The sequence below is a fragment of the Coregonus lavaretus genome (genome assembly GCF_964263955.1).
Source record: "Coregonus lavaretus genome assembly, chromosome: 11".
NCBI classification, from domain to species: Eukaryota; Metazoa; Chordata; class Actinopteri; order Salmoniformes; family Salmonidae; genus Coregonus; species Coregonus lavaretus.
Window position 1 is genome coordinate 51401801 of NC_139998.1, and position 70888 is coordinate 51472688.

Genomic DNA, 70888 nt, shown 5'->3' on the forward strand with positions numbered 1-70888 from the left:
CTGAAGGGGAAGATTCCCGGTGTTTGTGATGCTCTTCGTTTGGTGCGACGCAGACAGGGTGGCGTGGGTGGTAAAACAGAAGAGTCATTGTCTGTTCTTTTGAGTTTTGATGTTGAGTCTTTGCCCGAGAAATTGATGTTAGGATATTTCAGTTATCTCGTACAAGCTTCTGCGCCGAATCCATTACGTTGTTACAGGTGTCATGCTTATGGGCATGTGGCAGCAGTGTGTAGGAGGGAGGTTCCTAGGTGTGAGAAGTGTGCAGAAGGGCATAGGACAAAGGAATATGTATTATTGGGGAAAGAAGTGGTATTTGTTCATTGTAGGGGTGCCAATGTGACTGGGGATCAGAAGTGTTTCCGGTGCTAGAGAGGCAGGTTGAGGTTACCAGGGTTAGAGTAGTGCAGAGGCTGTCCTATGCTGAGGCAGTGAACAAATGTGAGGTAGCTGGGTCAAGGGGAAGGGATCATGATAGGATTTGTGTGAGTAGTAGAGAGGGATAGCCCAACGAGTGATATAGAGCGCCTTGCAAAAGTATTCGTCCCCCTTGGCATTTTTCCTATTTTGTTGCAATACAATCTGTAATTTAAATGGATTTTTATTTGGATTTCATGTAATGGACATACACAAAATAGTCCAAATTGGTGAAGTGAAATGAAAAAAATTACTTGTTTCAAAAAATTAATAAAAAATAAATAACAGAAAGGTGGTGCGTGCATGTGTATTCACCCCCTTTGCTATGAAGCCCCGAAATAGGATCTGGTGCAACCAATTACCTTCAGAAGTCACATAATTAGTTATAAATAAAGTCCACCTGTGTGCAATCTAAGTGTCACATGATCTGTCACATGATCTCAGTATATATACACCTGTTCTGAAAGGCCCCAGAGTCTGCAACACCACTAAGCAAGCGGCACCACCAAGCAAGCGGCACCATGAAGACCAAGGAGCTCTCCAAACAGGTCAGGGACAAAGTTGTGGCGAAGTACAGATCAGGGTTGGGTTATAAAAAAATATCCTAAACTTTGAACATCCCATGGAGCACCATTAAATCCATTATTAAAAAATTGAAAGAATATGGCACCACAACAAACCTGCCAAGAGAGGGCCACCCATTAAAACTCACGGACCAGGCAAGGAGGGCATTAATCAGAGAGGCAACAAAGAGACCAAAGATAACCCTGAAGGAGCTGCAAAGCTCCACAGTGGAGATTGGAGTATCTGTTCATAGGACCACTTTAAGCTGTACACTCCACAGAGCTGGGCTTTACGGAAGAGTGGCCAGAAAAAAGCCATTGCTTAAAGAAAAAAATAAGCAAACACATTAGGTGTTCGCCAAAAGGCATGTGGGAGGCTCCCCAAACATATGGAAGGAGGTACTCTGGTCAGATGAGACTAAAATGGAGCTTTTTGGCCATCAAGGAAAACTCTATGTCTGGCGCAAACCCAACACCTCTCATCACCCTGAGAACACCGTCCCCACAGTGAAGCATGGTGGTGGCAGCATCATGCTGTGGGGATGTTTTTCATCGGCAGGGACTGGGAAACTGGTCAGAATTGAAGGAATGATGGATGGCGCTAAATACTGGGAAATTCTTGAGGGAAACCTGTTTCAGTCTTCCAAAGATTTGAGACTGGGACAGAGGTTTACCTTCCAGCAGGACAATGACCCTAAGCATACTGCTAAAGCAACACTCAAGTGGTTTAAGGGGAAACATTTATCTTGGAATGGCCTAGTCAAAGCCCAGACCTCAGTCCAATTGAGAATCTGTGGTATGACTTAAAGATTGCTGTCCACCAGCAGAGCCCATCCAACTTGAAGGAGCTGGAGCAGTTTTGCCTTGAAGAATGGGCAAAAATCCCAGTGGCTTGATGTGCCAAGCTTATAGAGACGCTCAAGTTTTCTTTCTTTTTTTGTCTTATTTCTTGTTTGTTTCACAATAAAAAATATTTTGCATCTTAAAAGTGGTAGGCATGTTGTTTAAATCAAATGATACAACCCCCCCAAAAATCAATTTTAATTCCAGGTTGTAAGGCAATAATATAGGGGGAAATGCCAAGGGGGTGAATACTTTCGCAAGCCACTGTTTCCGTAAGATTGACTTTTTAGCATTCATAGCAATGGTTAGAAAATAGAGGTTGTGGTGGCCACTGCAGAGAAGTATTTGGGTGTATGAGATTTGATGTCTGAAGAGTTACAGGGTGTGTTGAGTGGTGCTGTCCAGTCCTTCCAGGCCGTTGGCCTGAGGTAGGACCAGATAGGTTTAAATAGTGCAATAGGGAGGTGGGTTATTAATGAGTGTAGGGTTAGATGGTAGGGTATTTGTTTATTTTATTTTTTCCCTCACGCAAAGTAAAAAGGACTTATACCCCAGTCTAGTTGATGGCGGTAATGCAACATTTATTGGATGTCAATCGCCGTTAAACCTCACCGAAGAACAAGGGCGCAAAAGACAACTTCCTGGTTTGAAGCAGTGAGTGACATCTTTCGCGATAGAGGCAATTTCGTACGTTTTATTGAAGACGGCCTTGTATTGGAATGTAACATAATCGCTTTATCCATCAAGAGTGAAATAAATATTCGTCTGCCACTTTCGGAAAATATCACATTAGCGTACTTTCTCTGAAACGTTATAATGGTCCATGACAGGAGTGAGTAAGCTCATGGTAAGTCGAAGTAGCTAGCTAGCTAAAGACAAGCTATGGTCTCCGCCTTCACTTGGTTTCGATGCAATAGTGAGCTAGAAAGCTAATGGTAGCCAGCTCACTACTGTAGTTAGCTTACATCTGTACAGTAAATAGTTAGCTAGTTACGGTTCCTTTCTTTATATATTAGCTATCTAGCTAACGTTATTAGCTAGCTTCTATGTCAGCTTGCTTGTTGTGTGCCTTTCTGGTCAGCATACCCCCTTAAAAAGTTGGCCTCTAGCGAGCTATCTCTTTAGCTCGATACTAGCCATCATCAATGCGCATCATGGTTGTTTATATATAACGAGCTTATCAAAAACCACACTAGGTTGGCTAGGTAGGTTAACTTACAGCTAGCTAGCCAGCCAGGTAACGTTAGCTAGCTAATGTAGTTGGTTGGCTACTTACTAGTACTTGGACGGTGAGTTATTTTGTTTAGGTTGGTGGTAGCTACCTTGGTTTTCAGTCTTAAGCAAAGTCTAAAGCCCTATGTCCAAAGAAACTAGCTAACTAGTTACCAGTTGACGTTGTAACATGATTGACCACAAATTATGAGTCAGACCAGCACTATCCACTGCAGAGTGATAACGGTAGGTAGCTAACGCTTTAGTCAGCTAGCTAGATGGCTTAAATGCTACTGTGTTGATGATGCTAACGCTTTGCTAGTTGAGCTAGCTACCACGTTAGTGTTCAGTATGAGCTAGCTAACGTTAGGTAACACTTGTCAACAGTGTCATGTTAATTAGCTAACGTTAGCTGTCTTGGATTACAGGTCCTTGTTTGGTGCAATGAGATGACTAAACAAACAACAGAGACATATCCATGCCATGTTTCTGTTACAGCCAAATCGGCTGTTGTGTGAATTGTCGGATGGGGTTCCTGACAGTTTTAGCCCGGCTAAACTATATTTTGCTGCCTTAGCGTAATGTCGGCCTGTCTGTCTTGTCTTTAGGGCCCATACTTGTGTTTAACATATGTGTTGCCTTCCTTTCGAATGTAATCGCAACGTCTGACTTGTGCTTCTATTTAAAGCACTAGTTTGGCGACTGAGACTTTTAATGCTGTCTGGTGTGTGGATGGGCTGATGTGACACGATAATGATTGAAGACTGATGTAACCTTTCCATGATGACACTGACTGTGTGTGTGTGTGTGTGTAGGGGATGAGTGGAGCACAGGTGCAGCAGCAGCGTTCACGGCTGTGGGGTCAGTGACTCTCTCTGTGGGCTCACGATGGCGCAGGGATGTCCTCAGCTAGACTATCACATCCTGCAGGACCTCAAGCAGCGCTTCCCCGAGATACCAGAGGGAGTAGTGTCCCAGTGCCTTCTGCAGGTAGGATACAGCAGCCAGACAGCAATGAGCACATAGCCTGCGTCCCAAATGGCACCCTAGTGTGTTACTTTGGACCAGTACCATAGGGGCCCGGATCAATAGTAGTGTACTGCATAGGGAATTACATGCTGACCATACCGCTCGCGTTGCAAAATACATTTACACATATTATGTTATTCAATCGTTTCATCTAAATTGCTTGCGAGCGTCTGCGTAGCCAGGGCGCTAAAATAGAACTTGGTTTTATTTGTGACGCTCGACGCGCTGCGAGGCCTGCCAATTCCCATCTCCTCATTGGATTTTAGGAGCAAATACCCACGTGGGTGATCGAAAGATGAACTGAGGTCCACACTCCAGTCCAGTTGGTGGTGGTAATGCACCTTAAATTTGGTTGCCAACCGACATATAAAGTGTGAAGAAGAAGAAGAAGAAGACTACTGCAGGAGAGATTACTAGAAACTATTAGTTTCCCCTTTTATCTGTGGATTAAATGTCGGAGTAGAGAACACACGATTCTGTGTTACTCAAAATGGGTCAAAATTATACAAAGATCCAGAAAAAAAGGACCTTGTGCATTTCAGGTAAAATAACAACCCAATGCTTATATCCCAGGACAAATTAGCTAGCAACAGCATGTCCATGAATGTTTCATGTTTCGATGGCGCACGCTCGTACCGGTCTACACAACATGTAAGGGTGCCATTTGGGACGCATAGATACACAACAGGCTACAAACATGCACACATTTTCTTGTTGAAGTGCTTGTATGCTGTTGCAGTGATCTAGGCATACACATAGCCTATTACACGTACAGTACCAGTCAAAAGTTTGGACACACCTACTCATTCAAGGGTTTTCCTTTATTTTTTTATTACTATTTTCTACATTGTAGAATAATAGTGAAAACATCAAAACTATGAAATAACACACATGGAATCATGTAGTAACCAACATAGTGTTAAACAAATCTAAATATATTTTATATTTGAGATTCTTCAAATAGCCACCCTTTGCCTTGATGACAGGTTTGCACACTCTTGGCATTCTCTCAACCAGCTTCACCTGGAATGCTTTTCCAACAGTCTTGAAGGAGTTCCCACATATGCTGAGCACTTGTTGGCTGCTTTTCCCAAAGCATCTCAATTGGGATGAGGTCGGGGGATTGTGGAGGCCAGGTCATCTGATGCAGCACTCCATCACTCTCCTTCTTGGTCAAATAGCCCTTACACAGCCTGGAGGTGTGTTGTGTCATTGTCCTTTTGAAAAACAAATGATAGACCCACTAAGCCCAAACCAGATGGGATGGCGTATCGCTGCAGAATGCTGTGGTAGCCATGCTGGTTAAGTGTGCCTTGAATTCTAAATAAATCACAGACAGTGTCACCAGCAAAGCACCCCCACACAATTACACCTCCTCCTCCATGCTTGACGGTGGAAAATACACATGTGGAGATCATCCGTCCACCCACACCGTGTCTCACAAAGACGGCGGTTGGAACCAAAAATCTCAAATTTGGACATTTCCACCGGTCTAATGTTTATTGCTTGTGTTTCTTGGCCCAAGCAGGTCTCTTTTTATTATTGGTGTCCTTTAGTTGTGGTTTCTTTCCAGCAATTCAACGATGAAGGCCTGATTCACACAGTCCCCTCTGAACAGTTGATGTTGAGATGTGTCTGTGACTTGAACTCTGTGCAGCATTTATTTGGGCTGCAATTTCTGAGGTTGGTAACTCTAATGAACGTATCCTCTGCAGCAGAGGTAACTCTGGGTCTTTCATTCCTGTCGCGGTCCTCATGAGAGCCAGTTTAATCTTAGCGCTTGATGTTTTTTGCGACTGCACTTGAAGAAACTTTCAAAGTTCTTGAAATGTTCCATATTGACTGACCTTCATGTCTTAAAGTAATGATGGACTGTCGTTTCTCTTTGCTTATTTGAGCTGTTCTTGCCATAATATGGACTTGGTCTTTTACCAAATAGGGCTATCTTCTGTATACTGATTGGCTCAAACGCATTAAGAAGGAAAAACATTTCACAAATTAACTTTTAAGAAGGCACACCTGTTAATTGAAATGCATTCCAGGTGACTACCTCATGAAGCTGGTTGAGAGAATGCCAAGAGTGTGCAAAGCTGTCATCAAGGCAAATGGTGGCTATTTGAAGAATCTATTTTATTTGTTTAACACTATTTTGGTTACTACATGATTCCATATGTGTTATTTCATAGTTTTGATGTCTTCACTACTTACTTTACAATGTAAAAATAAAGAAAAACCCTTGAATGATTAGGTGTGACTCTGACTTTTGACTGGTAGTGTACATGAAGTTGAACATTGACGATTTAGTCGGGGTTAGTGACCCTCTGTTTTCTACAGTTAATAGACAGAGAGCAGTGACAGCTATAGAACTCCAGAACCCGTCTGGACTCCATCACTGAGCCTCTGTTCTGCTGTCTCCTCTCCTCCAGAACAACAACAACCTGGATATATGCTGCCACCTGCTGGCTCAGGAGAGTAACAGATACCTCTATGGGGAGTTCCACAGTCCGGAGGAGGTTCGCCTGAGCCGGAACCACATGCTTCACATCCAGTTGGGCTACCCCACCTCGGAGGCTGGCAAGCCCAACGGGGGTGGGCGCTCCCTGGTGCACAGCTCCAGCGACGGTCACATCGAGCCCCCGCGGGCTGGCTTCCCGGAACCCATCTCGGCCCCTGCCACCATGGCCCCCTCGCCGGGGTACAACCCCTTCTTCATGAACGACCATGGGGGGCACTCGGCCAGCACCCCAACCCCTCCTCCCATGCAGGGTATGTCCCCTACCTACTCCCCCGTTCCCCGCTACACCATGAACCCCATCACAGTCTCCCTCTCCCAGAACCTTCCCAACGCCCCCCAGGCCCTGCAGATCCCCGCCGGTCACTATGGCAACAGTGGCGGCAATGCCCTCTACCTCCGTCCCTCCCCCTCCCAGAGCCCCCAGCCCTCTCCTTGGCCTTCGCCCGGGCAGCCTGTGTATCAGCCCTCGCCCTACGCCACTCCCACCTACCAGTCCCCCTATAGCTCGCCCCAGCACCAGCCCCACCAAGTGCAACCCCTACAGCAGGTACAGCCCCAGCACCAACTCCAGCACCAACCCCAGCACCAGCAGACCCATGTCTTCCTTCCAATCAGCCCTCCCACCCTGGCCAGCATGCCCTACCACCAGCACCACCAACAGCAGCAGCCCATCTACCGGCCCTACCTGCCCAAGAGCTCCCTGAAGAACCAGATCGAGATCACCCTGGAGGGCCCACGGCCCCGCAGCAACTCCCCCGTCCACTGTCCCCCGAGCCAGACTCTCTACATGGCCACAAGTCCCTCCCCCAGCTCGCCCCAGCGGGGCCTTAGTGGCGGGGGCCCCGCCGCCTTCCACCCCGGGGTCTACCTGCACCAGGGCCCCACGCGGCCCAGACCTGCCTCCTCGCCCCAGCCGGGCAGCCATGCAGGCTACACCTTCAAGATCAAAGTGTCCCCAGGCCAGGCTCAGCAGAGGCCCCTCTCAGGCTCCCCTCCCGTGTCCTCCCCTCCTGAGTCTCTGCTCAACATGGTGGACCAGGGGGAGCACCATGCGCTGGCCCCGGCGCCCATCCTGCCCATCTCGGCTCTGCCCAGTAACATCGCCAGCCACATCGCTAACCGCATGCCCCGCCGGTCCAGCTCAGGCTCCGATGACTACGCTTACACCCAGGGTAGGCACGGCTTATGGATGGATAAGAGTGTGTGTGTGTGTGTGTGTATGTGTGCATTTGTGTGTTTACCCGTGTGCTTATTTGCTGTTTATACAACGGCTGTGTCTAATCCTAAATGCTTATTGGTTAAAACCACATTCCAGCTGGTGTCTATTCCACAAGGTACCACCGGCTAAATCTATGACGTTAAAATGCCTATGTTCCATCTGACTGCGCAATCCACTGTCTCATCAGCCCAGCCAGGCAATTTATAAACTTGATCTCTATAAAAAGCATCTAGTCATTATCTCCCATTTCTTTTAGACTAACAGTTAGTTTTCAACAGCGGAGATTTGTATAAACCTTGCTGTCTGTCTCTTCGACATTTGCAGCGTTGTTTCAATATTCAAATTCGATCTAAAGCTGTCCTATAGGAATGAACTTGTCGGGATGAGACAGACAGGTAGGTAGCTTTTCTCAGCCAGTGGATATCATGAATCGGCATCATTTTTGTGCATATATACAAAGAACTATCAATAGAAAACAGGTAAACCGAAACGAAGTGCAGCTAGTTTGCAGTCTTTCCAGCTTCAGTTTGAAGTGATTGTTCTAGCTGTGTTGTTGGCTAGCTCTCGAACAACAGTGTCCTGACGAGAGAGCACATGTTCTATGCCAGGTGAAATCGCGTTTCATTATATATATATATATATATATACACACAGTGGATATAAAAAGTCTACACACCAGTTAAAATGCCAGGTTTTTGTGATGTAAAAGAATAAGACAAAGATAAATCATGTCAGAACTTTTTCCACCTGTTAATGTGACCTATAATGTGAACAATTCATTTGAAAAACAAACTGAAAACTTTGAGAAAAAAACACAAAAAAACACAATTACCTGGTTGCATAAGTGTGCACACCCTTAAACTAATACTTTGTTGAAGCACCTTTTTGATTTTATTACAGCACTCAGCCTTTTTGGGTAGGAGTCTATTAGCATGGCACATCTTGACGTGGCAATATTTGCCCACTCTTCTTTGCAAAAGCGCTCCAGATCTGTCAGATTGCGAGGACATTTCCTGTGCACAGCCCTCTTCAGATCACCCCAGAGATGTTCAATTGGATTCAGGTCTGGACTCTGGCTGGGCCATACCTAAACGTTAATCTTCTTCTGTGAAGCCATGCTTTTGTGGATTTGGATGTGTGCTTTGGGTCATTGTCGTGCTGAAAGGTGAACTTCATCTTCAGCTTTCTAACGGACGCCTGAAGGTGTTGTGCCAAAATTGCCTGGTATTTGGAACTGTTCATAATTCCCTCCACCCTGACTAAAGCCCAGGTTCCAGCTGAAGAAAAACAGCCCCAAAGCATGATGCTGCCACCACCATGCTTCACTGTGGGTATGGTGTTCTTTGGGTGATTAAACATTAAAATTTTGGCCAAAAAGTTCAACCTTGGTTTCATCAGACCATAACACATTTTCCCACGTGCTTTTGGGGGACTTTATGTTTGTTTTTACAAACTTCAGCCGGCCTTGGATGTTTTTCTTTGTAAGAAAAGGCTTCCGTCTTGCCACCCTACCCCATAGCCCATTCAAATGAAGAATACGGGAGATTGTTGCCAGAAATTCCTGCAGTTCCTTTAATGTTGCTGTCGGCCTCTTGGAAGCCTCCCTGACCAGGTCCTTTAATGTTGCTGTCGGCCTCTTGGAAGCCTCCCTGACCAGGTCCTTTAATGTTGCTGTAGGCCTCTTGGAAGCCTCCCTGACCAGTTTTCTTCTCGTCTTTTCATACATTTTGGAGGGACGTCCAGTTCTTGGTAATGTCTCTGTTGTGCCATATTTTCTCCACTTGATGATGACTGTCTTCACTGTGTTCCATGGTATATGTAATGCTTTGGAAATTATTTTGTACCCTTCTCCTGACTGATATCTTTCAACAATGAGATCCCTCTGATGCCTTGGAAGCTCTCTGCGGACCATGGCTTTTGCTCTGAGATGCAACTAAGAAAATGTCAGGAAAATCCTACTTGAACAGCTTAACTTTATTTGTGATTTAATCAGTCACTTTAAATGATGGCAGGTGTGTAATGAATTCTATTTAACATGAGTTTGAATGTGATTGGTTAATTCTGAACACAGCCACATCACCAGTTATGAGGGTGTGCACACTTATGCAACCAGGTTTTTATTTTTCATTTTTCCGCCTCAGATTTCAGTTTGTTTTTCAATTGAATTGTTCACATTATAGGTCACATTAACAGTGGAAAAAGTTTTGACATGATTTATCTTTGTCTCATTCTTTTACATCACAAAAACCTGGCATTTTAACTGGTGTGTGTAGACTTTTTATATCCACTGTATGTATGTGTATATATATATATATATATATATATATATATATATATATATATATATATATATATATATATATATATATATATGTATTTTTATTTTAGTGTGTATGGTCAGTTTATGAATAGAAAAGGTGTGTAGAAATTAAATAAAGAATTCCTAATTAACTGACTTATCGGAAACAAATAACTTCTTGCACAATTGCCGGCTGTGTATCCATCTACCTGGTTGTTGTCCTCCTTGTCCACAATGACTCCAAGACGGGGATTTAATATGCGCAGCACCTGTTTCCACGATGGTGTATTTCACTCTTATAAACTTTGTTAAAATGTTTAATGTTACGTTAGCCATTTTCGTGTGAGCTAGGAGTCAGGGGAAATAAATGTGGCAACATATTGTCTCGTGGCGGAAGGGAACATAAGCTCTGTATGTGGACAAATATAGGAATGTTTCAGCACCACACAAAATAGCCTACTAATGGACAGTTTTCTGCTCCGCTCTCTCGTTGCGTGGCTGATAGCCTAGTGAAATCTGCAACACAACAAGCTCCTGGGTTTGTACAAAAAATATATTGATTTAAAACGTTTCCAACCTGCAATATAATTGTTCTGAACCGAGAGCTGACCCACCGGTTGAAATAATGTTTTCATTCCACCTGACAGCTGATTTTTTTTTTTTGTTGTTGTTGCGGGGAACTGTGGGTATCCGACCCGATGCAGGAGGGTGTGTTCCTGTGTGTATGCATTTGGTGTGCTTGCTCGTTTGCATCTGTTCATCTGTGTACAGAATCATTCCTGCACATCCACCCATGTATTCCTTCATCCCATCCCAACCATCCCATCTGTTTGAAGCCCTGTGTTCCCTCCACTGTGTCCCCCAGCTCTCCTGCTGCACCAGAGGGCCCGGATGGAGCGTCTGCTGAAAGAGCTGCTCATGGAGAGGCAGAAGGTGGAGCAGCTGAAGGCAGACGTCAACGACATGGAGTACGACGCCCTCCAGAGACGCTTCAGACGAGTCAGCAGCACCAGCCTCATCCCCCGGGTAAGAGAGGGACGTACACACAGATGTGTAGGGACATAACATGGCACACACACACACACACACACACACACACACCTGTGAAGTGTAACTGCATAGACACACACACGGCGCACACACGGTGCACACACACACTCACTAGCTACATACATACACTACCGGTCAAAAGTTTGGACACACCTACTCATTCAATGGTTTTTCTTTATTTTTACTATTTTTTACATTGTAGAATAATAGTGAAGACATCAAAACTATGAAATTACATACAGTTGAAGTCGGAAGTTTACATACACTTAGGTTGGAGTCATTTAAAACTCGTTTTTCAACCACCCCACAAATTTCTTGTTAACAAACTATAGTTTTGGCAAGTCGGTTAGGACATCTACTTTGTGCAAGACACAAGTAATATTTCCAACAATTGTTTACAGACAGATTATTTCACTTATAATTCATTGAATCACAATTCCAGTTGGTCAGAAGTTTACATACGCTAAATTGACTGTGCCTTTAAACAGCATGGAAAATTCCAGAAAATTATGTCATGGCTTTAGAAGCTTCTGATGGGCTAATTGACATAATTTGAGTCAATTGGAGGTGTACCTGTGGATGTATTTCAAGGTCTACCTTCAAACACAGTGCCTCTTTGCTTGACATCATGGGAAAATCAAAAGAAATCAGCTAAGACCTCAGAAAAAAAATTGTAGACCTCCACAAGTCTGGTTCATCTTTGGGAGAAATGTCCAAATGCCTGAAGGTAATGTTCATCTGTACAAACAATAGTACGCAAGTATAAACACCATGCCAAGAGTGTGCAAAGCTGTCATCAAGGCAAAGGGTGGCTATTTGAAGAATCTCAAATATAAAATGTTTTTTGATTTGTTTAACACTTTTTTGGTTACTACATGATTCCATATGTGTTATTTCATAGTTGTGATGTCTTCACTATTATTCTACAATGTAGAAAATATTAAAAATAAAGAAAAACCCTTGAATGAGTAGGTGTGTCCCAACTTTTGACTGGTACTATACATACATACACTATATATACAGCAGTATGTGGATAAGTGTATAAAATCGAGCACACAGCCATGCAATCTCCGTAGACAAACATTGGTAGTAGAATGGCCTTACTGAAGAGCTCAGTGACTTTCAACATGGCATCGTCATAGGATGCCACCTTTCCAACAAGTCAGTTCGTCAAATTTCCGCTACCTGCCCGACTGCATAGTGCCAACTGTAAAGTTTGGTAGAGGAGGAATAATGGTCTGGGGCTATTTTTCATGGTTCGGGCTAGGCCCCTTAGTTCCAGTGAAGGGAAATCATAACACTACAGCATACAATGACATTCTGGATTATTCTGTGCTTCCAACTTTGTGGCAACAGTTTGGGGAAGGCCCTTTCCTGTTTCAGCATGACAAAGCCCCCGTGCACAAAGCGAAGTCATTACAGAAATGGTTTGTCGAAATCAGTGTGGAAGAACGTGACTGGCCTGCACAGAGCCCTGACCTCAACTCCATCGAACACCTTTGGGATGAATTGGAAAGCTGACTGCGAGCCAGGCCTAATCGTTCACATCAGTGCCCGACCTCACTAATGCTCTTGTGGCTGAATGGAAGCAAGTCCCCGCAGCAATGTTCCAACATCTAGTGGAAAGCCTTCCCAGAGGAGTGGAGGCTGTTATAGCAGCAAAGGGGGGACCAACTCCATATTAATGCCCATGATTTTGGAATGAGATGTTCGACGAGCAGGTGTCCAAATACTTTTGGTCATGTAGTGTATGTACACTTAACAAAAATATTAACGCAACATGTAAAGTGTTGGTCCCATGTTTCATGAGCTGAAATAAAAGATCCCAGAGATTCTCCATACGCATAAAAAGCTAATTTCTCTCAAATGTTGTTCACAAATGTTTTACATCCCTGTAATGAGCATTTCTCCTTTGCCAAGATAATCCATCCATCTGACAGGTGTGACATATCAAGAAGCTGATTAAACAGCATGATCATTACACAGGTGCATCTTGTGCTTGGGACAATAAAATGTCCACTCCAAAATGTGCAGTTTTGTGTCAAGTTGAGGGAGCGTACAGTTGGCATGCTGACTGCAGGAATGTCAACCAGAGCTGTTGCCAGAGAACTGAATGTTCATTTCTCTACCATAAGCCACCTCCAACGTTGTTTTAGAGAATTTGGCAGTACGTCCAACCGGCCTCACAACCGCAGACCACGTGTTTGGTGTCGTGTGGACGAGCAGTTTGCTGATGTCAACGTTGTGAACAGAGTGCCCCATGGTTGTGGTGGGGTTATGGTATGGGCAGGCCAAGTGGTGTAAAGTACTACTTAAATATTTTTGGGGGGTATCTGTACTTTACTTTACTATTTATATTTTGTACAACTTTTAGTTCACTACATTCCTAAATAAAATTGTTATTTTTACTCTATATATTTTCCCTGACACCCAAAATAACTTGTTATATTTTGAATGCTTAACATGACAGGAAAACGCTGGTGGACTCACTAAACACATGCGTAGTTTGTAAATTATGTCTGAATGTTGTGTGCCCCTGGTTATCCATACATTTTAAAAACAAGAACATTATGCTGTCTGGTTTGCTTAATATAAGGAATTTGAAATAATTTATACTTTTACTTTTGATACTTAAATATATTTAAAACCAAATATTTTTAGACTTTTACTCTAGTATTTTACTCAAGTAGTATTTTACTCTGTGACTTTTACTTGACTCATTTTCTATTAAGGTATCTTTACTTTTACTTTAGTATGAATATTGGGTACTTTTTCCACCACTGTGCAGGCATAACCAAGGACAACGAACACAATTGCATTTTATCAATGGCAATTTGAATGCACAGAGATATCGGGACGAGATCCTGAGGCCCATTGTCATGCCATTCATCCGCCGCCATCACCTCATGTTTCAGCATGATAATGCACAGCCCCGTATCTCAAGGATCTGTACACAGCTGCTGGAAGCTGAAAATGTGTCAGTTCTTCCATGGCCTGCATACTCACCAGACATGTCACCTGTTGAGCATGTTTGGGATGCTCTGGATCAACGTGTACGACAGCATTTTCCAGTTCCCGCCAATATCCAGCAAGTTCGCACAGCCATTGAAGAGGTGTGGGACAACATTCCACAGGCCACAATCAACAGCCTGATCAACTCTATGCGAAGGAGATGTGTCGTGCTGCATGAGGCAAATGGTCACACCAGATACTGACTGGTTTTCTGATCCACAGCCTTTTTTCTTTACCATGACTATGCCCCCATAGTATGACAATGCCCCCATCCACAGGGCACGAGTGGTCACTGAATGGTTTGATGAGCATGAAAACAATGTAAGTCATATGCCATGGCTGTCTCAGTCACCAGATCTCAACCCAGTTTGAACACTTATGGGATTCTGGAACGGCACCTGAGACAGCGTTTTCCACCACCATCAACAAAACGCCAAATTGTGGAAGAATGGTGTCGCATCCCTCCAATAGAGTTTCAGACACTTGTAGAATCTATGCCAAGGTGAATTGCAGCTGTTCTGGCTCATGCTGGCCCAACGCCCTATAAGACACTTTATATGTTGGCGTTTCCTTTATTTGGGCAGTTACATGTATATGTGCATACAAACAGCTTTGATCTGATTCTTATAACACGTGGATCGGTATTTGTAAATAAATGCAGAGTATTAGATTTGGTAGGAAACCTTCTATTGTCTCTCTTTTTGTGTGTCATCTCTCATCCAATCCACTGGTGCCTGTTTCAGCCTGAAGAGATGACCCGACTGCGCAGTCTGAACAGACTGCTTCAGATTGATATTGACTGCACCCTGAAAGAGACTGATCTACTGCAGTCTAGAGGTACACACGCACAGAAACTCTCTCACACACAAACAGGCTTTTGAAGATGCAGTGTACAGCAGCACCCATTCAGGTGTCAAACAACAGATGCTGTACTAATTGTGTCATTTCCACAGGGAAGTTTGATCCGAAAGCTGAGAACAACTTTTATAAGAACATACAGACCGGTCCGGTGATACCACCCAAGCCAGGAAGGAAAGGTGAGAACCATGATGTCCTCTATCGTACCACTGTTCACAGTGGTAACACTTTACTTAAAGAGGCAATCTGCAATTGACACATCAATTTTTTCAAATGTTCAATCATTGATAAATACCAAATTAATTATTGAAGAATATAACTAATATAAATACTTAATGAGCTCAGTTCAACAGTCATACCCCATCAGGACCCAAAATATAAGCCTGTTTTACTCCATTGTTTGTAAACAACGTAATTGTAAACAAACACTGCATAGCCTCAAAACATGGTTCAAACTAATGTTGATATCGTGGTGGGCAGTCCTTGCATGCATAGCCCTGTATATGAATTTGACAGTGGTTACATTTCTCCAGCCCCTTCCCTCAGCTTTTTACCAAAACAGTGGTGGGGTGTCCGCTTTTATTTTAAATAAAAAAAAAAATTGGGGGGAGAGATCGAACTCAGTATCGAAACTGTGTAAATGATAATGGACCTACATTCATACAGTTTCTTGACTGTGTCCAGCTCGCTAATCATCACTGGAATGAAAGCTAGTCAGTCAGGGACTATCGAAAATTCTAAAAACGATGGAACTATCTTTTGCACATTTTGACAGCAAAGAAATATAACCAATTTTCAGTGCGGCCCTCCAGACCTCGTTAAAGACTGAATGCGGCCCTCCAGACCTCGTTAAAGACTGAATGCGGCCCTCCAGACCTCGTTAAAGACTGAATGCAGCCCCCGGGCAAAATGAGTTTGACACCCCTGCTTTATAATGTCGTAAAAGGCTTAATAAAATGTTGCTTGGCTTTGTATTCGACCTTGTTTCTTCTCAAATGATCTCTGATCACTTCCCTCAGTAGATGAAATGTGGTAAATATTCAATTGACCTTGGCTGTGGTTGACCAAAATGAATGTTGGCATGGAACGAGTTGAGAAACCCAGCTATTTTGTCTCTGATTTACTTTTGTGTTGCGGCGCCTCCCTTTGTGTGGACAGTCTCCTAACTGTTTTTGAATGCATTTCCTTTTTTAGCAAGGTCTTTGAAATGGTGCTGTGTGTTTGTATGATGGGTGTCTGTGTGGTGTAATGGCAGACCTTTATTTCATTTAGCGCTTGATATTGTACTTTTGGGGTAACGCCTTATTCACCACCTACTTGTATCAGCCACATTGGTGATACACAGCATTTATTTTGCACCAGAATGCTCAACACCACACATCAGCTCTAACGGTGGAAAGACTGTGGCAGTTTGATCCTGTAGATGACGGTAGTAGGATGAAGGGCCAGGTTATGAATTTCGCCATGGAATCCGTGTGAACAGCACCCCATGGTTTGCTATGAATGCCCATGGGATCCTTACTGGCCAGAGTCAGGCCCTCTGTTGTTGATGTCCCATTGGAAGGACTTCTATATTCCGTTGTGTTTGGTATTGTGATGATGCCAACAGGCCTGCTAGGTCGAACACTGAACTCACACCCGAGAACACTTGATAAAGTAGCTGGTTTTCTTCTCACGCTGGCAACAAGCTCTGCGTCCAGTGAAGCAACTAGAAATCTGCTGTTTTCCCGACGCCCCAGTTTGGCTCACCTATAAGAATATGTTGTAGTGTCTGTGTTTGGCAGTGTGATACTAAGACTGTATATGTGCTGTGTTTGTCGGTGTGATACTAAGACTGTATATGTGCTGTGTTTGTTGGTGTGATACTAAGACTGTATATGTGCTGTGTTTGTCGGTGTAATACTAAGACTGTATATGTGCTGTGTTTGGCAGTGTGATACTAAGACTGTATATGTGCTGTGTTTGGCAGTGTGATACTAAGACTGTATATGTGCTGTGTTTGTCGGTGTGATACTAAGACTGTATATGTGCTGTGTTTGTCGGTGTGATACGGAGACTGTATATGTGCTGTGTTTGGCAGTGTGATACTAAGACTGTATATGTGCTGTGTTTGTCGGTGTGATACTAAGACTGTATATGTGCTGTGTCTGTCGGTGTGATACGGAGACTGTATATGTGCTGTGTTTGTCGGTGTGATACTAAGACTCTATATGTGCTGTGTTTGTCGGTGTGATACGGAGACTGTATATGTGCTGTGTTTGTCGGTGTGATACTAAGACTGTATATGTGCTGTGTTTGTCGGTGTGATACTAAGACTGTATATGTCTCTTTCTCCCAGAGGTGGAGCGGAACGCCAAGCCTGTAACTGTGGGGTCCCCTCAGAGAGACGAGGACTTTGAGGGAGGCCAGTGGAGCTGTGAAGAATGCACATTCCTCAACCACCCTGCACTCAACCGCTGTGAACAGTGCGAGATGCCACGCTACACCTGAACGTTGCCCAGCCTACTCCAGCCCTATCCCGGATAGTAGCCCCCCCCCCACTTCCTCAATCCCTGTAAACTCCTCCTCCAATTGGTTCCTGTCCCGCCCATGTCTTTGTGTGATGACCCTCCCCCCCCTGCACTTTGGAGGAAAGCGGGAGACTGTTCCCATGGCAACCTAAAGCGGACAGTGGGTGTGGCTACAGAACAACCAATGGAGCATTGTTTTTAGAATACGCAGGAAGAGGAGGCATGGTTTACAGAGTGAACATTCCATTGCAGAATGAATGACTGCCCTGTTTACACGACTGAGCCCATTCCCAAACCCTGCGGACGGACGCAGGAGCTTCTTACAGTGGGACATTCCTCTGCAAATGGCCAGGGCTGCACTGCACTCTCTCTGACAGTGGGACAATGCAATGGCTAAAAGGAAGGGTTGGATGAACTTATCCTAATGTAGACTGTACACTGTATCGGCTCTGTGCCAAGATATCCTTCTTTCATCCAATGAAGAACACTAAAGAGACTTGCATATGAATATATTCCTGGTACTTTTATGCATATTATGCCCACACAGTATTCCGTGTTAAATATGTTGATTTTCCTGTGCAAATGCCTCAAGTTGCTGTACTTTAATAAAGGAGCTGATTCTGTGACTTGCTTACACCTGGAATATATTTCCTGTCGTTTTTGTGTATTTGTAGTGGCATTTAGTTTAAAGGTCCAATACAGCCGTTTTTAGCTTAATATCAAATAATTTCCGGGTAACAATTAAGTACCTTACTGTGATTGTTTTTAAATTAAAATGGTCAAAAGAAACAAATAGCTTTTTAGCAAAGAGCAATTTCTTAAGCAAGAATTTTGTTAGGACTATCTAGGATTGGTCTGAGTGAAGTTTTGGTATTCTCTAGGTTTGGTATTCTCTATCTTATTGGTCTATTAAATAATTTACCGCCTGGTGATCCAAAACGCCATCCCACCCAAAAAAGCTTTTTTTTTTTTCAAATTGCTCTTACACTAACAGGGCACTATCATTTTCACAATTTCACAGTATTATTCCAACCTCAGTGTGGAAATGTATATAAAACACAGGAAAATCTAGTTTTTGACTGCACTGGGCCTTTAATGCACTACTGCTTGCTTTGACTGGGTTGTCTCTTAACGCAAATCAAACACGCACTTGTCTTTTTCATGACCAGTTTTATTGTATTAGTAAACAAAGCAGTAGGCATCAGACACAGCAGCAATCAAATGCATTTATAAAGCCCTTTTTACACCAGCAGATGTCACAAAGTGCTTATACAGAAATCCAGGCAAAAAGCCCAAACAGCAAGCGATGTAGAATCACTCTCTCAGCACACACCTCCCTTCTCCTTTAAGCTCCCACATTTCTACCTCAAGCGTTCCTACTCCATCTTCCTTTACATGTACTGTTTTTAATGTAAAGACTAACTTTCATTTTAAGTTGTTATGGATGAGACACTAGTTCAAAACATTTTCTATAATACTGCAGTATTAAGAGGCCTTCGTACATAAGATCTCTGCATCCCAAATGGCACCCTATTCCCTACATAGTGCACTACTTTTGATCAGGGCCCCTTGTCATTACTGCACTATATAGGGAATAGGGTGCCATTTGGGACACTTCAAGTGTGGACCAATAAGAGGCATCACATGGGAAGTGTGTGAGTGCACAGGAGGTTGGCAGCACCTTAATTGGGGAGGACGGGCTCGTGGTAACTGCTGGAGCGGAATAGGTGGAATCTATGGAATGGCGTCAAACATGGTTTGACGCCATTCCATTCACTCCGTTCCAGCCATTATGAGCCGTCCTCCCCTCAGCAGCCTCCACTGGCTGAGCGATCATATCACTTTCAGGCCCCACACACACTTCAACACTGGTCACTTGCCTTCTTCACACACCTCATCTATTACACTGTATTAAAGTATTTAACACACAAAACCACCTCAAACTACTGTACATGGTAACATAACTGCTGCTATCTGAAGCAGGCACAGCTGGGGTTCGGCCGCACGGTCTTAGATTATGCCTAACTGCTACGAAATGGTTGTGTGTGTGTGGCCTGTGCTAATGTTTAACCAGTAATACTTTGCCTGGAATGTATCGTGACCTCTGGCCTAACCAATTATACCATCCCTTGTTTGTGGCATTGGGGTGTGTACCCAAAGTCTATAGTGGCTTCCTCTCCTTGTCACCTTCCCTTCATATGCATTGATCTAGAGGAGCAGGATAGGTGAAAGTGAACCACTAGTTAAATTCCTCTATGCTGCCTACCTTAACCCATCCAGTCTTCTTTTATATTACCACAGATGAAAGGCAAAGATAATCACAAATATACTGAACAAAAATATAAACGCAACATGTAAAGTGTTGATCCCATGTTTCATGAGCTGAAATAAAAGATCCCAGAAATGTTTCATACACACAAAAAGCTTATTTCTCTCCAATTTTGTTTACTTCACTGTTAGTGAGCATTTCTCCTTTGCCAAGATAATCCATTCACATGACAGGTGTGGCATATCAAGAAGCTGATTAAACAGCATGATCATTGCACAGGTGCACCTTGTGCTGGGGACAATAAAAGGCCACTCTAAAATGTGCAGGTTTGTCAAACAACACAATGCCACAGATGTCTCAAGTTTTGAGGGAGCGTGCAATTGGCATGCAGACTTCAGGAATGGCCACTAGAGCTGTTGCTAGATAATTTAATGTTAATTTCTCTACCGTAAGCCACCTCCAACGTCATTTTAGAGAATTTGGCAGTACGTCCAACCGGCCTCACAACCATGCCAGCCCAGGACTTCCACATCCGGCTTCTTCACCTGCGGGATTGTCTGAGAGCGGACAGCTGATGAAACTGAGGAGTATTTCTGTCTGTAATAAAGCCCTTTTGTGGGGAAAAACTCAATCTGATTGGCTGGGCCTGGCTCCACAGTGGGTGGGCCTGCCTCCCAAGTGGGTGGGCCTATGCCCTCCCAGGCCCACACATGGCTGCTCCCCTGCCCAGTCATGTGAAATCCATAGATTAAGGCCTAATTTATTTATTTAAGTTGAATGATTTCCTTATATGAACTGTAACTCAGTAAAATCCTTGAAATTGTTGCATGTTGCGTTTGTATTTTTGTTCAGTATATTACTGGGGGTGAAGGCATGCATCCTTAATTCCTTTCCTTAGGTGAGTTTCGTATTCCATAGCTTTCCTCCTCAAGATCGGTCTGTCCACCTGGACCATCCTTCTGCTCTCTGATTGGTCTGTGTCCATCACGCTCACCGGTCCCTTCTTTGATTGGTCAATTGGTCCTCCCTCTCGTCTCTGTATGGGGTCAGCTAATCCTCTCTGGTTTAATAATGACAAAGCATTGTGCCTTCCAACTCCTACCAGAGTTCTTATCATAAAGTGGACCTACTGTTGGCTTAGACTGGTGACATGGTTTCACTGATGTATATGATTGGTCATTAGGATTCCATTGAACTGTCTGATTGGCTCTTCAGCCTCACCACTTAGCCTATAGCAGACGTCAGTCACAACACAGGCAGAGATGCCCTTAGAGACTACAACATCATAATGGAAGTAAGAGTGTCCCTTTAAGCCTGTGGGCCAACCATCTGGTACAGTACAATATTATGAATGGAGCCTATAGACACTACTGTTGTTTACTCTCCAATCTTTTTGTGTGAATATTTATTTTCTCTACCAGTTATAGAAATATACTAAGTTCAGAGCATCGGCTGCTATCACAGTGAGTTTGGGGGGAACATGAAGTGTAGAGGGCTCTCTTCTCCTATTGCAGGGTTTAGTAGTAGTCTTCATAGTTCTTGGGGTTGAGGCAGTAGAGAATGGCCCCTCCGAAGGAGAAGATGGTGGCCCCCCAGGCGAGGCCGTAGCCCCAGTTAAACTCGTGGTATATCCTCAAGCTGACCGTCTCAATGAACTTAATGGGGTAGAGGACCAGACTGCAGACCTGAAGCACCACTGTTACAGAGTGAAGCAGAGAAAATAAATGAGGAACATGAAATGACAAGATAATAGAAAAATGAATATTCTTTAGTTATAACAGAACTGAGTGTGTGTGTGTGCTGTGTGTGTGTGTGTCTCTGTCTGTTTGAACACGTGTGTGTGTGTGCTATACTGTACCTGCAGCGAACAGCATGACAGCGACGGGTCTGTAGCAGTGGCTCCTGGAGCCGACACACACTGACACCAGGGCCACCAGGAAGGAGAACAGGATGAGGGCTGCACCACCCAACAACAGGACCAGCGTGGCAATCTGCCAGTCTACGAGAGAGAGAGAGAGAGAGAGAGAGAGGGGGGCACAGAGAGAGAGGGAGAAAGCGAGCGGGGGAAGAGAGAGTGAGGGGGGGAGAAGGGTAGAAAACCCTGCTCAGTTATGTGTTATGTATCTGTAATGAACACACTCTAGCACCTCTATTTGAAAGCGAGAGGGGGGGGGGCTTGGTCAAAGTAAGTCTGAACGCACTCCAGCACCTCCCTATTCTATTGACTGGTGAGAGAGAAAGGGAGAGGGAGAGAGAGAGAGAGGAGGGGGTGATCATGGTCTGTAACATAGCAATGCTAAGTCTCACAGACATGCCCAAGTACACAGCCACAGTGAAAAATGACACAGCCACCGACATGAAAGTCATACAGATGAAAAATGACATTCCACACACATCATCTGGTAACAGAAGGCTTCTTATTCCTCATGGGCATGGGAAGAGTATTCTCAGGATCTGACAGAGGTTTGCCAGGAAAATCTTTTCATGGGGGTTATTAGCCTAGTGATCCATGTCAACAGCGTGGTGTATGGTCCAAGAATGTTAACCCTGCACTAAAATCACATCTGTACCCAACACAGCAATGGACGAAAACTAACTCTCTCTCTCTCAATTCAATTTAAGGGCTTTATTGGCATGGGAAACATATGTTTACATTGACAAAGCAAGTGGAATAGATAAATCAAAACAATAGAAAATTAACAGTAAACATTACACTCAGAAAAGTTCCAAAATAATAAAAGACATTTCAAATGTCATAGTATGTATATATACAGTGTTATAAGGATGTGCAAATAGTTACAAAAAGGAAAATTAATAAACATAAATATAGGTTGTATTTACAATGGTGTTTGTTCTTCACTGGTTGCCCTTTTCTTGTGGCAAAAGGTCACACATCTTGCTGCTGTGATTGCACACTGTGGTATTTCACCCAATAGATATGGGCAATGGTATCTAGATGGAATTGGTATTTGTGATCCTTTTTTGGAACACCATTATTTTTCTCTTATTGAGATTGACTGTCAGGGCCCAGGTCTGACAGAATATCTAGGTGCTGCTGTAGGCCCTCCTGGTTGGGGACAGAAGCACCAGATCATCAGCAAACAGTAGAAATTAATTGTATTTCTTCCCCCCCCTCCTCCTCCTCCTCCTCCTCCTCCCCCCCCCCCCCCCTCCTCCTCCGGGTGACTGGATAATAGATGTCCCTCCTGCCTGCCCAATGCCAAGTCAGCAGCAGTCTCAGCGTTTCAAGTAGTACTCCAAAACACTCATCTAAAGTGGAGACTAGAAATAGCACTCTATCCTCGCTAGAATGCTAACCGGGATAGGAGAGGGGGGGCTAGAGACACAGGGGGCTTGGGGAGAGATAGAGGGGAGAAACTTCTAGACTACTATATCCAGCCACTTCATGTATGGATATAGTAGAATTTAATGGGCAGTATGTTGCAGACAAAGCTGAGATAGAATGTGCTCCTATGGGTTAAGTTTCCCCTAGTTACAGATCTAGAATCAGCTTCCCTCTCCCAATCCTAACCTTAACCATTAGTGTGGCAACTTCACCCTCCACCATAGAATATTTACAAGCTTTAGTCTTAGCGGCGGCAGGCAGCCTAGTGGATAAGAGCATTGGGGTCAGTAACTGAAAGGTTGCAGGTTTTCAAGTCCCTGAGCTGACTAGATGAAAAATCTGTTGATGTGCCCTTGAGCAAGGCACTTAACTCTAATTGCTCCTGTAAGTCTCTCTGGTTAAGAGTGCCTGCTAAGTGACTAAATGTAAATCTAGTCTCGCATAGCTAGCTGCTAGACACTTTTATCTAACTGGCTGTATGGGGAGGTGTACTGGCTTCTAGTCACGTCCACTGTATGGACTGCTGAGTGATAGAGATGTTTTATTGTTAGGAGTAACAGTCTAGACTTGTTAATCAACAATCTGTGGGCTGGGTGGGGTTATGGTATATGTAAACAGACAAGGGATGTTATGATGAGGTTGATTGCCATTATGCCTTTTGTAAGGTAAAGTAAATACTTGGTTTTTAATTATAAAAGGTGTGTGTGTGCGTGTGTGTTAAAAAAAAGCTTGAATAGTTGTACATATTAATGAAAAAGGCCAATTTAAAATGTATAATATTCATTACAATCACAGCTAAGTGGCTAAAAACTTCATGGCAAACCCTTTCCCTCTATGGCAAGGCAGACGGAATGATCAAACCCTTTCCCTCTATGGCAAGGCAGACGGAATGATCAAACCCTTTCCCTCTATGGCAAGGCAGACGGAATGATCAAACCCTTTCCCTCTATGGCAAGGCAGACGGAATGATCAAACCCTTTCCCTCTATGGCAAGGCAGACGGAATGATCAAACCCTTTCCCTCTATGGCAAGGCAGACGGAATGATCAAACCCTTTCCCTCTATGGCAAGGCAGACGGAATGATCAAACCATTCGACAATGAGGGAAAGTGACAGTGTGTAAGCTGCTTAAACTACAGTTCCCACTCTTGTCGGGGGGAACTTCATTCCACAGGCCGAGCTGCTCGAACATAAACAAACATTCCCTTTTTGGACCAAATATTGCTTCTACGATTTAGAGTTTTAAATGGTCCTGTCATCACAGGAAGCCTCTCATTTGCAGCAACCTCATTGGCTGCCACTCCAACCGTGGGAGCTTCACTAACTTCTGTTTGTCTGTATCTACACTGAACAAAAATATAAACGCAACATGCAACAAGTTCAAAGATTTTACTGAATTACAGTTCATATGAGGAAATCCGCCAATTGAAATAAATTCATTGGGCCCTAATCTATGAATTTCACATGACTGGAAATACATATATGCATCTGTTGGTCACAGATACCTTTTAAAAAAAGGTAGGGGTGTGGATCAGAAAACCAGTCAGTATCTGCTGTGACCACAATTTGCCTCATGCAGCGCGACACATCGCCTTCACATAAAGTTGATCAGGATGTTTATTGTGGCCTGTGGAATGTTTTCCCACTCCTCTTTAATGGCTGTGAGAAGTTGCTGGATATTGTCAGGAACTGGAACACGCTGTTGTACACGTCGATCCAGAGCATCCCAAACATGCTCAATGGGTGACATGTCTGGTGAGTATGCAGGCCATGGAAGAACTGGGACATTTTCAGCTTCCAGGAACTGTGTACAGATCCTTGCGACATGGTGCTGTGCATTATCATGCTGAAACATGAGGTGATGGCGGCAGATGAATGGCATGACAATGGGCCTCAGGATCTCGTCACGGTATCTCTGTGCATTCAAATTGCCATCAATAAAATGCAATTGTGTTCGTTGTCTGTAGATTATGCCTGCCCATACCATAACCCCACCACCACCATGGGGAACTCTGTTCACAACGTTGACATCAGCAAACCGTTCGCCCACACGACGCCATACAAGTTGTCTGCCATCTGCCCGGTACAGTTGAAACTGGGATTCATCCGCGAAGAGCACACTTCTCCAGCGAGCCAGTGGCCATCGAAGGTGAGCATTTGCCCACTGAAGTCAGTTTCAACGCCGAACTGCAGCCAGGTCAAGACACTGGTGAGGACGACGAGCACGCAGATGAGCTTCCTTGAGAATATTTCTGACAATTTGTGCAGAAGTTTCATCAGCTGTCCGGGTGGCTGGTCTCAGACAATCCCGCAGGTGAAGAAGCTGGATGTGGAGGTCCTGGGCTGGCGTGGTTACACATGGTCTTCGGTTGTGAGGCTGGTTGCACTTACTGCCAAATTCTCTAAAACAACATTGGAGGCGGCTTATGGTAGAGAAATGAACATTCAATTATCTGGCAACAGCTCTGGTGGACATTCCTGTTGTCGGCATGCCAATTGCACGCTCCCTCAAAGCTGTGTTGTGTAACAAAACTGCACATTTTTAGAGTGGCCTTTTATTGTCCCCAGCACAAGGTGTACCTGTGTAATGATCATGCTGTTTAATCAGCTTCTTGATATGCCACACCTGTCAGGTGGATGGATTATCTTGGCAAAGGTGAAATGCTCATTAACAGGGATGTAAACATATTTGAGAGAAATAAGCTTTTTGTGGGTATGAAAAACAATTCTGGGTTCTTTTATTTCAGCTCATGAAAATGGGACCAACACTTTATATGTTGCGTTTATATTTTTCTTCAGTGTAATTCAAAAGATTGTCATTCCAGTCATCTTCTAGTCATCTTGGTATTTTTCACCCTATCAGACCGCAACTCCCTAGTCAAAATATCCTATAGGATTAGTGATTTTTCCAATTGAATTTTGTGTCACCTCTATCAGAATCCTATTGGACTACTTTTTTTCTTTTGGAAATCAAAAGTAATCTGATTGGATCCTGTAGGTTTTTGCTAAATCTTGTAGGATTGTGTCACCCCAATCAGAATCCTATTAGAACTTTTTTTCTTAATTTAACCCAATATATTATATTTTTTTTGTCATAAGTTCCAGTACAATACAACAACATTAATTAGAACATTTCCATTGATCGGAAACAACAGTTTTAAGGTATATTCATTTCTGTTTTATTCACCTTTAAGAAAGCCTGTCCCTTTAAGAGTGACTGATGATGTCACAGCTAGCACAGGCTTGCAGTGTTAATTAAGTACCAAGTTCAGCTCGCCACCTGTGGCTGTGCAAAGAATCTCCAGTTTCCTAACCTTATTATTCTAACTGTTTTATCCTTCATTGTGTGTGAATGCAAGAACTGTGAGTAACTTTACAGTATTTGTTTCCTTATGTTTCCTGACGAAGTTGTCAATGTTTTAGTCATATTTTGTCAATGTGTAGCATTTTATGCACTAGTTTTTATGGTAGCTAAGAAACTACTGTTAGCCACATTTTGCCTGTAAGCTGACAGTCCCCGAAATCAGGCACTAGAATTACTTAAAAATATATGTATATGTTTACATGACTTATTTAATTGATTTCCCACCGTTTTATAAGTCAGAAGACAGCCATCCAGACCATGTAAATGTCCTCTGTCAAATAAACTTGTATTTGCCTCCCTCTGGTGGCCGGCTGCATCATTACATCCATTTATATCACTTCACTGCAACGTTACGTTCACAGCACAGACATGGCAAAGCAATCGCTGAATTTGTCTCAAGCAGGCGGATCTAAATACATAACTTTCATAGCTCTACAATAAAGAATGCGACCTACACACTTCCATTAACCTAAAATAAGTAAATAAGTAATTTTGTGTGGAAGTCAAACATTTATTTTATGTCGGAGGCAGACATATTGCATATGCTCGGAAGGACAAAATGGATCCCTTTACATAGCCCTTATCCCTTTGTCTAGAGGAGGGACGCACACTGTTTAAATGGGCCAAATGTTGATTTAGACATTCACAAATGTAACACATTTTGATTATCACTAATGTCATGATATAATAATAATAATAATAATAATAATAATAATATCCATGATATGTTTGGTAAAGTTATAAAGAAGTGGAAATATCTTGGGTAGATGTTCCTAAAACAGATAACTATATATGGACATATTATAAAGTATGAAAAGGCTTATTCATTATCATATCATCATATTTGTATATGTTTTATTATACTTTATTGTGTACTAGATCATATGGGTTGAAAAGTGTGTTTTTTCTCAGACATAAATAACCAATTCCTGGTAAAAGCCAAAAGTCATAGCTTTCTAGGGGGAGAAACCCAACTACATTAATAAAATATTGCCCTCCTGCTAGATTGATGACTAAAGCCATAGCGAAACAGTGCAAAATGGCTGTCAGCTCAACTCTAGCTAAGTTGAAGCCATTTGCATGTCATTTTTTAGTCACTGTATTGTTATAGTAGATGAGAAATGTTTATCTTGTTTGTTATTGTGAAATATATGTGCCTTATTATAGGCAAGTCAAACCCGTTTTCATGATTTATAGTAGATCATCAAAATAAATCCTGTGTAGCTCAGTTGGTAGAGCATTGCGCTTGCAACGCCAGGGTTGTGGGTTCGTTTCCCACGGGGGGCCAGTATGAAAAAAAATAAAATGTATGCACTCACTAACTGTAAGTCGCTCTGGATAAGAGCGCCTGCTAAATGACTAAAATGTAAAAATGTAAATAAATCACATCACGTTTTTGGACTCATTCAGCAGTTTTTACATTAGAATACCATAGGAAATTAATGTTGAAAGTACCATTAAAATTCCTAAAACATAAGTTGAAAATGATGCTGTCGCTGCTTCCCGTTGACAATAACTTTTGATAAATAGCCTGATGTCAAAACACAGTTTTGAAGTCTCCAAATCAATAATCAATAAACAGTTTTGAAAACATAAACATAAAATGTACTACCTACACATACATGTGCCACAACAGTAATCATATTACTTGTATTGTCTTATAAACTGCATATCCAGTGGCAATTAATAACTCATATTGAATAGGGGGGGAAATCAGGTTATATGGGCTGTTGTAACTAACACACCTCAAAAACCACATGGAAACTGTAAATATTGTTTGCATCACTCCTTAGAGGAAACCTGCTGAAGACAACCAGCTACATTTTGGAGTGATGCATTTTGATTAAGGGGTCGCCAAAATGGAAAGAAAACGCAACACTTATTTGTCAAGCACTCATATTGATATCACGTTGAAATCAATAGAATGATAGGGGGGGAATTGGGTTGCACGTCTTGTTCAAACTAACCTTACTAAAAAACACACATAATCTGGGAATAATATGTATGTCACTGGTTAGAGGACAACTTGTAAAAGACAGACAGCTACATTTTGGATTGCAGCATTTGGTTTCAAGTTGGTCGCCAACGCATAAAGCTAAATGCAACACTATTTTGTTAATCACTCATCATATCGATATCAATTTGAAATCAATAGAGTGAGGGTAAACGTTGTGTGTATGCGCTGTTTTAACTAAGACTATTCAAAGGCCACACTGAATCTGAGAATAATTTGTATATCACTGGTTAGAAGAGATTCCCACTCCAAGAATCTGCACCAACATCACAGGATTCCCCGAACACCCCTTATTACCGGCACAGGTGAAGGGGCGGGGGCAATTACACACGAGAAGAAGAGGAGGCCAATGGAGATGGGGGGGTAGAAAGGAACAGACAAAGAAAGGAGAAATCTAGAACGAAGAAAGGATGAAAGGACAGAAGACATTGAGAGACAAAGACCGGCTTAAAAGAGGAAGAACTTGCGTGACTGTTTCCTGTAGCCGTGTGCCAAAACCAAGTTTAGCCACAAAATATAATTTAATTAGGTGATTATCGAAAGGATCTTTGGTTTGTAAGTGAAGTGCTCTGAACCGGGTTTGGATTTTGTTTCCCCTTTCTTGAACCGACCGAGTGCCATTCTGTGAACATTAAATATATCATTTAGATTTGTGTAACTTAAAAAAACGACTCTTCCTGTTTACACCAACCCTCCCTACCGCATAGATCGGAACTCCTCTGGACCGATCACAGTAGCTTTATTGGACAATCTCTGAGCTAAATATGGCACAGAAACCTGAACATTTATGTTCAACTGCAATCAAGATTGAAGACCAGTAAACTGAGGAACAGTCTTTCCCCCGTGTCTCTCCAGAGCACAATCTCCATCTCTTTGCCTACTCACACCAATGATAATTCCCGGAGGTTCTCAACCTCTTCAACACACCACCACAATATGGGAGTGATTCAATCCCATCAGATTTTGGAACCAGTCCTATGGGATTCTATTTTATAGGATTTTCTCTTATAGGATCCCAATGCAAGAATCCAATTGAAAAACCCTATCAGATTTTGGAACCAGTCCTATTTGATAAATTCTGATAGGGTTTTTCTATTGAATTCTTGTATTGGAATCCTATAGCAGTCCAATACAACTGGTTCCAAAATTTGCTAAGATTTTTCTATTGGATTCTTGTATTGGCATCCTAATGTATTGGATTCTAATATATTTTTTTTTGTATTGGATTCTAATCTGATTTTTTTTATTGGAATCCTATAGTATTTTTTGACTAGGGCTGAAATTGCAGGAGCTACTGCAGTTGTTATCAGTCTGACTCAGTTGTGTAACAGCAGGATACAGAAACTCATCTCAGCAGCTCAGACATTTGGAACAGACCCACATACTGCATGAGAGAGAAATACAGCCAGGAATCTCAGCGCTAGCAGGACAGGAAGCACTAACTATTAATATAGGACTGCGTCCCAAATGACACCCTATTCCTTATGTAGTGTGCTACTTTTAAGCTCTGGTCAAAAACAGTGCACTATATAGGGAATAGGGTGCTATTTGGGATGCAACCTAGGTTCTGTATGATGACAGATGGAAATGGAGCTTTGCGAGATCCAATCTGATCGTTAATTACATCTCCCTGTGTGCATTTCAGGAGCCGCCACCGCTGTTAATGGAAAATCTGGATTGGCCTTCAGGGCCACTCTTGGCCTGAGACAATAGGGGGATTACCTGTGTCAGATCAGAACCTGGAGAGTATGGAGAGTTTCTTCACCTCTGACTGAACTGAGATCAGCGCTGATAATGTTGAGTAGTACCTGCTAAGTGTAGTCACACACTCGCTCCACATTCGTTTCTCCCCTCTCACTGGTCTGGCATCAGCGCAAAATGTCTCACACAGACGCTCCACATTCCTGAGACTGACTGTGTGTGTGTGTGTGTGTGTGCGTGCGTGCGTGCGTGCGTGAGATAGAGAGGGTTATAAAGAGAGAGAATTTGTGTGTGCAAGTGTGTGATTGATTGTAATATCCAAATATCACCCATTTCCATGTCTTCTGCATTAAAGTGATGCTCCAGAGGTTTTGTATCATTTCAGCCAGTAGTTTTGAAAGTAGTGCTCACGAGCCAAAACGGCTCCCTGAAAATGTTGCATAATTGTGTACTATGTCATCTATTTTATATATGTTGCAAATTCCAATTCGTACAATATGTTACAAATTTGTAAGTGCTTAAGTTCCTGGACATCTATGCATGCACGTCAACCCTGCAGAGCTCCTTATTGAGTGTACCAACCTGCTTGTAGGACATGAATACAGTCGTGGTCAAAAGTTTTGAGAAGTCTGCTGCCTCAGTTTTTTATGATGGTAATTTGCATATACTCCAGAATGTCATGAAGAGTGATCAGATGAATTGCAATTAATTGCAAAGTCCCTCTTTGCTATGACAATTAACTTAATCCCAAAAAAACATTTCCACTGCATTTCAGCCCTGCCACAAAAGGACCAGCTGACATCATGTCAGTGATTCTCTCGTTAACACAGGTGAGAGTGTTGACGAGGACAATTGAGGCGAATACTTTTGGAGGATGGCCTGGTGTCAAGAAGGGCACTGAGGAAGCCACTTCACTCCAGGAAAAACATCAGGGACAGACTGATATTCTGCAAAAGGTACAGGGATTGGACTGCTGAGGACTGGGGTAAGGTCATTTTCTCTGATGAATCCCTTTTCCGATTGTTTGGGGCATCCGGAAAAAAGCTTGTCCGGAGAAGACAAGGTGAGCGCTACCATCAGTCCTGTGTCATGCCAACAGTAAAGCATCCTGAGACCATTCATGTGTGGGGTTGCTTCTCAGTCAAGGGAGTGGGCTCACTCACAATTTTGCCTAAGAACACAGCCATGAATAAAGAATGGTACCAACACATCCTCAGAGAGCAACTTTTCCCAACCATCCAAGAACAGTTTGGTGACGAACAATGCTTTTTCCAGCACGATGGAGCACCTTGCCATAAGGCAAAAGTGATAACTAAGTGGCTTGGGGAACAAACCATCGAAATTTTGGGTCCATGGCCAGGAAACTCCCCAGACCTTAATCCCATTGAGAACTTGTGGTCAATCCTCAAGAGGCGGGTGGACAAACAAAAACCCACAAATTCTGACAAACTCCAAGCATTGATTATGCAAGAATGGACTGCCATCAGTCAGGATGTGGCCTAGAAGTTCAGGCTCCGTTGTAGCCGGCCGTGACCGGGAGACCCATGGGCCGGCGCACAATTGGCCCAGCGTCGTCCAGGGTAGGGGAGGGAATGGCCGGCAGGGATGTAGCTCAGTTGGTAGAGCATGGCGTTTGCAATGCCAGGGTTGTGGGTTCGATTCCCACGCGGGGCCAGTATGAAAACAATTAATAATAATGTATGCACTCACTGTAAGTCGTTCTGGATAAGAGCGTCTGCTAAATGACTAAAATGTAAATGTAAGTTAATTGACAGCATGCCAGGGCGGATTGCAGAAGTCTTGAAAAAGAAGGGTCAACACTGCAAATATTGACTCTTTGCATAAACTTAATGTAATTGTCAATAAAAGCCTTTGACACTTATGGAATGCTTGTAATTATACTTCAGTATACCATAGTAACACCTGACACAAATACCTAAAAACACTGAAGCAGCAAACTTTGTGAAGAGCAATACTTGTGTCATTCTCAAATCTTTTGACCATGACTGTACACATACACATCTACGCACAACAACTCAGCAGAACGTGTTATTGAGTGCAACAACCGGGTAAATACAATACTAACACAATTTGCTTAATGCCCTGGGCAGGACACTGAGGAAATGTAGATATTGGGGGGAGAAACTGACTGATTACTGTGAGTGAAATTGATCCCTAAGTCTAATGCAAGGCCAAACTGAGGAAATGGGCAGTTTGCTGTGTGCAGTTACTGTGGTATGCTGGCTGCTGGTGACACAGAGACGCCATGGCTTTATAAGGAACCAAGCTGCACTGTCTCAGAGTGACAGGAGAGAGAAGGGGTGCCAAAATGACCCCTCAGTTAGGATACTCATCGCAGAAACAAAACAGTGTATTCAGACAAACAAAAACACTTATTCACTGACTGCACAACACATGGGAGACAACTATCTGCAGCCAACAAACGAGATAAAAAGACACATTGAATACATAAGGTGGAGTAATCAAAATACAGCTCGTTTTGACAAAAGCTTCCATGCTGGATGAAAAAGAAGGGGGAAAAACAGCATTTCTAGAATGCGCCACTTGTTTCCCTGGTTACTAATCTCTCAGCATTTGGATCTCTGGGGAGTTCTCTTCTCAAAGTTGCCCTCGCTCGTTGGCCTGCAGAGGAACCCCAACAAAGGCTCATTTTGTCGGCAACAAAAGCCCAATAAACCCCAACTGGACAGAATTCCGACATTATTTAGTGGTGGATTGGGCGAATAGAAAAGAGGGTAACTAAATAAACGTTTATATGCTCATATAATGTCTGATATAATTATATTATAAAGTAGTCATTTTAGTTTGAAATCTACTATTTTAAACTTTGAAAAGCCAGCTTTAGAGCATGCATCATACATTTGATAACAGACTGGATGGGAAAAATCTATATTGAGAGAATTATGCTCTTGCTATCCCTACCTTTTAGCTCCAACATAAATTATTACTGAGCAGAGATTTAAAAAATAAATGAATAAAACATTTAAAAAACAGTGATTGACCAGTAGACTCAGCAGCAGGCGCCTCTTTGTCATCTCTGATTTCATATGTATCTCAATGGATGTATAGCATATCATTGTGGACATTGAAACTCAACAACAAAAAATCTCCCAAATGTCCCCAAAATAGAACCCTATCACTTTTTACCTATACATAAACACAGTATATATGCATATGGGCATTTTAAACAGTCATAATAGTGATATGTGTATTGACTTTAATGAGGAAGGTCTCTCTCACCAGTCTCGAGCGTTGAGTTGCACTGCCATGTGTCCGAGTTAACAGGCTTCCAGCAGGACTCCCACAGAGACAGGTAGTACTGGTTATACGCCGTTACCCACGCGGGGCTCAACACGGCCCCAACATCCAGGCAGAGCGCAAGGGAGACGCACACCAAACCCACCAACTTCAGCGGCGTCAACGCCGAAACGCGCACCTCCTCCGTTCCACTCACGGATGAAGCCATGGGTGTCGTATTGGGTTTGTGATGGTAAACAAAAGTATCTTTCTCCGAGGACCGTGGTCTGGCGGTTGGGTCTCAAACCAAGAATTTCGGGATTTTCCTCTACTGTGAGTGGAGGGTGGGCAGCCTCTGCGCGTCAGGGACGCTGCTGCAGCTACGGTACGGCTACTGCTGCGAGTCTTCCGACCGCACTGCACATTGCTGTAATATCACAGAGTGGCACCTGCAGGGTCCTAGTGCCTAGGACTCCCACTGGATTCCTATCAGTCTCTTTCCAGAGGTAGGGCCTCTATATATTACTTTGAAAGGCAATTTATTCCAAAGTTACACATTTGATTTAAAGTGCAATTATTCAATCAACATGGGGGTTTTCTGACGAGTGCAATTATTTCATATGATTCATCGTTAATTTAACTCCCATCATGTTTAGACCTATAGGCGATGTGTTGTGTCAATTTCAAATTACAGTCATGTACTGGAGTTTGATTAGACACTGTGAATTTGATATTTTCTGACAAGTAAAAAATAAAATAAAAATGAAAAGGCTTTTCCTAACCTTGTAAGCTGAAAGACTTGTCACACTGGGCACAGCGGCCTGGTTCTATGAGGAGGCCAAAGGGGGTTTAGCCCCTTCAGTTTTAGTGTTATGTCCCTATATAAAAATAGCAAAAAAGTTACAATGATTGAGTGACAGGTTGGCGCAAAACAAATCTGTATCTCCGTTGCAATGTGTCAGCACAATGGACAGGGCACGCCGAGGTGTGTTTAGGGGGGCTATTGAAAGCCACTGGGCGGTTAGGTATGACTCCTTTGGGTTTCCATAATAAGAGGCGGGGAAACCGCACATGGTCCTGCAACACAGAAGTAGGATTGGAGGCTACTGGGTTGCTGAAGGTGGTGACGGACCCCGGCTTTAAGTTTACAGCAACCATGGTGCTCAGAATCCTCAGTCGTCTCGATCCTCGAAAACAAATGACTCCAGGCAAAATGATTTTTCCACTGGAGTCAAAGTGGTCCGCAGTGCGTTGGAGTGCGTCGAGAAGCTGTGGTGCGACAGCGAGTTCGAAGCCATTTGGGCACAGTGCGTTGGAGTGCGTCGAGAAGCTGTGGTGCGACAGCGAGTTCGAAGCCATTTGGGCACAGTGCGTTGGAGTGCGTCAAGAAGCTGTGGTGCGACAGCGAGTTCGAAGCCATTTGGGCACAGTGCGTTGGAGTGCGTCGAGAAGCTGTGGTGCGACAGCGAGTTCGAAGCCATTTGGGCACAGTGCGTTGGAGTGCGTCGAGAAGCTGTGGTGCGACAGCGAGTTCGAAGCCATTTGGGCACAGTGCGTTGGAGTGCGTCGAGAAGCTGTGGTGCGACAGCGAGTTCGAAGCCATTTGGGCACAGTGCGTTGGAGTGCGTCGAGAAGCAGCGAGTTCGAAGCCATTTGGGCACAGTGCGTTGGAGTGCGTCGAGAAGCTGTGGTGCGACAGCGAGTTCGAAGCCATTTGGGCACAGTGCGTTGGAGTGCGTCGAGAAGCTGTGGTGCGACAGCGAGTTCGAAGCCATTTGGGCACAGTGCGTTGGAGTGCGTCGAGAAGCTGTGGTGCGACAGCGAGTTCGAAGCCATTTGGGCACAGTGCGTTGGAGTGCGTCGAGAAGCTGTGGTGCGACAGCGAGTTCGAAGCCATTTGGGCACAGTGCGTTGGAGTGCGTCGAGAAGCTGTGGTGCGACAGCGAGTTCGAAGCCATTTGGGCACAGTGCGTTGGAGTGCGTCGAGAAGCTGTGGTGCGACAGCGAGTTCGAAGCCATTTGGGCACAGTGCGTTGGAGTGCGTCGAGAAGCTGTGGTGCGACAGCGAGTTCGAAGCCATTTGGGCACAGTGCGTTGGAGTGCGTCAAGAAGCTGTGGTGCGACAGCGAGTTCGAAGCCATTTGGGCACAGTGCGTTGGAGTGCGTCAAGAAGCTGTGGTGCGACAGCGAGTTCGAAGCCATTTGGGCACAGTGCGTTGGAGTGCGTCAAGAAGCTGTGGTGCGACAGCGAGTTCGAAGCCATTTGGGCACAGTGCAGTGCCAGTGGCACTGACGCACCACCAGCAGCTCCAAGCAAACGAGGACGTTATGTAAGTACAGACCTTCAGCAATACGTGGTGGACAATACAGTAGGCCAGCAGGACAGAGGAGAAGAGACTGAATGTAAAATACTGTTCTTCAGCACGTTGGATGCTGTCATTGGTGAAATGTGAAAACGATTCAGTGAATGCAACAGCCAACTGGTGGAGGCCCTTTGTGCCCTTGACTCAAAGAGCCATGAATTTCTAGATGTGAAAAAGGTGAAACCACTGCTGGATCTAAGTAAAACAGATTTGGTGGAAGCTGAGTTTTTGCAGACTGAAATCACCCGCTCTGGCTCCAATGAGGACAAATGGACCCCACTTGATATCCTGCAACGATTCTCTGGGCCTCTCTCCGCTATGCCGACCGTGCTTACTGCACAGAAACATGGACTGACTTTTGGGGCACCCACAGCTACATGCGAGAACTCATTCTCCACTTTGACCAACGTGTTCAGTCAGCACACCCGAGGAAAGCTCAACTAATCCAACTGGCATTTGAAGGGGATCTTACAAGAAGATTTAGGGGAGAATGGAATGATCGATTACTCAGGAAGTTCCACAGAGCATCTTTTGAAAAGGGAATATTGAAACAATCTAGACTTGGTACCGCTGTTTTGTTCTGTTCGCATTCATTTGCATTTGCAGTTGTGCCAGTATTCTAAGCCAAACTGCTATTCAGTATATTTTTTTGCATGCATGAATAACTAGGCTACTACTTTCAGCATTTAGCTTGCATTATTTTGGTAAGACAGTTATGTGTACGGCTACATTCACATAGGCTGTTTGCAATCGGTGAATTACCCTATCTATCTTGTAGCCTATATTCATTACCAAAACGGCCTAGCTGTAGGGAGCTGTCCAGTGTGCTGATACAGAGCAGAAGAGATAGGCTACAGATTTCAAAAGCACTCAATGATCTCGGAGTCTCAGCATTTGAACCTTATGTGTATTGTGTTTATAGCGTGATATAAGCAGAATTCAATAAAATTCCAATGCAAGAACCCCCCAAAATGTTGCCCCCTTGTGTGATGAGTGATTTAGAAGGAGTCAGGCGCAGGAGGGTAAATCACAGAATAACAGGATTTATTCAGCAAACACAAAGTTACGCAGTAAAGCGTCAACACACTCCAGTGCACTAAACAGGCGCACTGGAAACTACAAGGCACACATGGAATTATCCCGGCGATTCAAAATACTAGGAGCTCCACCAAGCTTCACTAATCTCACAATAAACAATCACACACAAAGACAAGGGGGCAGAGTGAACACTTATACAGGTACTGATGAGGGGATATGTACCAGGTGTTTGTAATGAACAAGACGAAACAAATGATGAGATGAGGAGCGGCAGTGGCTAGAAGGCCAGTGACGACGAACGCTGAAGCTTGCCCAAACAAGGAAAGGTGGCAGCTTCGGAGGAAGTCGTGACATTACCTCCCCTTGACGTTCAGCTCCAGCAGCGCGCTGACACCGGCCTCGGGGACAGCCAGGAGGACGCGGAGCAGGGCGAGCCAGATGGCGACGGTGGAAATCCCGCAACAGGGAGGGATCGAGGATATCCTTCACCGGAACCCAGCACCGCTCCTCGTCCTCGTACCCCTCCCACTCCACGAGGTACTGAAGGCCCCCCACCCGATGCCTCGAATCCAGGATGGAACGGACGGAGTACACCGATGTCCAGAGGGGGTGGAGGAACCTCCCGCACCTCAGACTCCTGGAGCGGACCAGTCACCACCGGCCTGAGGAGAGACACATGGAATGAGGAGTTAATACGGTAATCTGGAGGGAGTAATAACCTATATGTAACCTCGTTTATCCTCCTCAGGACTTTGAATGGCTCCACAAACCGCGGACTCAGCTTCCGGCAGGGCAGGTGGAGGGGCAGATTCCGGGTCGAGAGCCAGACCCGATCACCCGGTACCAAGAACGGGGCCTCACTACGGTGGCGGTCAGCGTTGGCCTTCTGGCGGCGTACAGCGCGCTGGAGGTGGATGTGAGCAGCGTTCCACGTCTCCTCCGCGCGCCGTAACCAGTCATCCACCGCAGGAGCTTCGGTCTGGCTCTGATGCCACAGTGCCAGAACCGGCTGATAACCTAAAACACATTGAAAGGTGCGATAGGTTAGTGGAGGAGTGGCAGAGATAGTTCTGGGCATATTCTGCCCATGGCAAGAACACCGACCACTCCCCCGACTGGTCCTGGCAGTAGGACCGCAGGAACCTACCCACATCCTGATTCACCCATTTCACCTGCCCATTACTCTCGGGGTGAAACCCAGAGGTCAGGCTGACCGAGACCCCCAGACGTTCCATGAACGCCTTCCAGACCCTGGATGTAAACTGGGGACCCCGGTCAGACACTATGTCCTCTGGCACCCCGTAGTGCCGGAAGACGTGAGTAAACAGGGCCTCCGCAGTCTACAGGGCTGTGGGGAGACCGGGCAGAGGAAGGAAGCGACAGGCTTTTGAAAAGCGGTCCACAACGACCAGGATGGTGGTGTTACCCTGAGAGAGGGGAAGAGCAGTGAGAAAGTCAATACACAGGTGAACCCATTGGCCATTGTGGAACTGGTAAGGGCTGTAACTTACCCGCTGGGAGGTGCCTAGGTGCCTTACTGTCGGCGCACACCGAGCAGGAGGAGACATACACCCTCATGTCCTTAGCCAAGGTAGGCCACCAGTACTTTCTGGTCAGGCAGCGAACTGTACGACCAATACCTGGGTGACCAGAGGAGGGGGACGTGTGTGCCCAATAGATCAGACGGTCACTGACAAGAGACGGCACGTACTGCAGCCAGCTGGACACTGAGGTGGAGATGGCTCTGTGCGTAACGCCCACTCTATGTCCGCATCCATCGCCCACATTACCGGCGCCACAATGCAGGAGGCCGGGAGTATGGGGGTGTTGTCTATGGGCCTCTCCTCTGTGTCGTACAGTCGTGACAGTGCGTCTGCCGTCACATTCTTCGTACCCGGGATGTAAGATAGTGTAAAATCAAACCGGGTGAAGAATAGGACCCAACTGGCCTGGCGAGGGTTCAGCCTCCTCGCTGCCCGGATGTACTCCAGGTTACGGTGGTCCGTCCAGACGAGGAAAAGGTGTTTCGCCCCCTCGAGCCAGTGACTCCACACGGTCAGGGCTCGGACAACAGCCAACAGCTCCCGATCACCAACGTCGTAGTTCTGCTCCGCCGGGCTCAGCTTCTTGGAGAAGAAGGCACAACTTGGGTGGCGTGCCCGAGCGTTGAGATAGGACAGCGCCTATCCCTACCTCGGACGCATCCACCTTCACTACGAACGGTAGTGATGGATCGGGATGGGCCAGTACCGGGGCTGAGGTGAACAGAACCCTCAGGTTACTGAAGGCCCTGTCAGCCTCAGCAGACCAGCGGAGCCGGGACGGCCCAACCTTTCAACAGAGATGTGATGGGAGCTGCGACCTTGCCAAAGCACCGGATAAACCTCTGATAGTAGTTGGCAAAGCCAATAAAGTACTGCACCTCCTTTAACGTGGTTGGAGTCAGCCAATAATGCATGGCTGAAATGCGATCTCCCTCCATCTCCACAGGTGGTAATGCAGTATCCGAGGAAAGAGACGGACTGTTGGAAAAACAGACACTTTTCTGCCTTGGCATAAAGGTCATGTTCCAACAGTCGGGCCAGCACTTTGCGAACCAGGGACACCAGAATGTCATCGATGTAGACCACTACACCGCGACCAAGAATGTCCCGAAACACCTCGTTCACAAAGGACTGGAAGACGGATGGAGCATTCATCAAACCGTAAGGCATCACCAGGTATTCATAATGCCCCGTGGTTGTGCTGAATGCTGTCTTCCACTCGTCCCCTTCTCGGACACGCACCAGATTGTACGCACTCCAGGAGATCTAATTTTGTGAAGAAGCACGCCCCATGCATTGACTCGATCACAGATGCAATGAGGGTTTATTCCGCAAACACAAAGTTACTCAGTAAAGCGTCAACACACTCCAGTGCGCAAAACAGGCGCACTGGAAACTACAAGGCACACAGGAAATTATCCCGGCGATACAAAATACTAGGAGCTCCACAAAGCTTCACTAACCTCACAATAAACAATCACACACAAAGACAAGGGGGCAGAGGGAACAATTATACAGGTACTGATGAGGGGATATGAACCAGGTGTGTGTAATAAACAAGACAAAACAAATGGAATGATAAATAATAAATAAAATGCCATTTAGCAGACGCTTTTATCCAAAGTGACTTACAGTCATGCGTGCATACATTTTTGTGTATGGGTGGTCCTGGGGATCGAACCCACTACCCTGGCGTTACAAGCGCCGTGCTCTACCAGCTGAGCTACAGAGGACCAGAGGAGTGGTAGTGTGGGCGATTTGTTTATTTTTTTATTTATTTCACCTTTATTTAACCAGGTAAGCCAGTTGAGAACAGGTTCTCATTTACAACTGCGACCTGGCCAAGATAAAGCAAAGTAGTGCAATAAAAACAACACAGAGTTACATATGGGGTAAAAAAAACATAAAGTCAGAAATACAACAGAAAATATATATACAGTGTGTACAAATGTAGCAAGTTATGGAGGTAAGGCTATAGTGCAGAATAATTACAATAGTATTAACACTGGAATGCTAGATGTGCAAGAGATGATGTGCAAATAGAGATACTGGGGTGCAAAAGAGCAAAATAAATAACAATATAGGGATGAGGTAGTTGGGTGGGCTAATTTCAGATGGGCTGTGTACAGGTGCAGTGATCGGTAAGGTGCTCTGACAACTGATGCTTAAAGTTATTGAGGGAGATAAGAGTCTCCAGCTTCAGAGAGTTTTGCAATTCGTTCCAGTCATTGGCAGCAGAGAACTGGAAGGAATGGCGGCCAAAGGAGGTGTTGGCTTTGGGAATGACCAGTGAGATATACCTGCTGGAGCGCAGACTACGGGTGGGTGCTGCTATGGTGACCAATGAGCTAAGATAAGGCGGGGATTTGCCTAGCAGTGATTTATAGATGGCCTGGAGCCAGTGGGTTTGACGACGAACATGTAGTGAGGACCAGCCAACAAGAGCGTACAGGTCACAGTGGTGGGTAGTGTATGGGGCTTTGGAGACAAAACGGATGGCACTGTGATAGACTACATCCAATTTGCTGAGTAGAGTGTTGGAGGCTATTTTGTAAATGACATCGCCGAAGTCAAGGATCGGTAGGATAGTCAGTTTTACGAGGGCATGTTTGGCAGCATGAGTGAAGGAGGCTTTGTTGCGAAATAGGAAGCCGATTCTAGATTTAACTTTGGATTGGAGATTCTTTATGTGAGTCTGGAAGTTGAGTTTACAGTCTAACCAGACACCTAGATATTTGTAGTTGTCCACATACTCTAGGTCAGACCCGTCAAGAGTGGTGATTCTAGTCGGGTGGGCGGGTGCTAGCAGCGTTCGATTGAAAAGCATGCATTTAGTTTTACTAGTGTTTAAGAGCAGTTGAAGGCTACTGAAGGATTGTTGTATGGCATTGAAGCTCGTTTGGAGGTTTGTTAACACAGTGTCCAATGAAGGGCCAGATGTATACAAAATGGTGTCGTCTGCGTAGAGGTGGATCTGAGAGTCACCAGCAGCAAGAGCGACATCATTGATATACACGGAGAAAAGTGTCGGCCCAAGAATTGAACCCTGTGGCACCCCCATAGAGACTGCCATAGGTCCAGACAACAGGCCCTCCGATTTGACACACTGAACTCTATCTGAGAAGTAGTTGGTGAACCAGGCGAGGCAGTCATTTGAGAAACCAAGGCTATTTAGTCTGCCAATAAGAATGCGGTGGTTGACAGAGTCGAAAGCCTTGGCCAGGTCGATGAAGACGGCTGCACAGTACTGTCTATTATCAATCGTGGTTATAATATCGTTTAGGACCTTGAGCGTGGCTGAAGTGCACCCGTGACCAGCTCGGAAACCGGATTGCATAGCGGAGAAGGTACGGTGGTATTCGAAATGGTCGATGATCTGTTTGTTAACTTGGCTTTCGAATACTTTCGAAAGGCAGGGCAGGATGGATATAGGTCTGTAGCAGTTTGGATCTAGAGTGTCACCCCCTTTGAAGAGGGGGATGACCGCGGCAGCTTTCCAATCTCTGGGGATCTCAGACGTTATGAAAGAGAGGTTGAACAGACTAGTAATAGGGGTTGCGACAATTTTGGCGGCTAGTTTTAGAAAGAAAGGGTCCAGATTGTCTAGCCCAGCTGATTTGTAGGGGTCCAGATTTTGCAGCGCTTTCAAAACATCAGCTGTCTGAATTTGTGTGAAGGAGAAGCGGGGGGGGGGCATGGGCAAGTTGCAGCAGAGGGTGCAGAGTTGGTGGCCGGGTTAGTGGTAGCCAGATGGAAAGCATGGCCAGCTGTAGCAAAATGCTTGTTGAAATTCTCGATTATTGTAGATTTATCGGTGGTGATAGTGTTTCCTAGCCTCAGTGCAGTGGGCAGCTGGGAGGAAGTGCTCTTATTCTCCATGGACTTTACAGTGTCCCAAAACGTTTTGGAGTTAGTGCTACAGGATGCAAATTTCTGTTTGAAAAAGTTAGCCTTTGCTTTCCTGACTGCTTGTGTATATTGGTTCCTAACTTCCCTGAAAAGTTGCATATCGCGGGGGCTATTTGATGCTAATGCTGTACGCCACAGGATGTTTTTGTGCTGGTCAAGGGCAGTCAAGTCTGAGGAGAACCAGGGGCTATATCGGTTCTTAGTTCTGTATTTTTTGAATGGGGCATGTTTATTTAAGATTGAGAGGAAATTACTTTTAAGGAACAACCAGGCATCCTCTACTGACGGAATGAGATCTATATCCATCCAGGATACCTGGGCCAGGTCAATTAGCAAGGCCTCCTCGCTAAAGTGTTTTAGGGAGCGTTTGACAGTGATGAGGGGTGGTCGTTTGACCGCGGACCCGTTACGGACGCAGGCAATAAGGCAGTGATCGCTGAGATCCTGGTTGAAGACAGCTGAGGTGTATTTAGAGGGTATGTTAGTCAGGATGATATCTATGAGGGTACCCATGTTTAAGGATTTAGGGTTGTACCTGGTAGGTTCGTTGATAATTTGCGTGAGGTTGAGGGCATCTAGCTTGGATTGTAGGATGGCTGGGGTATTAAGCATATCCCAATTTAGGTCACCAAGCAGTACAAACTCAGAGGATAAATGGGGGGCAATCAATTCACATATGGTGTCCAGGGCACAGCTGGGGGCTGAGGGGGGTCTGTAGCAAGCGGCAACAGTGAGAGACTTATTTCTGGAAAGGTGGATTTTTAGAAGTAGAAGCTCAAACTGTTTGGGCACAGACCTGGATAGTATGATAGAGCTCTGCAGGCTATCTCTACAGTAGATTGCAACTCCACCCCCTTTGGCAGTTCTATCTAGACGGAAAATGTTATAGTTGGGGATGGAAATTTCAGAATTTTTGGTGGCCTTCCTGAGCCAGGATTCAGACACTGCTAGAACATCAGGGTTGGCAGAGTGTGCTAACGCAGTGAATAACTCAAACTTAGGAAGTAGACTTCTGATATTTATGTGCAAGAAACCAAGACTTTTGCGATTACAGAAGTCATCAAATGATAGCTCCTGGGGAGTAGGAGTGATACTGGGGGCTACAGGGCCTGGGTTAGCCTCTACATCACCAGAGGAACAGAGGAGGACTAGAATAAGGATACGGCTAAAGGCTTTAAGAACTGGTCTTCTAGTGCGTTGGGTACATAGAATAAAGGGGGCAGATGGACGCGGACATAGAGCGGCAGTGGCTAGAAGGCCGGTGACGACGAACGCCGAAGCCTGCCCGAACAAGGAGTGGTGGCAGCTTCGGAGGAAGTCGTGACACCTTGCCGATTTCAACTGCCCCCTTAGTCACTTTATCCTGACGCCTGGTATGGGACACAGATGTCAGTTTAATGTCTATTTTTGATTTACATATAGTTGAGTTGTCAACTAACATGAATTCAATGTGAAATCAACAAAATAATTCACCATGAAATCAAATAAAATAAAAACTTTTGGTCACATACACGTGTTTAGCAGATGTTATTGTGGGTGTAGCGAAATGCTTGTGCTTCTAGCTCCGACAGTGCAGTAATATCTAACAAGTAATATCTAACAATTTCACAACAGATACCCACTACACACAAATCTTTTTCTTTATTTTTTATATTTCCTACATTGTAAAATAAAAGTGAAGACATCAAAACTATGAAATAACACATGTAGTGACCAAAAAAGTGTTAAACAAATCAACATATATTTTATATTTGAGATTCTTCAAATAGCCACCCTTTAGCCTTGATGACAGCTTTGCAAACGTTTGGCATTCTTTCAACCAGCTTCATGAGGTAGTCACCTGGAATGCATTTCAACAGGTGTGCCTTGTTAAAAGTTAATTTGTGGAATTCTTTCCTTAATGCATTTGAGCCAATCAGTTGTGTTGTGACAAGGTAGGGGGGATATACAGAAGATAGCCCTATTTGATTAAAGACCAAGTCCATATTATGGCAAGAACAGCTCAAATAAGCAAAGAGAAACAACAGTCCATCATTGCTTTAAGACATGAAGGTCAGTCAATACGGAATATTTCAAGAACTTTGAAAGTTTCTTCAAGCACAGTCGCAAAAACCATCAAGCGCTATGATGAAACTGGCTCTCATGAGGACCACCACAGGAATGGAAGCCTCAGAAATGGCATCCCAAATAAATGCTTCACACAGTTCAAGTAACAGACACATCTCAACATCAACTGTTCAGAGGGGAATGTGTGAATCAGGCCTTCATGGTCGAATTGCTGCAAAGAAACCACTACTAAAGGACACCAATAATAAGAAGAGACCTGCTTGGGCCAAGAAACACGAGCAATGGACATTAGACCGGTGGAAATTTGTCCTTTGGTGTGGAGTCCAAATTGGAGATTTTTGGTTCCAACCGCCATGTCTTTGTGAGACGCGGTGTGGGTGAACGGATGATCTCTGCATGTGTAATTCCCACCATAAAGCATGGAGGAGGAGGTGTTATGGTGTGGGGGTGCTTTGCTGGTGACACTGTCTGTGATTTATTTAGAATTCAAGGCACACTTAACCAGCATGGCTACCACAGCATTCTGGAGCGATACGCCATCACATCTGGTTTGGGTTTAGTGGGACTATCATTTGTTTTTCAACAGGACAATGACCCAACACACCTCCAGGCTGTGTAAGGGCTATTTGACCATGAAGGAGAGTGATGGAGTGCTGCATCAGATGACCTGGCCTCCACAATCCCCCGACCTTAACCCAATTGAGATGGTTTGGGACGGCAGAGTGAAGAAAAAGCAGCCAAAAAGTGCTCAGCATATGTGGGAACTCCTTCAAGACTGTTGGAAAAGCATTTCAGGTGAAGCTGGTTGAGAGAATGCCAAGAGTGTGCAAAGCTGTCATCAAGGCAAAGGGTGGCTATTTGAAGAATCTCAAATATAAAATATATTTTGATTTGTTTAATACTTTTTTGGTTACTACATGATTCCATGTGTGTTATTTCATAGTGTTGATGTCTTCAGTATTATTCTACAGAAAAACCCTTGATTGAGTAGGTGTGTCCAAACTTTTGACTGGTACTGTACATATATGGACGAGCGATGGCAGAGTGGCATGGACTAAGATACAGTAGAATAGTATAGAATACAGTATATACATATGAGATGAGTAATGCAAGATATGTAAACATTATTAAAGTAGCTAGTGTTCCATTTCTTAAAGTGGCCAGTGATTTCTAGTCTATGTCTATAGGCAGCAGCCTCTAATGTGCTAGTGATGGCTGTTTAATAGTCTGATGGCCTTGAGATATAATCTGTTTTTCAGTCTCTTGGTCCCAGCTTTGATGCACCTGTACTGACCTCGCCTTCTGGATGATAGCGGGGTGAACAGGCAGTGCCTCGGTGGTTGACGTCCTGGATGATCTTTTTGGCCTTCCTATGACATCGGGTGCTGTAGGTGTCCTGGAGGGCGGGTAGTTTGCCCCCGGTAATGCGTTGTGCAGACCGCACCACCCTCTGGAGAGCCTTGCAGTTGCGGGTGGTGCAGTTGCCGTACCAGGCGGTGATACAGCCCAATTCTAATGCCTAGGGGTATTATTTTTATGTAAACAAAATGTTCCAACCAAGACAACAGAAGTGGAGGGTTGACCCGACGACAAAGAGGATTCTATATCTCTCTATATTTTGGTCATTGCAGATAATGTTTTGATGTGATTTTTTAAATGAGTGTGCTTGAGTGTATGTTCTTGCTTGAATTAATGCCTGTGTGTGTGTGTGTGTGTGTAAGTGTGTGTGTGTGTGTGTGTGTGTTCTTTTGGTTTTACTATCCTTGTGGAGACCAGAAGTCCTCACAAGGATAGTAAAACAAGGAAAAGTGGGAACATTTCGCTGGTCCCCACAAGGAAAAATGCTATTTTAGGCTTAGGTTTAGGGTTACAATTAGGGTTAGGGGTTAGGTTTAGGGTTAGGGGTTAAGGTTAGGGGTTAGGGTTAGGAGTTAGGGTTAGGGGTAGGGGTTAAGGTTAGGAGTTAGGGTTAGGAGTTAGGTTTAGGGTTAGGGGTTAGGGGTTAGGTTAGGGTTAGGAGTTAGGGTTAAGGTTAGGGGTTAGTGTTAGTGTGTGATGATCCACTCAGTGCCTTGCTATTCCCGTGAGAATCCTGATTACAATCTGTATTCATCAGTGATGATGTAAAAATATTTTCCCACGAGGCACACTCGTCCTACACTTTCAGCATACAGATGCATGCACAGATGCGCGAACACACACACATACAGACGTGCACAAACAAACACACACACACACACAAATAAATGCATGCACACACGCATGCGCATGGACACACACACGCATTTAGCCTATGACACGCATGCGCATGCACACACACACAAACACACACATACATACACAAAAACACACACACACAAACACAATTCTTGCTGCACACTCACTCCCAGTTGTATAGTAATTCCCACGGGGAGGGCAGTATAAAAAAAAAAAATGTATTCACTAACTGTAAGTCGCTCTGGATAAGAGCGTCTGCTAAATGACTAAAATGTAAATGTAAATGTAAATAATGTAAAACCAGTGGTGTAAAGTACTTAAGTAAAAAACTTTAAAGTACTATTAAGTAGTTTTTTGGGGTATCTGTACTTTACTTTACTATTTATATTTTTGGCAACTTTTACTTCACTACATTCCTAAAGAAAATAATGTACTTTTTACTCCATACATTTTCCCTGACACCCAAAAGTACTCGTTACATTTTGACAGGAAAATGGTTGAATTCACACACTTATCAAGAGAACATCCCTGGTCATCCCTACTGCCTCTGATCTGGCAGACTCACTAAACACAAATGCTTTGTTTGTAAATTATGTCTGAGTGTTGGAGTGTGCCCCTGGCTATCCTTCAATAAAAAATAAAAAAAATGTGCCGTCTGGTTTGCTTAATATAATGAATTTGAAATGATTTATACTTTTACTTTTAATACTTAAGTATATTTAAAACCAAATACTTTTAGACTTTTACTCAAGTAGTATTTTACTGGGTGACTTTCACTTTTACTTGAGTAATTTTCTATTAAGGTATCTTTACTTTTACTCAAGTATGAAAATGGTGTACTTTTTCAACCGCTGTGTAAAACTAATAATGATACTGTGTAGAAATAGCACATAGAAGAGATTTGATGTCAGTCACTTGGAATGATGGTGGCGCAAATTCCTGTTAACTGGCCCTTTCAGCAGGAAAAAGAGAAATTATGCCAACCTCTGTTAAACCTCATTGAAGAAGAAGGAAAAAGAGAAAGGATGCCAACCACTGTTAAACCTCATTGAAGAAGAAGGAAAAAGAGAAAGGATGCCAACCACTGTTAAACCTCATTGAAGAAGAAGGAAAAAGAGAAAGGATGCCAACCACTGTTAAACCTCATCGAAGAAGAAGGAAAGAGAAAGGATGCCAACCACTATTAAACCTCATCAAAGAAGAAGGAAATAGAAAGGATGCCAACCACTGTTAAACCTCATCGAAGAAGAAGGAAATAGAAAGGATGCCAACCACTGTTAAACCTCATCGAAGAAGAAGGAAAGAGAAAGGATGCCAACCACTATTAAACCTCATCAAAGAAGAAGGAAAGAGAAAGGATGCCAACCACTGTTAAACCTCATCGAAGAAGAAGGAAATAGAAAGGATGCCAACCACTGTTAAACCTCATCGAAGAAGAAGGAAAGAGAAAGGATGCCAACCACTATTAAACCTCATCAAAGAAGAAGGAAATAGAAAGGATGCCAACCACTGTTAAACCTCATCGAAGAAGAAGGAAATAGAAAGGATGCCAACCACTGTTAAACCTCATCGAAGAAGAAGGAAAGAGAAAGGATGCCAACCACTATTAAACCTCATCAAAGAAGAAGGAAATAGAAAGGATGCCAACCACTGTTAAACCTCATCGAAGAAGAAGGAAATAGAAAGGATGCCAACCACTGTTAAACCTCATCGAAGAAGAAGGAAAGAGAAAGGATGCCAACCACTGTTAAACCTCATCGAAGAAGAAGGAAAGAGAAAGGATGCCAACCACTGTTAAACCTCATCGAAGAAGAAGGAAAGAGAAAGGATGCCAACCACTGTTAAACCTCATCGAAGAAGAAGGAAAGAGAAAGGATGCCAACCACTGTTAAACCTCATCGAAGAAGAAAAAGAGTAAACAGCTTTTCAAGGGCTTTTGCGCGTGCGTAGCAACATTGTGGGCGTCGAGGCGATACTGGAGCACAGAGCGCATTCGTGAAGGAAAATAGGTAAATAAAGTTCCATTCTTTACCATTTTCATTTGACAAATAAATGCCTTGAATATTTCGTGTATTCTTGAAGCGGCTCGCTGAAATGTTTCCTCATTGGAATGATAGGAGTTGCTTGTTACGATGTAGCAAAACATCCGCTTGTCAGCGCGCTAACCGTTAGCAAGACAAGCTTCAATCTCAGATGTTGTCCATCACACATAAAGGCAGCTATAATAATAATATCGCCAAAGATTACATAATGTATTTGATATAGCAGTCAATATAGCCTATGTCGTTTTTTTTTGAACAACTCACGTCCTGTGCGGCTTTCCAAGAGACGGTCAGAGCTGGAGCGTGCGGCGCTTTGTTTGTTAAATTAGTGATTTGTGCTGGTCTTTTAGGCTATTTCGGTGATGGCAGTAACATTCCTGTCACCCTGGTTAGCGTTGGGTCATTCATTTTTAGCCACGGATGTCTGAAATTCATAGCACACTGTTTGTGACGACCATTTCCGTTGGGCGCCTGTCAGGACAGGAGTTCAACGGAATAATAGAGTTAATTTTGATGCTCTATGGGAAAAGTGGCCTAAACACCAAGCTGTGGAAATTATGGCCTACTTTGTAGTTTAGATATGTATAATTCTGTAATTATCTGAACCACTTGACTAGGCTGTTGACCCGGTTCTGCTCATTGAAGTTGAAGACTGGTAATTGACTGTTTTTCTATCAACAGACACTGTCACCCACAATCCAGAAGGAATCATGGGGAGTGGTAAGTGGCTATCTCTAGGCCTACGCATGTACGTTAATGTAAATCTATCTAATCTACCTGCAGGGCAGGGCCTTGTTCAAACTCCATAACATGGTTTGCCCAGGAAAATACAAATGTTAGCAGACTCTCCCTTAAGTGAGTCTAATCAGACATTCCTGGGGCGTTTAAACACTATGGTTCCTGTCCACAGCCTCTGGTCTGATCCCAGATCAGCTAAACAGAGGGCTGCTCTGTCCCCCTGTCTTGATTCCCAGAGCTAGTTTCACTTATGCTGGCCATGGTTGGCTCTCTTAATCAAATAAGCTTTTGTTTTATACAGAAATCTAGTTAGTAGGCATTTCCCTCTTTCTCTACCGGCTTTGTATCAACCTCTGCCTCTTTATCTCTCTGCATCTCGTTTTCCCTCCGTCTGTCTGCCTCTCTGGTCTGTCTTTCTTTTTCTCCCCTTTCTTCTCTTCTCTCTCCCTTCATCTCTTCTCTTTCCCTTCATCTATTCTCTCTCCCTTCATCTATTCTCTCTCCCTTCATCTCTTCTCTCTCCCTCCCTTCATCTCTTCTCTCTCCCTCCCTTCATCTCTTCTCTCTCCCTCCCTTCATCTCTTCTCTCTCCCTCCCTTCATCTCTTCTCTCTCCCTCCCTTCATCTCTTCTCTCTCCCTCCCTTCATCTCTTCTCTCTCCCTCCCTTCATCTCTTCTCTTTCTCTCCCTTCATCTCTTCTCTCTCCCTCCCTTCATCTCTTCTCTCTCCCTCCCTTCATCTCTTCTCTCTCCCTCCCTTCATCTCTTCTCTCTCCCTCCCTTCATCTCTTCTCTCTCCCTCCCTTCATCTCTTCTCTCTCCCTCCCTTCATCTCTTCTCTCTCCCTCCCTTCATCTCTTCTCTCTCCCTCCCTTCATCTCTTCTCTTCTCTCTCCCTTCATCTCTTCTCTTTCTCTCCCTTCATCTCTTCTCTTTCTCTCCCTTCATCTCTTCTCTCTCCCTCCCTTCATCTCTTCTCTCTCCCTCCCTTCATCTCTTCTCTTCTCTCTCCCTTCATCTCTTCTCTTCTCTCTCCCTTCATCTCTTCTCTTTCTCTCCCTTCATCTCTTCTCTCTCCCTCCCTTCATCTCTTCTCTCTCCCTCCCTTCATCTCTTCTCTCTCCCTCCCTTCATCTCTTCTCTTCTCTCTCCCTTCATCTCTTCTCTTTCTCTCCCTTCATCTCTTCTCTCTCCCTCCCTTCATCTCTTCTCTCTCCCTTCATCTCTTCTCTCTCCCTCCCTTCATCTCTTCTCTCTCCCTCCCTTCATCTCTTCTCTCTCCCTCCCTTCATCTCTTCTCTCTCCCTCCCTTCATCTCTTCTCTCTCCCTCCCTTCATCTCTTCTCTCTCCCTCCCTTCATCTCTTCTCTCTCCCTCCCTTCATCTCTTCTCTCTCCCTCCCTTCATCTCTTCTCTCTCCCTCCCTTCATCTCTTCTCTCTCCCTCCCTTCATCTCTTCTCTCTCCCTCCCTTCATCTCTTCTCTCTCCCTCCCTTCATCTCTTCTCTCTCCCTCCCTTCATCTCTTCTCTCTCCCTCCCTTCATCTCTTCTCTCTCCCTCCCTTCATCTCTTCTCTCTCCCTCCCTTCTTCTCTTCTCTCTCCCTCCCTTCATCTCTTCTCTCTCCCTCCCTTCATCTCTTCTCTTTCTCTCCCTTCATCTCTTCTCTTTCTCTCCCTTCATCTCTTCTCTCTCCCTCCCTTCATCTCTTCTCTCTCCCTCCCTTCATCTCTTCTCTTCTCTCTCCCTTCATCTCTTCTCTTCTCTCTCCCTTCATCTCTTCTCTTTCTCTCCCTTCATCTCTTCTCTCTCCCTCCCTTCATCTCTTCTCTCTCCCTCCCTTCATCTCTTCTCTCTCCCTCCCTTCATCTCTTCTCTTCTCTCTCCCTTCATCTCTTCTCTTTCTCTCCCTTCATCTCTTCTCTCTCCCTCCCTTCATCTCTTCTCTCTCCCTCCCTTCATCTCTTCTCTCTCCCTCCCTTCATCTCTTCTCTCTCCCTCCCTTCATCTCTTCTCTCTCCCTCCCTTCATCTCTTCTCTCTCCCTCCCTTCATCTCTTCTCTCTCCCTCCCTTCATCTCTTCTCTCTCCCTCCCTTCATCTCTTCTCTCTCCCTCCCTTCTTCTCTTCTCTCTCCCTCCCTTCATCTCTTCTCTCTCCCTCCCTTCATCTCTTCTCTCTCCCTCCCTTCTTCTCTTCTCTCTCCCTCCCTTCATCTCTTCTCTCTCCCTCCCTTCATCTCTTCTCTCTCTCTCCCTTCATCTCTTCTCTCTCCCTCCCTTCATCTCTTCTCTCTCCCTCCCTTCATCTCTTCTCTCTCCCTCCCTTCATCTCTTCTCTCTCCCTCCCTTCATCTCTTCTCTCTCTCTCCCTTCATCTCTTCTCTCTCCCTCCCTTCATCTCTTCTCTTCTCTCTCCCTTCATCTCTTCTCTCTCTCTCCCTTCATCTCTTCTCTCTCCCTCCCTTCATCTCTTCTCTCTCCCTCCCTTCTTCTCTTCTCTCTCTCTCCCTTCATCTCTTCTCTCTCCCTCCCTTCATCTCTTCTCACTCCCTCCCTTCATCTCTTCTCTCTCCCTCCCTTCATCTCTTCTCTCTCCCTCCCTTCATCTCTTCTCTCTCCCTCCCTTCATCTCTTCTCTCTCCCTCCCTTCATCTCTTCTCTCTCCCTCCCTTCATCTCTTCTCTCTCCCTCCCTTCATCTCTTCTCTCTCTCCCTTCATCTCTTCTCTCTCCCTCCCTTCATCTCTTCTCTCTCCCTCCCTTCATCTCTTCTCTCTCCCTCCCTTCATCTCTTCTCTCTCTCTCCCTTCATCTCTTCTCTCTCCCTCCCTTCATCTCTTCTCTCTCCCTCCCTTCATCTCTTCTCTCTCCCTCCCTTCATCTCTTCTCTCTCTCTCCCTTCATCTCTTCTCTCTCCCTCCCTTCATCTCTTCTCTCTCCCTCCCTTCATCTCTTCTCTCTCCCTCCCTTCATCTCTTCTCTCTCCCTCCCTTCATCTCTTCTCTCTCTCTCCCTTCATCTCTTCTCTCTCCCTCCCTTCATCTCTTCTCTCTCCCTCCCTTCATCTCTTCTCTCTCCCTCCCTTCTTCTCTTCTCTCTCCCTCACTTCATCTCTTCTCTCTCCCTCCCTTCATCTCTTCTCTCTCTCTCCCTTCATCTCTTCTCTCTCCCTCCCTTCATCTCTTCTCTCTCCCTCCCTTCATCTCTTCTCTCTCTCTCCCTTCATCTCTTCTCTCTCCCTCCCTTCATCTCTTCTCTCTCCCTCCCTTCATCTCTTCTCTCTCTCTCCCTTCATCTCTTCTCTCTCCCTCCCTTCATCTCTTCTCTCTCTCTCCCTTCATCTCTTCTCTTCTCTCTCCCCTTATTTTCCCCCCACATCTCTCTCTTGTTTTCTCCCTCCCTACACATCTCTCTCTGACAGTGTTCCTGCCGTCGGACCTCGCCAACACAGTGCTGAGGCGTCTGCGCAGGGACAACGGCTACCTGCTAGAGGAGATCCAGCAGGGCAACATCCAGAGAGAGTGCAGGGAGGAGATCTGCACCTACGAGGAGGCCAGGGAGGCCTTTGAGAACGATGAGAAAACTGTGAGTGAGACACACGCAACCAGGGTCGGGGTCAATTCCATTTCAATTCAGTCTATTAAGGACGTAAACTGAAATTGTAAATTGTTCTCATATGCTAAGCATTAAGGACAATTTCAATGTTTGACTTCCTTGTTTGTTTACTTCCTAGATTGAAATGGAATTGACCCCAACCCTGTATGCAACACACAATGCTCTTTGTTTTTCTCTTGCTCCCTCATTGACACACACACACACACATTCACTCTAACAAAAACACTTGTAGTCCTACTCCAGTGTGCTGGCCTGTGGAATGTTCCTGTTTTTCAGGAAGGGATGATAATCAGCAGGAAGAGCAGCTGACTCCCTGAGAGAGAGCTGCTCAGCAGGGAGAGGATCATTACTGTAACTTGTCAGGGGTGGGAAGGCACAGTCAGTCACGCAGAGCGATGTAATGCAGCACGCACATGTGGACAGCTGTGTGTGTATGCGTGTGTGCTTTCTGGAGCGTGACATTCAGAATGTTCCAGGTGGAAATGGAATTTCTAGAACGCACATTCCATATTACAGTGAAATCTTTGATTATTTGTTATGTTCACGTTAATTTCTTTGTTATATTCTGTAACATATAACTCAATGCCCCTGAGTTTATACTAAGCGGATAATTCTGACGGTGTATCTCTCTGATTGGCCGCAGCAACGGTTCTGGGAGGAGTATGTGCGGGAGAGCAGTGGCGGGCTCCAGTTGGAGGGTGGAGTCCACTCCCTCTACCTGATCCTCCCCTTGCTCCTGGTGCTCCTCCTGATCTCCGGCGTGGCCATCACCGTGTGGCGCTGCCACTCCCGCAAGCGCTCAGAACGCAGCCCCGCCCTGGGCCGCTCCCACCGGGACCCCACCCTATCGTTGGTCTCCATGGACCAGTGGGGGCGGGACTTCCAACTCCATGACCACTCGGAGCTCAGCGTCAACAGCAGCCGCACCTACCCGGGCTCGGAGGTCACGTCGTCGAGGGGAGGCAGAGGAGACCCGCCGCCGTCTTACGAGGAGGCGGTCGGCCACACGGATGTGCACATAGAGACAGAGCCGCCGCCTCAGTATGAGGACATCATTGGCCATGGGAAGTGAAGTGACCCCCCCCCCCCCCCCATGCCCTGTCTCAAACGACCCTCCTCTCTCTCTGGCCCCCATCCAGCTAGATCAGGGGTGTCAAACTCATTCCATGGAGGCCCTAGTGTCTGCTGGTGTTAGTTTTTTCCTTTCAATGAAGCCCTAGACAACCAGGTGAGGGGAGTTACTAACTAATCAATTACCTTAATTCATCAATCAAGTACAAGGGAGGAGCGAAAACCCTCAGTGGAATAAGTTTGACACGTGAGCTAGATCCTCCTGCCCGGTCTCACCCTCCACCTCACCTCCCTTTTAACTGTTACTGTTATGTTACTACACTATACTAACACAGAGGTGTTGGATGGAATAACGTTGAAGCTTGCACTGACCATCTGATAGGGGTGGAGTGATAGTGAAGACGATACCAAATGTTTGATTTTGCTTTTACCCAAATGTAGTTATGTTGTAGCCATACTACCATACATCAGTGATGTTATGACTACCCTGGAGGTTTGGGGCTTGATGAACGGTGCATTGTGGGGTGTAAAGTAAAAAAAAATAAAACGGTTCTGATTTCCATACTTGTAAGAAAGGAGTGAAAAAGAAATATAGTTGTTTTGAATGTTCGGGGAGTGTCGTTTTCGCCATTCGTTTTGGTTAGCCAGGAGTGGCTTTGTACACGTAGACTTGGATCTATCCCAGCGTCGTATGAATTAGTCAAGGACAGTCAATATTCCCTATTGCTATGTCCCAAATGGTACCCTATTCCCTATATAGTGCACTATTTTTGACTAGAGTCCTAAATACGGCATAGGGTCTCGGAGTGTGATATTATGGGAGCTGTGCTGGCATGGAGCGCAGCATGACCTGCAAGGGAATATGGGACAGGAAGCTACAGACAATTACCCATTTTCCCTCTTGGGGATACATGCAGTATTAAATGTCACTACGCACAGTGTGTTTGTGTGTGTGTGTATATATGTGTGTGAGAGCGCATATTTCTTTACTGCAGATAACAGCACTGACTACGTTGATGATAATGTTGTGAATAGATGAGGTGTGTGACTGAAGGCACTTTGTGTTGAGGCTCAAACTGAAGCCGTTTGATAATGAATACTAGGGCAGAGTTGGTTTGGTTCTATTCAGCACAACTTTCAGCAATAATGTTATCAGCTATTGATAAACTGTATATTTTACATGCTAACTATGCAGCTGGGGGACTAAATGCAGACATCCTAAGCACTAAATATCTGCCTAATATTCATTATTATTATTATTATAAGTGATATTGATACATGTAATATGACAATGGCCCTGTACACACTTACGACTGATGTTTCTTGATACAATGTAGAGTTTGGCCGGGGTTCAATCTTATCCCCGTCAAAGTGCGCTGACATTTAACAGTAATTCCTGATTGAGCTGACATTGCAACGTTTACTGGTCATGCGATCTCCACGAACGGTGGGAACATTGCTTTTAGAAGGCGCATTGTCGACAGCGCTCTACGGATTGAATTACGGCCTTTGTCTGCACAATAATGTTTACATAGTAAGTGTGTGATTATTTTTGTAGAGATTTTAGCGTTTTAACACAACCATTGTGCCAAATGTGTTGTACATCAGTTGTAGAACTTGAGTGTGCACGGGGGCCTGTGTAATCTGTACACTACAGATTGAGAGGACTGATGTATTTTGTTGAACTGTGGAACCGCAACTTGTCCCTATGCTATATGACCTGTGACTGGGATGTCCAGGTTGAGGTAGCCATTTGGGTTGGGTTTATGGCCCTGTCCAGAATTGGCCCTACCCCCTTCAGGGCTCTCCAATCCTGTTCCTGGAGAGCTACCCTCCTGTACATGTTCGCTCTAACCCCAGTTGTAACTAACCTGATAAAACTTGTCAACCAGCTAATTATTAGAATCAGGTGTGCTAGATTAGGGTTGGAGTGAAAACCTACAGTATGGTAGCTCTCCAGGAACAGGGTTGGAGAGCCGTTCCCTAAACACTTGTGGAGATTTGATAGGTTAAAGTAGGGATGGGCAACTTTGATGGGGGTGGGGGCTACAAAATAAATCTGAACTCATCATGAGGGGCTGCAGTTGCTCGCCGGTCTGCGTACCCACATCCGTACCGCTGCCCCCCACCCACACACCCATTGTGAGCAAAATATTTTTGTGGCCCCCCCTCTTGACAGCAGATAATTTTTTAACGTTTAGTTCATTTCATACAATTCTACTCATTTTGCCATGGGGCGGCGTGGAAAATAAGCTGTTTAACAGCAAATTTCCTGCAATTCTACACATTTTTCCATAGGGTGGAGAGAAATGTTTGCCATTTTTAATATATCTGATTGAGACTGACTAACTAAATCAATGGGGGCCCCCCGGCTTATAATTTTACCATAATGAAAAGTTTAGATAGATTGCTTGTTTAGCTGACATGGGCTACTTGAATGACTATCAGTGACTTGACATAAGAGAAACTTCTGATGCACAACCACATTTCGAAATTGCACCTTGTGTATTCTACTATTCTAACTCTCAACGGTAAGTTGAGACCCCGACAGTTCCCATTATTATTTGTAAAAAAAATATTGATCTGAGGGCCTTCAAAAGGGAGGCCATCAGTTGCCCATCCCAGGGTTAAAGGAATATGGTGATAGCTCCATGTTTCCCCTCTGATAGGCTAGGTGGAATTGTTGCTATAATGCTTACATCTGTCCAATCATTTCAGATCTCCCAAGTGTCTACATGTAGGTGCTAGGAGCTATGGGTTTCTGGACAGGACCTTTTATTGTACTGTTACCTTTTGAAATCCTGTTTTTACAATGCCTTAAGCAAATAAATAAAATTAACATAAATAGATGTTAAACCTTTGGATATGTATTGAGCTTAAATTAATTTGTAATAAAATACTTTCAAATGTGTGGAGCCGTGTTCTGCCAGTGCCTCCAAATGTTTCCAACCATTTCCTTGTAGTTTTAAAATATAAAAGCATGACATGAGAACCATCTTTATCCATCCTCCTGCAGTCCAAAAACAAGCCTGTGGACATTCTACTCTGCAATTTTAAAAAGCTGTTCAAACAAACTTAACCATATGTAGTGATTCATTAACCATGCCTAAATAGACCTAGCCATTGCACCATATTTTCCATACCAACTGTTTGGTTCTGTTTGGTTCCTAGTGAATACACCCCTGGTGCTAACATGGCTCCATTTACAGGTAGCCCAATTATAATATTTTTCCCACTAATTGGTCTTTGGACCAATCACGTCAGATCTTTTCACATCAGCTCTTTTTCAGAGCTGATCTGATTGGTCAAAAGACCAATTAGTGAAAAAAAATCAATTGAGCTGCCTGAGTAAATGCAGCACAACTGGCTGAACAGCTTTAAGTATGTGACCAAACAATCCTGTCGCCCTCCCCTTTCTGGCTCACCAGACTAGATACTGGGTTAGAGAACAGAAGAGCACAGGCTCCAATCTTGCCAATGCACTTTAAAAAAAAAACAACGTATATTAATAAATGATGTTGGTGGATGACATGTTAGGATATAAAAACATATTTAATGATGTTTTACATCAATGGCGTAGCCCACACACCCCGAGTGGTTCACTTCCACTTTCAACAGACGGAAGAAACTGGTTTGAAACAGAAAATGAGAAGTGTTTTTCCTTCACAAGTACCTAATCTGTTTGGTGCCTAGACTGCCTGGTGAACACAACCAGAGGGCACTGAGAGACAAACATCCTGGCCGAACAAAAAACAGATGAAGCAATAGATCCGAAATGGACTGATAAAGACATCCATGATAAAGCAGTGCAGGCAGTGGTAACAAGGCTTATCTGACACAGACAATATTAAAACAAGCAATAAGAAACAAATTACAAAAGCAATAAGAGCGTGTGTGCTTTTTTCAGTGAAAACTAGCTAATAGTATCTGTGATAAGTTTGCAGTTGAGTTGGCCAATGAAAAAGCAACGATCTGCAGTTGAAAGGGACGGACTCCTGTTCCAGTCATCAAAAGTCATGTAGGCTCCTGTTCCGGAGGCTCAGTCAGGATGTTATCACCATGGTAACGTCTGTGTCAGACCCACTCCTTGGGGTTTCGTAACACCTCCAGCATATCGGCTTCCTGGGTGCCTTTAGGAGGCTCATGCATGTACTCCCACCTTGGGAGAGAGAAGAGCGTCAGCATGAATGAGAGACCTGGGTCTACTTCAGTGATTGCAGATAGAAATGCCATGTGCCAAGCTGAAATGAGTCGACTCCGCAGGCCTCTCTGGTTGATACTATAGGACACACCACACGGACATACTGAGCACAGTCTCCTTGACTCAACGGGAAGCCAGCTCTCATTTCCTTTCAAATTAATCTGTTGTATGATTATTGTTTAAACGTTGTTTCTTACCCTGGCTGCCATGCACTATACATTTCCCAATTGTAACAATAAAGAAATTGATTGATTGGTTGATCGGTAGATTTACCGGTAATATGATTGGAAGATTGATTGGTAGATTGGATTGGTTGAATTGATTTGACATCAGCATTTCACTCTCTGAACTTGTGACTATTAATCAGGGAGGGCTGATCACAAAGCTGATACGATCCCTATTCACATGTCTGTTCAACAACACACATACAGGCCTCACCAGCCCAGTACCCAATCACCAGTGCTATACACTCAGTGCTAGCAGCAGCAGCAGCACGACTGTGTGATGTCACAGAACTCACTTGGCTGTGAGCGGCAGGGACATGAGGATGCTCTCGATCCTGGAGCCTGGCGTGGCCAGTCCAAACTTCACCCCTCTGTCATACACCAGGTTAAACTCCACATACCTGAAGCACACACACACACACACACACACACCGAAGTTACAGACAGAAGACAGGCATGATTGTGAGAATACACACAAGATGTGTATTTCTTAATGGCACACACACAGATAGCCCTCTCCTCTGTACCCACCTGCCTCGCCGCACCTGCTGCCAGTCCTTCTCCTCTGGGCTGAAGGGGTCATTGAGGTGTTTCTGGACGATGGGCAGGTAACAGGGCACCACGGTGTGGGCACAGCTCTTAACAAAACTGAACGCCTCCTCCTGGCTGGGAGAGTCCAGGTCGTCAAAGAAGATGCCACCGATGCCCCGCGTCTCGCCACGATGGCGGATGTAGAAGTACCGGTCACACCTACAGGCAGCACACCAGGAGGAGTAGTGTTTTGAATGAACTAAGCTTGAGGAAACATGTTCTTTTGCATGTTATGGTGACACCACTTATACCCGCCTGTAGGTATATTGCTTTAGAACTTCTTAGATTCATGCATTTAGACCAGCAGGCTTTAAATAAAGTGTTGCCCATGTTATTAATATTTAAAGTCCCCGCAAAATTGGATCATAACAACTGGTACAGTGCAGAACTTTTACAGGTATTTAACCCATCAGAGTCTAAGCCCTGTCTAAGCCAGGGGAGGGATGGAGGGGGGGGGGTTCTACTAAGCTATATGGAATTGTTTTAAGAAGGTCATACCAAGGATAATTTAGCTATTTAATTTGGAATTATAAGACCCCTTGAAGGATAACATTTTTATTTGAAGAACATTTATTTATCTTACCGCTATTAGCCCATACTAACGCATTGAATAACAGATTCACTACATGGAACAACGGATAGTCCCAACAAAATATCAAAAGGAAGTTTGTTCTGATGTGTCTCTTCTATATTTAAGAGATACAAGAAAGATCAGTAAACATTTTGTATAAATTATTTTACATATATTTAACCCAATATTTTTGGCATTAAACTGCAAAAGTATTCATCCCCCTTAGCGTTTTTCCTATTTTGTTGTAATTTAAATTGATTTTTATTTGGATTTCATGTAATGGACTTATACAAAATAGTCCAAATTGGTGAAGTGAAATGAAAAAAATAACTTGTTTCAAAAAATTCGCTAAAATAAATAGCGGAAAAGTGATGCATGCATATGTATTCACCCCCTTTGCAATGAAGCCCCTAAATAAGATTTGGTGCAACCAATTACCTTCAGAAGACACATAATTAGTTAAATAAAGTACACTTGTGTGCAATCTAAGTGTCACATGATCTCAGTATACACTACCGTTCAAAAGTTTGGGGTCACTTAGAAATGTCTTTTTTTTTTTTTTACGAAAAGCATTTTTTTTTTGTCCATTAAAATAACATCAAATTGATCAGACATACAGTGTAGACATTGTTAATGTTGTAAATGGCTATTGTAGCTGGAAACGGCTGATTTTTTATGGAATATCTACATAGGCATACAGAGGCCCATTATCAGCAACCATCAGTCCTGTGTTCCAATGGCACGTCGTGTTTGCTAATCCAAGTTAATAATTTTAAAAGGCTAATTGATCATTAGAAAACCCTTTTGCAATTATGTTAGCACAGCTGAAAACTATTGTGCTGATTAAAGAAGCAATAAAACTGGCCTTCTCGAGACTAGTTGTTTATCTGGAGCATCAGCAATTGTGGGTTCGATTACAGGACCAGGCAAGGAGGGCATTATTCAGAGGCAACAAAGAAACCAAAGATAACCCTAAAGGAGCTGCAAAGCTCCACAGCGGAGATTGGAGTATCTGTATATAGGACCACTTTAAGCCGTACACTCCACAGAGCTGGGCGTTACGGAAGAGTGGCCAGAAAAAGGCATTGCTTCAAGAAAAAAATAAGCAAACACGTTTTGGTGTTCGCCAAAAGCCATACGGGAGACTCCCCAAACATATGGAAGAAGTTACTCTGGTCAGATAAAAATTGAGCTTTTTGGCTATCAAGGAAAACGCTATGTCTGGCGCAAACCCAACACCTCTCATCACCCCGAGAACACCATCCCCACAGTGAAGCATGGTGGTGGCAGCATCCTCTGTAGCTCAGCTGGTAGAGCACGGCGCTTGTAACGCCAAGGTAGTCGGTTCGATCCCCGGGACCACCCATACACAAAAATGTATGCACGCATGACTGTAAGTCGCTAAATGGCATATTATTATGTTTTTCCATCGGCAGGGACTGGGAAACTGGTCAGAATTGAAGGAATGATGGATGGCGCTAAATACAGGGAAATTCTTGAGGGAAACCTGTTTCAGTCTTCCAGAGATTTGAGACTGGGATGTAGGTTCACCTTCCAGCAGGACAATGACCCTAAGCATACTGCTAAAGCAACACTCGAGTGGTTTAAGGGGAAACATTGAAATGTCTTGGAATGGCCTAGTCAAAGCCCAGACCTCAATCCAATTGAGAATCTGTGGTATGACTTAAAAGACTGCTGTACACCAGCGGAACCAGGAGCTGGAGCAGTTTTGCCTTGAATAATGGGCAAAAATCCCAGTGGCTAGATGTGCCAAGCTTATAGAGACATACCCCAAGAGACTTGCAGCTGTAATTGCTTCAAAAGGTGGCTCTACAAAGTGTTGACTTTGGGGGGGGGGGGGGGGGTGAATAGTTATGCACGCTCATGTTCTGTTTGTTTGTCTTATTTCTGGTTTGTTTCACAAGAAAAAATATTTTGCATCTTCAAAGTGGTAGGCATGTTGTGTAAATCAAATGATACACACCCCCAAAAAATCAATTTTAATTCCAGGTTGTAAGGCAACAAAATAGGAAAAATGCCAAGTGGGGTGAACACTTTCGCAAGCCACTGTACTTCCATTAATTTGTTCTACTGGTACCGGGGGACCTTCAGATGAGTCTTATGAGTCCTAGAGCTAAACAACCAACATGTACATGTTCATGAGAGTCTCACCTTTGCACAGATGGGTCATATTAGTGTGTAGCCCAAACGGTTCAGACGCTACAGACAGAAGTCGGCAGATCGGCTGTAACGACTTTAGACGAGTCTCCTGATACTTGTGGAGGTCGTAGAGCAAAGGTTGTGAAAGTCTCGACGTAATAGTTTCTAGGCTAAACCGTTCGGAAGTTACAGACCATTTTGTGAGAACACCAATTTTCGGGATATCTCATGTTCTGAGAAACACCGCTCTAGCTCTGTCACCTTACACCGCAGATGCAGAAGTGCAACATAGGCGGATGTAGTGGATTGAGACGCATCCAATGCAAAAAAACATATCTCTGACTGATTTTGATGGAGATGTATGTATTATGCTAATTATATTTCCACCCGGGGCATCGACCTTAGGGGGTTAAAACATGGCAGAAATGTGGAGCTACTGGTTTCAATGACTCTAGACACAGAGAGGTAGTTATTAAGTTATAATAATGTTATTACGCTCAATGAAAATGCAACCAAATGTTATTTAAAAATACAACTACTGTATGTGAGTTGAGAGAAGATCAAGATAATGTCAATCTGGGGGAAAAAATAACAGAACTGTATGAATGTGTAAAATGCAAAGAGGCTATAGGGACCCACACATAACACACAAAGATGAACAGTACCCACACTCACTCAGTCTCCCATTCATTGACACAATGTCATTATCTATCTAGATACCACTGAACAAACAGTCTTCTTATCACTGCTGAACAGTAAAGACCCACCCTGTGTAGTCACATGCACACACACACACACACACACAATCCACCACTCAGTCAAACCACTCAGTCATTTTTTCACATTGTGTCACAGATACGTGTCGTACCACTTTTTGAAGTCGGGGTAGTACTGAGGGTGATGTTTGTCACAGGCCTCCTTCAAGCTGTTGTGAAAGTGAGCACCATCCTCCTTATTGACATAGGTAGGAGTCAGGTCAGTACCCCCACCAAACCACCACTGTTTAGTACCTGGGAGACAGACACACACACACACACACACAGAGAAGACAAGAGTCATCATTCATTATGTCAGCTCTGACTATTGAACGGTATGAGGTCACAGGTCACAGCCTTACCGTCTTCTTCTTCTATCTCAAAGTATCTGTAGTTGAAGTGCACTGTGGGAATGTGGGGGTTCGTGGGGTGGATGACGGAGCTCACGCCCATGGCACAGAACGGCAGCTTGCCTGGGAGAGGACAAAACAGTACAATAAAATGCAATACAATACAATTCAATTAATCTCAACCATAGTCCAACTCAAGGATCCAATCCTGATTCCTTTAACACATTATCTTATCAGAATGTCTATCTCCGGTCTCGAGTGACACATAGCATGAGGTGACCCACTGTACTGCAAGACAACATATATCGTTTGCTGTATTTTATGAGGTTGATATAAACTCTGAGGGCTATACTCACCATCTTTGTATTTTATGAGGTTGATATGAACTCTGAGGGCTATACTCACCATCTTTGTAGTTTATGAGGTTGATATGAACTCTGAGGGCTATACTCACCATCTTTGTAGTTTATGAGGTTGATATAAACTCTGAGGGCTATACTCACCATCTTTGTAGTTTATGAGGTTGATATGAACTCTGAGGGCTATACTCACCATCTTTGTAGTTTATGAGGTTGATATGAACTCTGAGGGCTATACTCACCATCTTTTCCTTTGAGGACCTTCCCTCTGCTGCGCATCTGCTTGGCGGCCTCCTCGGTCAGGTTCCCAAACACCACGGACACATTGACCCCCGCCTTCTCAAACACCTTCCCATCCTGCAGCACACAGCTGATGCCCCCGCCACCTGAAAGACAGACAGACGGATCGACCGACCAATGGACAAACAGACAGACATAAACAGACAGGCATGGACAAACAGAAAGGCAGCACAGAGACAGACTTGGTGTTATTACACTAAAGAAAGGGCCAAAACCCCAAGCACTTTGTCATATTATCATACCAATACCGACATGCGTGCAGAATAAGACAGGGTGGCGGTGGGTAGCTACTATACATAACTGGACTAAGGACAGGGTGGATAACTAAATGCATATTATTATTATTATAACCTTTGGATTAGCTTTTGTACATTCATTGAACACGTCTATGTTTTGCTTGTGTCATTGTGAATGTGCCAGGGTTGATAGTTGCCAGATCGGTCAAATTAGGCCTAGGTAAGATTATACACTGGATTTCGGTAGAGGTTGACTGACTAGTCTATCTATGGGCGCATACTTGCCTTCTTTCCGTTCCCATCGGTCCACTTTGAACTTGCCGCCGTCCACCTCCTCGAGCGCTCTGCAGAACTCCGCCTGCGTCTCCATGATCAGCATCTCCATCCTCGTGCACATCTCCTCTTTCCTCTGCTGGAGAACTTTAACGTCGGTACACGGTGGAGACATGAATGTCTTGCATTTATCCGCTATCTCCGTGTCCTCCTCCTCGGCTTTGGGGATCACTGATGCCATTTCAGCTCGCTGAAAGTGACTAGCGCTGGCCACAAACCCCGCCACTGCCGCGGCTGCTCCAGCTACAAGCACTGCGCCCGTCCTGGTTCGCCCGGGTGCGGTTCTGCCTGCAGTCCCGAGGGACATGAAGCGCACTCCAGTAGCTTTGGGAACCCATCTCACTCTCGGAAGCGAAGTTAACCTGCGGACTGAAGTTTTATGGAAGACAGTAAGGTGCGAGTCCACTCTGGAAGCTCCCTTTGAATAACGAATAAAACATTGTCTCACGGTGGTTTGCGCCGTTCTGTTTATGGAATAAAGAACGATGGTAGCCATGAGTAGTAAATTATCTAGCTATCCTCTCCGTGTAAAAGGTACAAGTTGGTAAACATCGAGCAAAAACTGAAAATACTATCACAAGTTGACAGACGTGCAGGCAGACACTTCTCTAAAGGTCCGGGGGTGTGTACTTGCGTTGAACCGAGCGAGGAAGCATGGGAAATTGTGTTTCCGATGAGACTTTGCAGGCTTGTTTAACTGATAGTAAATTGCAGCAAACATCAAGACCCATAAGCCAGTGCTTTTCTGTAGGCGTATCTTTATTAACCGGAACGTGACAAGAGACCAGTTGCTCTGTGTCAAGATAAGAGTTATTGGCGCATAATGACTGATGGATGTATTATCTTATTCCTATAACGCATGAAGAAAAGTATGCCATATGCATTTTTTTTCTTCACACAAGAGCAAATCGTGGACAAAAATGTGTTGTAATTCTCTATGACAACAGCAGTATTAAACCCTTATTAGTGGCGCCTGGGAGAGGGAGAAGCACAGGAGATTATCTGGACAGGTGCTCCAGCTAGCTGAATCACGAAAATGTAGGTCCATAGAATAGGATATAATACATGTGTTTTATTTAGAACTTCTGGTAGTGGTGAGTTTGGGATTTTATGTGCACCTTCTCTATTGCATACATAGCTCTTCGTTCGTTGTTATTTCAGACTTTTGTCATATAATGAAGCGTGTAGACTATGTTTGTAGAAATAGTGGCCTATTATTAAGCAATAAGGCCCGAGGGGGTGCGGTATATGACCAATATCCATGGCTGATCCGGGAGGAGGGGAGCAGCGACGGCCAGGTAGGTCAGTGGGGATTGGTTGATCAGTGAGGAGGGGAGGAGCGATGGCCAGGTAGGTTAGTGGGGATTGGCTGATCAGCGACGAGGGGAGGAGCGACGGCCAGGTAGGTTACTGGGGATTGGCTGATCAGTGAGGAGGGGAGGAGCGGCGGCCAGGTAGGTCAGTGGGGATTGGCTGATCAGTGAGGAGGGGAGGAGCGACGGCTAGGTAGGTCAGTGGGGATTGGCTGATCAGTGAGGAGGGGAGGGGTGACATATAGGTAGGTTAGTGGGGATTGGTTGATCAGTGAGGTGGGGAGGAGCGATGGCCAGGTAGGTTACTGGGGATTGGCTGATCAGTGAGGAGGGGAGGAGCGACGGCCAGGTAGGTCAGTGGGGATTGGCTGATCAGCGTGGAGGGGCGGAGCGACCGGCAGTAGGTCAGTGGGGATTGGCTGATCAGTGAGGAGGGGAGGAGCGATGGCCGATCAGTGAGGAGGGGAGGAGCGATGGCCAGGTAGGTCAGTGGTTGATCAGGGAGGAGGGGAGGAGCGACAGCCAGGTAGGTCAGTGGGGATTGGCTCATCATTTTACATTTTTACATTTTAGTCATTTAGCAGACGCTCTTATCCAGAGCGACTTCCAATTAGTGAGTGCATACATTTTACATACTGGCCCCCCGTGGGGAGGGGTGGAGCAACGGCCAGGTAGGTTAGTGGGGATTGTCTGATCAGTGAGGAGGGGAGGAGCGATGGCCAGGTAGGTCAGTGGGGATTGGCTGATCAGTGTGGAGGGGAGGAGCGACTGCTAGTAGGTCAGTGGGGATTGGCTGATCAGTGTGGAGGGGAGGAGCAACAGCCATGTAGGTCAGTGCGGATTGGCTGATCAGTGTAGAGGGGAGGAGTGACAGCCAGGTAGGTCAGTGTGCTGGTGCGTCGCCCGTCTCTTTCTGTGAAAGTGTCAGTGTGTGGCGTGGTGTTGTGCTATGCGTGTGCCACGTCTCAGTGTCTGTATTCATCAACCAGGTTTCCATCCAACATTCTTGTGTGAGTTAAGTACATGCCGGATAAAACGTGTCACAAGAGCCTGATGGAAACAGAAAATGTGTCGGTAAACTTTCCAAATGTCGACAACAAAACTAAATACGCAAGACAAGGTGGGATCTTTTTGTGTCTGTAATATTAATTATAAGAGAAATGTCGGTGGCAACGCTTTTAATGCGCAAATATTGATAATATCGAAGTAAACTTTGAGTCACACGACTCGTCAGGAAAGCATGCAGTTCATTAGGCTACAGATGAAATAAGTTATCATGAACTAAGCTAAGGACCCTGGGACTAAACACCTCCCTCTGCAACTGGATCCTGGACTTCCTGATGGGCCGCCCCCAGGTGGTAAGGGTAGGTAACAACACATCTGCCACGCTGATCCTCAACACGGGGGCCCCTCAGGGGTGCGTGCTCAGTCCCCTCCTCTACTCCCTGTTCACCCATGACTGCATGTCCAGGCACGACTCCAACACCATCATTAAGTTTGCCGACGACACAACAGTGGTAGGACTGATCACCGACAACGATGAGACAGCCTATAAGGAGGAGGTCAGAACCTGGCCGTGTGGTGCCAGGATAACAACCTCTCCCTCAACGTGATCAAGACAAAGGAGATGATTGTGGACTACAGCCCCATTCTCATCGACGGGGATGTAGTGAAGCAGGTTGAGAACTTCAAGTTCCTAGGTATCCACATCACCAACAAACTATCATGGTCTAAACACACCAAGACAGTCATGAAGAGGGCACGACAAAGCCTATTCCCCCTCAGGAGACTGAAAAGATTTGGCATGGGTCCTCAGATCCTCAAAAAGTTATTCAGCTGCACCATCGAGAGCATCCTGACTGGTTGCATCACCGCTTGGTATGGCAACTGCTCGGCCTCCGACCGCAAGGCACTACAGAGGGTAGTGCGTACCGCCCAGTACATCACTGGGGCCAAGCTTCCTGCCATCCAGGTCCTCTATACCAGGCGGTCAGAGGAAGGCCCTACAAATTGTCAAAGACTCCAGCCACCCTAGTCATAGACTGTTCTCTCTGCTACCGCACGGCAAGCGGTACCGGAGCGCCAAGTCTAGGTTCAAAAGGCTTCTTAACAGCTTCTACCCCCACGCCATAAGACTCCTGAACAACTAATCATGGCTACCCGGACTATTTGCATTGTGGTGTCGGGGTGCTTTGCTGGTGACACTGTCTGTGATTTATTTAGAATTCAAGGCACACTTAACCAGCATGGCTACCACAATATTCTACAGCGATATGCCATCCCATCTGGTTTGAGCTTAGTGGGACTATCATTTATTTTTCAACAGGACAATGACCCAACACACCTCCAGGCTGTGTAAGGGCTATTTGACCAAGAAGGAGAGTGATTGAGTGCTGCATCAGATGACCTGGCCTCCACAATCACCAGACCTCAACCCAATTGAGATGGTTTGGGATGAGTCGGACCGCAGAGTACAGGAAAAGCAGCCAACAAGTGCTCAGCATTTGTGGGAACTCCTTCAACACTGTTGGAAAAGCATTCCAGGCGAAGCTGGTTGAGAGAATGACAAGAGTGTGCAAAGCTGTCATCAAGGCAAAGGGTGGCTATTTGGAGATTCTCAAATATAAAATATACTTTGATTTGTTTAACACTTTTTTGGTTACTACATGATTCCATATGTGTTATTTCATAGTTTTGATGTCTTCAGTATTATTCTACAATGTAAAAAATAATAAAAATAAAGAAAAACCCTTAAATGAGTAGAAGTGTCCAAACTTTTGACAGGTAGTGTACATATTACCTCAATTACCTTGACTAACCAGTGCCCCCATTTAATGGAAACACATCTCTGGTGGGAGTCATGCGGATTTTAGAATAGTCTCCAATTGGATGGAAACCTAGCTACAGACTCACATTCAGACACTTAACTTTCACTGTGTCAGGGAATATGGCTCTGCACTGGATACATTATTGATAACCACACACACACACACAAGGTCGTCAAGTGTCTCACAAAGTATCAATGTACCTAATTAACATAGTTTGCTGACATACTGTCTGTTGAGAGACTCGGGTGAATATAACTATTACTCAGATCTCTCCTAGGATGTATTCACTAGGAACCGAACGAAAGCAAACGATACCAAACCGGGAATTTGGCCAATAAAAACGTTTTGCTACGGTATGCACTAATGATAATACACCCTTGTTCCTCCTCCTTACAGGACCCTGACTATGAGGACATCAAAGCAGAAATAGAGCTGGAGGAAGAGGAGGAAAATAAGCGAGGAAGGAAGGAGGACAAGAAATGCCCGAAAGAGGAGAAGAGAGCGCTTTACATGTTGCGCTTATATTTCTGTTCAGTATAGATAGAGTTTAGTTGAATCAGTCAGTACTTCTGAAGGATTTAATGATTTACTGCTGTCATATTCATGTCTAGATTTTCAAATACATTTTTGTAAAACCACTTCTCGAAATGTTTGTTAACTGAACCTATTTACAATGTGTTCAAACTGTAAACAATGTACACATTCCCAAATAAAGGATGCAGTTGTAGTTATTTTATGCAATATTGTCTTTTTAATTTATAAGTACACATTACAACAAAAGAGATGAATACAACAATTTGTTTGTGCTACAGCAACTCATATTTAAATATTAGTGAGACAAAAGTGGCCATCCTCCCTATCAAAAGATAAGCTAAAACTCTATTAACTTAAAATGGATAAGTTACGTATAGCAGTTGTATCATTGAAATATCACAGTACACAATAAGGCACATTCTTTCTATTGGACTATAACAGTGCGCGTGCCTGCCTGTCTATTGTTACCCATGAAAAGAGGACGTTTTGAAAGGAAAGGACACTTGTTACGCCACCTTAAAATAAGAATTCCTTTAAACAGGAATAAATGACATCTTTTATTAAAAAGGTTCTAATATCAAATGCAGACAATAGCAGCTGTCTATCTTTAAAACACACCCTTGTGTCAGCTAACTTGTAAACAGTTATCTTACTCTGTGTTTGATTATATTGAAGGGAGGGATTAGCTCTGGTCCAAGGCGTTATTAAGGCTCGCTAACACTAGCAAGATGCACTAACGCCATGGACCAGAGCTAGGGAGTGAGTGATGATGATGATGATGTCTCTTTATCACACTACAAACAAGAAGGAAGTGCACATAAAGTATTGACGTACGATCAGACATTATTGTCAGCCAATGGAAAGGGTTATAGCTCCCTGTTTGTCATATTTCTCTCGGTAAATGCATATTCAAGACAATATAACAATGAATAAATAGATCAAACATATTTACTGTGTTTACACCTCCTGAAAGAAATAATCCCAGTTCCGATTGTTTTATGAGTGCATGTTTTAAACGTTATAAACCAAAGACCAGAGAGAAACAATGTCAACCGCCGTTCTTCTCTTTGGTTTGTTCACAGTGCAGTAAGAACTGGACGTATGTACAGTGAGGGAAAAAAGTATTTGATCCCCTGCTGATTTTGTACGTTTGCCCACTGACAAAGACATGATCAGTCTATAATTTTAATGGTAGGTTTATTTGAAAAGTGAGAGACAGAATAACAACAAAAAAATCCAGAAAAATGCATGTCAAAAATGTTATAAATTGATTTGCATTTTAATGAGGGAAATAAGTATTTGACCCCTCTGCAAAACATGACTTAGTACTTGGTGGCAAAACCCTTGTTGGCAATCACAGAGGTCAGACGTTTCTTGTAGTTGGCCACCAGGTTTGCACGCATCTCAGGAGGGATTTTGTTCCACTCCTCTTTGCAGATCTTCTCCAAGTCATTAAGGTTTCGAGGCTGACGTTTGGCAACTTGAACCTTCAGCTCCCTCCACAGATTTTCTATGGGATTAAGGTCTGGAGACTGGCTAGGCCAATCCAGGACCTTAATGTGCTTCTTCTTGAGCCACTCCTTTTTTTGCCTTGGCCGTGTGTTTTGGGTCATTGTCATGCTGGAATATCCATCCACGACCCATTTTCAATGCCCTGGCTGAGGGAAGGAGGTTCTCACCCAAGATTTGACAGTACATGGCCCCATCCATCGTCCCTTTGATGCGGTGAAGTTGTCCTGTCACCTTAGCAGAAAAACACCCCAAAGCATAATGTTTCCACCTCCACGTTTGACGGTGGGGATGGTGTTCTTGGGGTCATAGGCAGCATTCCTCCTCCTCCAAACACGAGTTTGAGTTGATGCCAAAGAGCTCCATTTTGGTCTCATCTGACCACAACACTTTCACCCAGTTCTCCTCTGAATCATTCAGATGTTCATTGGCAAACTTCAGACGGGCCTGTATATGCTCTTTCTTGAGCAGAGGGACCTTGCGGGCGCTGCAGGATTTCAGTCCTTCACGGCGTAGTGTGTTACCAATTGTTTTCTTGGTGTGAC

At 44.5% G+C, this 70888-nt stretch overlaps 5 protein-coding genes across 8 annotated transcripts in view; 2 read left to right on the forward strand and 3 right to left on the reverse strand.

Moving 5' to 3' along the window:
* Positions 1–2468: 2468 nt before the first annotated feature.
* Positions 2469–18155, forward strand: LOC311137469 (TGF-beta-activated kinase 1 and MAP3K7-binding protein 3-like). The gene is made up of 7 exons (XM_084172001.1): positions 2469–2667; positions 3848–4022; positions 6488–7748; positions 10960–11120; positions 14900–14993; positions 15110–15193; positions 17353–18155. The coding sequence occupies exons 2-7, from the start codon at positions 3921–3923 to the stop codon at positions 17502–17504; spliced, it is 1854 nt and encodes a 617-aa protein (XP_084028127.1). The 5' UTR covers positions 2469–2667; positions 3848–3920; the 3' UTR covers positions 17505–18155.
* Positions 18156–20005: 1850 nt separating this feature from the next.
* LOC311137122 (transmembrane protein 47) lies at positions 20006–33787 on the reverse strand. Its single transcript, XM_084171461.1, has 3 exons — positions 33479–33787; positions 21652–21792; positions 20006–21489 (listed from the first exon to the last, which is right to left on the reverse strand). The coding sequence occupies exons 1-3, from the start codon at positions 33702–33704 to the stop codon at positions 21311–21313; spliced, it is 546 nt and encodes a 181-aa protein (XP_084027587.1). The 5' UTR covers positions 33705–33787; the 3' UTR covers positions 20006–21310.
* Positions 33788–48561: 14774 nt separating this feature from the next.
* LOC311137655 (transmembrane gamma-carboxyglutamic acid protein 1-like) lies at positions 48562–56990 on the forward strand. Of its 2 annotated transcripts, XM_084172172.1 has the most exons (4): positions 48562–48622; positions 49337–49375; positions 52815–52978; positions 53652–56990. In XM_084172172.1, exons 2-4 carry the CDS (start codon positions 49366–49368, stop codon positions 54078–54080), a joined length of 603 nt encoding a protein of 200 aa, XP_084028298.1. In that variant the 5' UTR covers positions 48562–48622; positions 49337–49365; the 3' UTR covers positions 54081–56990. The 2 variants fall into 2 exon arrangements, with proteins under 2 accessions (XP_084028298.1, XP_084028299.1); XM_084172173.1 differs by lacking the exons at positions 48562–48622; positions 49337–49375; positions 52815–52978 and adding an exon at positions 53099–53484.
* A 622-nt stretch (positions 56991–57612) lies between these two features.
* Positions 57613–64785, reverse strand: LOC311137654 (oxygen-dependent coproporphyrinogen-III oxidase, mitochondrial-like). Its single transcript, XM_084172171.1, has 7 exons — positions 64112–64785; positions 63533–63676; positions 62944–63054; positions 62695–62836; positions 59036–59254; positions 58801–58905; positions 57613–58238 (listed from the first exon to the last, which is right to left on the reverse strand). The coding sequence occupies exons 1-7, from the start codon at positions 64653–64655 to the stop codon at positions 58154–58156; spliced, it is 1350 nt and encodes a 449-aa protein (XP_084028297.1). The 5' UTR covers positions 64656–64785; the 3' UTR covers positions 57613–58153.
* A 4250-nt stretch (positions 64786–69035) lies between these two features.
* LOC311137687 (prolyl 3-hydroxylase 2-like) overlaps positions 69036–70888 on the reverse strand; it is a 127056-nt gene continuing 125203 nt past the window's right edge. For 2 of the 3 annotated variants that reach the window (XR_014613964.1, XM_084172227.1), the window contains exon 16: positions 69036–69522. Coding sequence is in view for 1 of the 3 variants with exons in the window: in XM_084172227.1 (XP_084028353.1) it covers positions 69479–69522 (44 nt within the window). In the remaining 2 variants the exon portion in view is untranslated. Of the gene's footprint in view, positions 69968–70888 lie in introns of all 3 variants that reach the window. The other variant, XR_014613965.1, reaches the window with a different exon arrangement.

Bases quoted from the DNA above. Each gene is read 5' to 3' on its own strand.
- LOC311137469 (XM_084172001.1), top strand. From the start codon at position 3,921: ATGGCGCAGGGATGTCCTCAGCTAGACTATCACATCCTGCAGGACCTC. The intron at 7,749-10,959 runs GTAGGCACGGCT...TGTGTCCCCCAG, and splicing joins TGACTACGCTTACACCCAGG to CTCTCCTGCTGCACCAGAGG. The intron at 14,994-15,109 runs GTACACACGCAC...TCATTTCCACAG, and splicing joins TGATCTACTGCAGTCTAGAG to GGAAGTTTGATCCGAAAGCT.
- LOC311137122 (XM_084171461.1), bottom strand. From the start codon at position 33,704: ATGGCTTCATCCGTGAGTGGAACGGAGGAGGTGCGCGTTTCGGCGTTG. The intron at 21,793-33,478 runs GTGAGAGAGACC...TCTCTCTCGTAG, and splicing joins CAACTCAACGCTCGAGACTG to ACTGGCAGATTGCCACGCTG. The intron at 21,490-21,651 runs GTACAGTATAGC...ACTCTGTAACAG, and splicing joins TGTCATGCTGTTCGCTGCAG to TGGTGCTTCAGGTCTGCAGT.
- LOC311137655 (XM_084172172.1), top strand. The intron at 52,979-53,651 runs GTGAGTGAGACA...GATTGGCCGCAG, and splicing joins TTGAGAACGATGAGAAAACT to CAACGGTTCTGGGAGGAGTA.
- LOC311137654 (XM_084172171.1), bottom strand. From the start codon at position 64,655: ATGGCTACCATCGTTCTTTATTCCATAAACAGAACGGCGCAAACCACC. The intron at 63,055-63,532 runs GTGAGTATAGCC...GTCCTCTCCCAG, and splicing joins GGTCCTCAAAGGAAAAGATG to GCAAGCTGCCGTTCTGTGCC. The intron at 62,837-62,943 runs GTAAGGCTGTGA...TCTGTCTCCCAG, and splicing joins TGAGATAGAAGAAGAAGACG to GTACTAAACAGTGGTGGTTT.